Here is a 53887-nt window from a genome sequence, read left to right as displayed (position 1 = left end):
GGAAAGCGCTCTGAACACTTGGAAGTCAACGTGTAATTAAGGGTAACAGCGTTGCTGCCAGACTTAAGAATAGGTCTCAGTCACAGAGTGCGCAATGCCTCAGTCATCAAACCCAAAGTTCATTTGTTTAGGAGCAAACACTGGCAGCCTTAGAGCGGTGGCTGCGTAGCGTGGAGGTTCAGCACGTGGGCTCTGCAGGCAGAGGGCCTGGATTTGAATCCTAGCTCTCCCACCACGTGCCATGTCATTGGCTAAGACAGGTTGCATTTTCCAAAGATTGCAGTGAGCTCTCCTGTCCCTGCTCTTCTTCTAGGATGTGACCATTTCCCCAGCAAGAGGTAGGATTCATGCTCCCTCCTCTTAAAGGTGGATGGGCCTGTGAGCATCATGGAAGTGATGTTCTGTGCTACCCAAGGCCAGGTCACGGAAGGGAATGAGGCTTCTGTCTTCCTGGCTGCACCAGCCACACGGGAGCTCTATGCCGCCATGTAAGCACCCAAGCATTCTGAGACCGCCATGCTGTGAGGAAGCCCAAAGACTACCTGGAAATGTCCTGGGACTACACGGAGAGACACCTGGCTAACCCCACGCAACTTCAGCCTCCTTGTTCTCACCATCCTATTTCCTACTTCACCTACTGTCAAACAGCTGCATGAGTGAACCCAAACCAGAAATGCCCAGACAAGCTCTTCCTCAATTCCTGACCCACTGACAGCATAAAAAATGACTGTTGTGTTCAGCCACCAAGTATTGGGATGATTTGCTGTGCAGTGATAACCAGAACATTGGGCAAGTTACTTAACTTCTCTGTGCCTCAGTTTCCACATCTTTAAAATGGGGATGATAATAATAGCATCTACTCCACACTGGGCTTTTCTGAGTATTAAACAAATGAGGTTAAGACCAAAAATCACCTGGTACTCTGTGGCCCTCAATAAATATTGGCAATTATCATTTTGGAAACATACATGGTTTAGAAATCCTGGCCAACCTAACAGATATCATTTGCAAGGCGATGGCATCCCGCTCCAGTACTCTTGCCTGGAAAATCCCATGGACGGAAAAGCCTGGTAGGCTACAGTCCATGGGGTGCCGAAGAGTCGGACACGACTGAGCGAGCTCACTTTTATTTTTCATTTTCATGCATTGGAGAAGGAAATGGCAACCCACTCCAGTGTTCTTGCCTGGAGAATCCCAGGGACAGCAGAGCCTGGTGGGCTGTCGTCTATGGGGTCGTACAGAGTCAGACATGACTGAAGCGACTCAGCAGCAGCAGCAACACATGCCAGGCAGGCTGATACATTCTGCGTGAGAAGTGTTTTCCATAAATGAAAAACCAGCTGCAAGGTGGCTATGAGTTTTGCATTCTCTGAACGACTGGGGAGAAACTAGAATTTAAAGCATGGCTCAACCTATCATTTGCACGGTATATGTCACCGGAAACGCAGGCGTGCCTGGCAGGGCTGACTCTGGTAAAACACGCTTCAGAAAGCAGACTCAAAAGGCCCGGTGAACACTGTCTCTTTCGCTCTCAGGCGCAAGTAAATTGAGTGGAAGGGAAAGTTTCTCACCAATTTGACCTTGGAAGAGAACCTGAATGTACTTAAGCCAAGAATTTCTTTTCTCGTGCGTGAAAACACGGGGCTTTACACTCATTTGGCGAATTGTATGCAGCCCTTCGGTAGCTGTCTGAGAATGGCATCGTTGACTAAAGCACAAAGAAGATGGTGGGAACGGGGCTCACTCATCAAAGGATAACACAAATGCACAGCAAGAGCAAGTCACATTTCTGTTTGTTATCACATGTTCATTCAACAATCCCGCTTCCTGAAAATCACAGTTGTTACTATCTATTCTCTCAACCGGTAAATAACACAATCCATCTTAAGCTTTTTTTTTTTTTTTAACTTAGTGTAAAAAGTACTAGGAGTTGGGATACTTTTGGTGCCTTTTCTGGGGTTTTAGGTCAAGAGAGCAAGTTTCAGAAAGGTACATGTGGAGACCACATAGACACTTCTCACTGAAAGAGTGAGTTTAGCTTTCCCACTTGTTTCTTCCTTGAAAGCACCCCCTCTTTCTTTGCAACACCAATGTGGAAATTACAGCTCAGAATTCTTCAGAGCTATTGTTAGGGACAGTATCAAGAAGAGAGGCCTTTCATATTCTGGGTGGAGCTATGAACGGGCCATGAAAGAAATGACTGAATGAGAACAAAAGAATCTTTTTTTCAAGTAAGCTGAAGACATTAAAAAAAAAAAAATCCATCCAAGAGCCATGATCCCATACAGTCCCTTAAAAAGAAGAATTCAAAGATAAGGAGCCTAACACTTCATGAGGAAAATTGAGTTGAAGTTATAATTTTAGGATCATAAGAATATAAAATGAAGCAAACTGGAAATCATTTTTATTCCAAAGACATTACTGTCCTCATCCTCTTGGTAACACTCCACACTGATTAAAAACCAGTGCTTACTTTCAAGAATCAGAAAGCAAACTTTAGTCACTCCCCGAAAGCCGAAATTTTAAATGCTTTATTTAAACATGTGTCCCAGAGTGGTGCACGGTACTGGTAAGGAGTAGTAGTGAGACCCAAATGGTGACACAGGGGTCAGAGAGGAGACAGGAGCCTCTCGGGAGGGACAGAGGGGCTGTGGCTGAAGCACAGAGGCTCCAAGGGAAAGGCTCTGAGGTCCTTCTGGTCACTTGTAACCTCAGTGAGTCAACGGCTCCTGCAATGCTGTGATAGCTCTGTTTGGGGAACCCAGGCAAGATCACTATTTCATGCATTTCTGAATCAAAATTTGCTGTAATTTAAGTAAATGGAATACATGTGCAGTAAAATGAACGACATGGGAGGATTCCTGGTTGAGAAAGGATTACGCTACTGAGGGAACGCGCAGGCCGATGTATGCGGTGTATTTGCACTCACAGAGATCACACTGACATCAAGGCTAGTGATGCTGAAGTGGATGCCGGCGACCCACGTGTGCTAACACGCTCTGGGTACTTTGTGTCTGACAATGGCGGTGTACAAACAGGAGACGTTTATTATGTGAGTACGGCATCAGATGCACCTTTGAATTTTTCAAACTGCAGGTTACATCCTGTTAGTGAGTCATGAAGTCAATTCGTTACACCAGGAACGTCTTTTAACAAAACAGAGTAGGATATAAAATAAAAGAGCATAGAGAAAACATTACTTCATGGCAGTTTTGTTTACAGTCCCTCTGGTGTTTTTAATTTTTATCATCCTCATAACATGCCTCTCAGGTGGTATTATCATCGTATCATCCATGTCTTCCAGGTAAGAAGCTGAGACACACAAAGGGCAACATAAACAAAGTCACCAGAGCTGGGACTTGGCCCTGGAACAATCCGACAAGCTCCTGTGGTCTCCCCCTGAGCAGCGGGGACAACAGGGAACTCAGATTCCCCCAGCCCATCACAGCCCCTGGCTCCAGAACACACCCCCCACCATACACACTTCTGCAACAGTGTTTCCCAGCAAAAGCCGCTCCACAGAGCAGCTATCCAACAAGCTCAAAGTAAATAAAAGATACACACAAGCATGTGTGAAAGAGAAAGTTATTTATTTACATCATTCTTTTCCTTTTTACAACTCCTATACTTTTAAATAATAAAAATTTCTGAACAACGGGGGAGTTTTACATTAAGATATTTTAACAGAGGATTTTCACAATATGTTTATGTACATGAATTTTCAAGAGTTTTAAACAGTTCTTTTCAACCTGCACGACATAACTAAAAGCTCTAGAACTTTAGATTTAGACCTTGCATCTTTCTCTAAAACTTTCAGTTTAGGAGATTATGCTGAGCATCTTGCAGTTCAGATCCTGACAGGTGAGGATCTTGTTTACGAACCTGCTTCATAAACAAACCAAGCAAGCTGAACCTATCTGAAATGTTTTGGTGGTAAGCAAAGGTTGTTTTTTTTAGACATCTTAAACTGCTTTCATTAAAACTTTTTGGAAGCTGTCTCTGTCAGTCCTGTGACTGCTTTCTGGTTCCTCTGTATGGACTCTGAACAGACGTTAGATGCATGAGAACAGATTTATTCTATTCCATCTCTGGTTTAGCCAACTCTCAAAGGCACCCACGGGGATTCCAAGCTTTCCGGGGGAGACACTGGTGCTCGGCTCCCCTTGTCCAGGCGTATTTCAGAGACTTAACTTTCCTCGGCTACTGCACATGTAAAACCCCCTTAACTGGGAAGACGCCCGTGTCCACAAAACAACTTTCAACAAAAACAAAGGGCTAACATCCTTTCACATCACACTGACAGATTTCAAATATTTTATTAGTCAAACTAGAAGAGAGATTTTCCTAATATTTTAGGATGACTTCCTCTGAAGAGTTGGTGTAACATCCATTAAAAAATAGAGAAGATTAACCTGTACCATGATCAAGTACAGCTCACCAGGAAACAATCACACAGTTCTGTCCAGTTTCTCTGAGAACGGCTGAGGCCCGTCCTGAATCTCACGCGGCCGCGATGGAGGTGTCGTCCATGAGCCGGCCCTGTGGCTTCGGAGGGGAAAACAAGGAGGGTTTGCAAGGTAAGAATGACGACAGAAGCGCTGTTAACTGGAGAGGGTCTGCAAGTACTTGGAACTGTTTCACAGACACAGAATAAACGTGTGCAAGTTTCCAAACAAGATTATGTTCATCTGTCTCCTTTCCCCACCTTTTCTCGCCACGTGAGCCTGGGGACAGCGACCTCACAGTCTCCGTGTGGCCCACTCCCTCTGTTCCTAGTGGCAAGCTTACCAGCACATCATATCCTCTGCCCGTGGAGTCCCCTCGCCCCCTAACCGGCAGCCACCACCCACCCGTCAGTGTACCGTGGGCGACAGGGCGCCTGGCCACCACTCCCGCTCGAGTGGGAAAGCTTTACCCTCCCTCTTGTGCTCAGCCTGTGTCCCGAGCTTTAAGCAGGCCACAAACCTGAGCTGCCAGCAAGCTCCTTGGGACTCAAGGGCTCCCCTTCTCCTGTTTGGGAAAGAGTGATGTGTCATGAACTCTACAGTGCGTAACTACAAATACTGCGAGGACTGAAGCAGAGGATAAACACAGAATGCCCCTTTCTCGAAGTTCACTGACCGAAAAATTTTAAAACATGACATCGGAAGAGGAAAAGCTAACAGTCAATAAAAGGTATCGTGACTACTTTTAGGTGTAAAATTTGACAAGTCAGAAAGTCTGACAACACCCCAGAGAGTCATCAAGTAGTTAAAAGAATGAGATTCCTGCAAATGACCATATTATGCTGACGGACTTTAAAAGCAGACCTTTGTGGGGAGAGCAGGAGGGGCACCAGACCAGCGTGAGAACCACAGCACCACAGGCTGATGGCTGTGCGTTAAGCCGACGGTCCTGGGGGTTCCCTGAGGCAGGGAAGGGGTCCTCCTGCTCTGCTCTGTTGCAGGGAGGTTTCATACGTGTAGGTACGCATGCATGCATGTGTGAGTGAGGCAGCTGAAGCTCAATGCAGGGAGGCTAGGTCAATAAAAGCACAGGAACCTGGAAATCATATCACTGTTTAAAAAAATCAGAACATGAAACCCGAGTATAGTTTCCGACTGGTGATCACTTTTAGAAAAGATCCAAATCCAGCAGCATTGCACAGTTATTAGAATCAGAAAAGTTCAGGGATTGTATTCAGAAAATTAATCCATTTTGATTAAAAATGAGTTACAAATTGACTACAATTTTAAAATATATTTCTAAAAAATAAATTATAAAGTAAAATAAAAAATTTTTTAAAGAAAAAAATAGAAATATATTTTACTAAGCCAAAGCAAACACATGTTTAAGGATGCCATCAAGATAAATCTTCATTTGCCCAAAGGAATAAAAACCTTTAAAATTAGATCTAAGAAAAAAATCTATAAAATAGAAAATAAAAAATTGATAAAATAGTAACTTAGTAAGAAACAAATAGCAATATTGCCAAATTTATGTAGTAACAGTCAAAATACTAACATTGCTAGTCTCAAAATACTATTTAGTGACGTTTACGTGAAAAAACTGTGGTGTTGGAGAAGATTCTTGAGAGTCCCTTGGACTGCAAGGAGATCAAACCAGTCCATCCTACAGGAAATCAGTCCTGAATATTCATTGAAAGGACAGATGCTGAAGCTGAACTCCAATACTTTGGCCACCTGATGAGAAGAAGTGACTTATCTGAAAAGATTCCAATGCTTGGAAAGATTGAAGGTGGGAGGAGAAGGGGACGACAGAGGATGAGATGGTTGGATGGCATCACCGACTCGATGGACATGAGTTTGGGCAAGCTCCAGGAGTTGGTGAAGGACAGGGAAGCCTGGCGTGCTGCAGTCCATGGGGTCGCAAAGAATCGGACACAACTGAACAACTGAACTGACTGACTGACGTGAAAAAACATCTACTTCCATTTGTTTCCAAGACAATAAAAAACAGAAAATGTCTAAGCCTCACCTTTACAAAAATACTGGTTGGTATGAAGCGCCTGAGCAGTTGATTTGTGAAGTTGGGAAACCTGAGCAAGTTGATGTTGAGAGACGGCAGCTGCTGGTACCCAGCCATCAGAGGGTAGAAGTTATATAACATCTCCTGTTCCGTGCCAGGGAGGATACGTAATCGAATCTAAATCACAAAGTGACAGAAAAAGATAAACACATCCATGTATCAGAAAAACTTCCAACAGCTACATGTTGTTATCTGTCGCATTCTGGCAAATGATCAGACACTTAAATCCTGAGAAATATTTGCACCCTCTCCTATTCCATCTTCTAGACAGACACCAGAATGTAGGGCTGAATTAATGAGGCCAGAACCACACAGGTAACAAGTGTAACACAAACATGTGCATGGTTTCTCAGTTTCCACCAACAGCAAAAGGCAACCTGTACTTGCTTAACAATGCAAACACCAGACAGCTCAGCATTTCCTGTGTTTCAGACCAGGCAGGCGTTACAGCCACAGTGCGCTATGGGATAATCTATAGAAGAGCATCTCTGTAGACACTACGTTAACAGGAGAGGAGCTGGCTGTTTCCTGTGTTTTGTCTTAGGGATTTTACCTTTGTGGTAAGGCAAGTACCTTCAGGGCAAAAGCAAAGAGCACTATCTGGTAAGATTTTCAGTACTTCATCTAATTATTTTCAAGTCAATATGTGAAAGAGATCAGGACAATCAAGAAAAGCCTACTCATTTGCAAATGAATACATAAAGGTATTCATGTATCATGCATCTGAGATAATATGTGTGTGTGAACCAACATATTCAGCCAACAGTATACTTTGAGTATATTAATATTATAAATTTATATCAGTGTACAGACTTACAGTACACTTCATGAGTAATTTTACTTTCATTTAACAGCAAACACAGCACTCAGGACATGCTACCCAGATGGTTGACTCAGGGTGAATACTACTTGGCGTTATTACAAGTTTGTGCTCTAATTACACCCTTATTATTAACAATAAAGAGCATGTCCTGACCACTGAGTTGTGTCTCTGTTGCCATTCTGACAGAGGAGGACAGTATTCTTACTGAAAACATGGTTTTGCCTGAGAGCATGTTCCACCCAAAAATCTGATGAACTTTTCCACCTCTGATATGAAGACATGAAGAAAAACATCTGAATCATGTATTTCTCTATGTGGATACAAAATTGTGCCTACACGTAACACAGATAACTCTATGCAGGATCAAAATCTCTAAAAAATTATACCGATAGTCCAGAAGCGAATTAGGCTTTTAATCTATGAAGTTATGCTTCAAAAGATCTCAAATTAAAAGATACACACACACAAAACTCGTTAGCAATAAAAGGAATAGTTTAAAATTTTCAGGAATTCTATCAGTCCAAGGATTTGTGAACTCTTGTTTTATACGGAGAAAGAACCTCTATGTGTGATCTCAATATGGAAAGGGTGGCCCATTTAACCCACTTCTACAGCAAGTTGTAATTAAATCTTCAAAAGTACTTAAGATTCACCACTATCAAAACAAGAGGGACCACAATCAGCCTTATCAATTCATTTCTGACAGCTCTCCACTTTCTGGCCACACTCCTGTGTCTTCACAAGCAACCCCGTGAGATACAACCTGTACCTGTTTAAGTCCTGAGAACATGAAGGCATCACTGGGCTCCACGGAAATCTCCACGTCTTGAACTAAGTCAGTCTTATTCTGCAGGTGATACCTGACAGGTAGTGACTCTCTGACACGCCCGAATGATGGCAGATCTGCAGAGGTGACATTTCTCTTGGTTAAAAAAACACAACAAAGCTCACCATTCATGGGTTCCTTTCGCAAATAAAGTTCATTCCATAGACATGGAATTATTTAAATTAATGATAGCACTGCGTTGTTGTTAATGTATGGATGCCAGAGTTGGACTGTGAAGAAAGCCGAGCGCCGAAGAATTGATGCTTTTGAACTGTGGTGCTGGGGAAGACTCGTGAGAGTCCCTTGGACTGCAAGGAGATCCAACCAGTCCATCCTAAAGGAGATCAGCCCTGGGATTTCTTTGGAAGGAATGATGCTAAAGCTGAAGCTCCAGTACTTTGGCCACCTCATGCGAAGAGTTGACTCATTGGAAAAGACTCTGATGCTGGGAGGGATTGGGGGCAGGAGGAGAAGGGGATGACAGAGGATGAGATGGCTAGATGGCGTCACTGACTCGATGGACATGAGTCTGAGTGAACTCCGGGAGTTGGTAATAGACAGGGAGGCCTGGCGTGATGCGATTCATGGGGTCGCAAAGAGTCGGACACGACTGAGCGACTGAACTGAACTGAACTGAAGAAAATTCTGATTGGAAAATAGCCACAGGGCTATGATAAAGCAGGCTAAGAAGAACCAAAGTCTCCTTCTACAACTGATTTGTCTCAGAAAGGGTCTTGGCTACCAAAAGCTGAATTACCTTTTAGAAATAATTTCTTAAACCCACAAAAAATTTCCCTAAATATCAATAATGGCTTGAGATGGGATGACAGACCTTATGGGCTCCTTGGTGGAAATTATGATGTATTTTTGTCAAAACCTTTAACCTGAATTTGATCAAGACTATAGATCTAACTGGGCTTCCCAGGTGGCACAGTGGTAAGGAATCTGCCTGCAATGCAGGAGACACAGGGTTGGGAAGATCCCCGGGAGGAGGAATTGGCAACCTGCTCCAGTATTCTTGCCTGGGAAATGCCACGGACAGAGGAGCCTGGCAGGCCACAGTACATGGAGTCACAAAGACGTGACTGAATGACTGAACGCGCACACACGCACAGGTCTAACTACCAATTTACAGGGGCAGAGGAACACTTAAAAATGATGCAATGCAAGTCAGCAAATCCAGACTGCAGGCAGCTTTACAGGAGAAGGACAGTTTCTTCAACAAATGAACATCAAGGAGGCGAAGGGGGAGGTGAAGGGCATAGAGGAGGTGATGGGGGGTAGAGGCAGCGCAGTGGGGGAGAGGCTGTCTGCCTGCCCAGGGCTTTTAAGATCTAGACACCAACGCCAATCAACAGCAATGCAGAGGCCTTAGAACAAACTATGAAGACCATTCAGAGTCAGCTAGGGAAATTTCAACACAGGAATTTGATCAGATTGCAAAATTATTGCTAATTTTTAAAGTTAAAATAATGACTCTGTGACTATGTTTAGAAAAATAGCCAGTGATGTTAAAAGCTGCATACTGAAATCTCTATAGATGAAATAACATTCTGGCATTTGCTTCAAAATGTTGAGGGCAGAAGGGTTTTATAGAGGTATAGATAAAACAAGACTGGACACAATCTACTTTTTGTAAATGGTGGGCATTTCTTGTAACAGAGAAAGTTAGAAAGAAAAATCTTAGAAGCTAAAATAAATATTCTTTTTGGATTCCGTAAATCAAATAAAATGTGAGTCGGGTCACCTGCGTTCACATGGAGAGGGATGTTTTCCACGATCACGTGGGGCAGGGTGATGACGGTGCTGATGACGGGGATGCTGTCCATGGCTGAAGTCCTATGGCAGAAGAGAGGCCCCTTAAATCCACGTTTCATGTGAGAAGTAAATACATCAAAACCAGGGAACATGGGTATTCACCAACTCACTACAAAGCAAATACAAATGACCCCTTTTCTAAAGGTTTAAGGGAAGGAGTTTTGTGAAGTAGGAGCTTTTCCAATCCCATTTTTGAGAACTTCCAATGAAAGAGCGTTACAACTCAAGGCTGCTGTTTGGTCTCAGTGATGAAGTCAGGACTCGCATCAGAACCTAAGTCAACTGTACCAAAAAGCCCATCACCTGACCCAGCGTTTTGGTAGCAAAATGTCCTCAATCGGTAGCAGAGTGGTGTAGCATTACAACACGACACCTCCTCCCACTGAGGACCGTCCCCAGAGGAGCCCAGGCCACCAGACACGCGCTGCTGTAACGGCCCTGTGGGTGTGCAGGAGAAACTGAAGACCTAAAAATATTTCACTATCAGCAGACACAGTGGCATTCCAGCATTACTGAGATAAAGTGAGTAACGTTATGAAATGGTCAGACACTTTCTCTGTAGGACAGTCAGGGTGGGAACCACAGGGGCGGCTGGCAACTATCTGACAACCCGTGGGAAGAGCCTGTATGCAGAGGCGGAACAGGTGACACCGTTTCAAAAGTGCAAAGCATTACTGAGCAAACGCCACGGGCAAAAACAGCCAACCCCTCCCTTTTAAGAAGTACCTGTCTTTACAGCATTACGGTAACACGACAGAGTAAACTAAGCAGTGCCTTCAAAACACTGTTTTACCTCCTACAAATGTGAACTGAGCTAAACATAGACATGGTAAATTCAGCAGCGTGGAAAGAAAGACAAGTTATTTTTTTTAAGAAAATTATTTTTTCTTTCTTACTTTTAATAATTAGTTTTAAGATTTATAAAATAATTAAGCTGCACAAAAAAAATAACACATGCAATGCCATGTATCCACCTCCTAGTCTAAGAGAACATAACAACAGAGCTGAAGCTTCTCGTGGATCCATTCCTGCTTGGAGCCCCCTACCCTCCGCTCCAAAAGCAACTACTGGCTTGAATTTGGCATCTATCATTCTGGTTTCTTTATGCTTTTCCAAATTATACATAAAGCCTAGGAAGCATGTTTTACATGTTTTCCAGTTCTGCACAATTTGTTCATATCCTGAACATCTGCAGTTGCTTTGTTTCATTTAACATTAACAGGCTGTTAGCCATAGCTCTGGCTCCTTCATTCTCACTGATATATAATATTCCACTGCACAACCGTGCCACAATTTATCTAATTTCCTGTTGGTGGACATCTAGGTTGCTTCTAATATTTTATTATAAACAGTGCTGCTATGAACACTCCCAACCATGTCCCCTTCCTGTACGTTTGAATCTTTTCTAGGACTGCATGGTATAGCCATCAGCTTACCAGGTATTGCCAAACAGATTTCCAGAGCAGCATTCCGATCATACTTCCCCTTGTGACAAACTCTACATTGTTAAACCTCTTTATTTTTTCCAAGTAGTGGGAGTATACAAATTTCAGATTACTTGTAAGGCTGACCTTCTTTCCCCTGTGTTTACTGACCATTCAGCTTCTCCTGATCACTATGCCTACTCAAGTATTTTTCTCAACTTTCAGCTTAGAGGTTTCTTTTTAATGACCTGAAAAAGTTCTTGCTCTGAATTCGAATCCTCTGCTCATTTCAGATGTTGTTAAGTAGCCTTCCCCACTTTGTACTGTCTTTTCACATTCTTCATGGCATTTTCTAATGAACTGAAAAACTTAATTTTAAGAAATCAAATTCATCAATTTTAGAGGCTCATACTTCTAGGGTCTTATTTAAAGAAATTCTTCCCTACACCAAAGTCATAAAATGATTCTCTTATTTTTCTCCTAAAAGTAGTGAAGTTTTGCTTTTTTACAGTCAGAATTTCGATAAATCTGAAATTAATTTTCATATACAATGTACGACAGATATCCCATTTTCTCCCCAAGTCAATACTCAGTTGTTTACCACCAATTCTAAAACAGCTCATCCTTCCCCCAGTGGTAACAATGCTACCTCTATGGAACGTAATTTTCATCTGTGCATCTGTGGAACGATTTCTAGGCTCGTTTTTCTGTTCCACTGGTGCCCCTGAGCCCTGAGCCCGCACAACAGTGATGACCATAGTAGATTTACAATAAGTCTTAAGAGTCTGAACGCCTAGCTGCATCTCTTCTGAGAATTGTGACGATTACTGACATTTGGCCTTTCTATACAAATTTTAGATCCAAGAGTGTCAAGTTCCACAGAAACAAAATAAGCGGCTGAGATCCTGAAGGAAGTTGCACTGAATCTACAGAGAGTTTATAATAGTAAATCTTAGCCAAGTCCTATCAGAGACTACTTTGTACCTCTCCCATTTCTTTAGGTCTTCCTTTAATGTTTTAAATTTTTATAATTTTTTCCATAAAGGCAGTATATATCTTCTACTAGATATGTTTCTCGTCATTTTGCTGTTACATAAATGATACCTGTTTTAAAAGTACTTTGCCTCGTGGTTTATTATTGATATATAGAATCTGATTTTTGTATACTGATGCTATATCCACGGCAGTCTTGCTGAAACTCTTTATAATTCTAATAATGTACTGGTCCCCTGGGTTTTCTGTGCGAACAGTCCTACTGACTGCAAATGAGGCCAGTTTCTCCTAATGCTTTTACTGGTCCTGTCGTCAGAATTTGGCTAAAATCTCGTCAGTATATAGATCACAAGCTGTAACAAACATGAACAAAAGGTATCCTTTTCAATCTGTGTGTTTCTGACAAATGGTCAGTGGCAGCATGCAGCTTCTCGTCTATTCTACAGGCCGGCAGAAGCTCTCAACTATTAACTGACGGTGACGCACAATAAAGGCGTGAGAACGACACAGATAATGGAGAAAAGGCAGGGCGCACACGATCCTACCTCTTCCAGGAGATAATATAATGCCCGGTTGCTACTCCGCCTTCAACATTTCCGGCCGACGGGCATCGCAGGCAGAAGCACTCGCTGGCGCTCTCTCCAGTCTGCAAGACGACTGCAAGACAGACACTCTCTAATCCTCCCATCATTCCATCTATAAACAGAGCGCTTTACATCCAAGTAATGTAACAAAGAAAGGACACATCAATTTTCTGTATGTTATCTATAGAGACTTGGAGATGTGTTAAAGGACTTTTTCAAGGAAGACAGATAAACAGAGCAACTAAAATAACCTGCTTATATTTGGTCTTGGGCTTCCCTGGCGGTTCAGATGCTCAAGAATCTGCCTGAAAAGCAGGAGACCCAGGTTCTATCCCTGGGGTGGGAAGATCCCATGGAGAAGGGCATGGCTACCCACTCCAGTATTCTTGCCTGGAGAGTTCCATGGACAGAGGAGCCTGGTGGGCTACAGCCCATGGGGTCGTAAAGAGTCCGACACGACGGAGCAACCCACACACGTATTTGGTCTTAAGACTACATCGTGATTTTTTTAAACCCTCAAAATATTTGCCCTTATAATCCAGTTGACCACAATTCGGTTGGGCTAACATTCAAACTAGTTTTTATTCCTTTTAAGAAATACAAGAAAGCCCAGAGTACCCTGAACCAGAAAGGTATTATCTCCTCTATAAACTGTTTTATTTTAGTTGGATGATTTAGAAAACTTATCTACTTTTCTGTTTTCCAAAGTTTCTTTGATAAACACCTTTTTCCATTTCAAATTATAAACAATAGTAAACATCAATTAAAAATTAATAGGAAAAAAAATCTATTAAAAATCCAAACAGGAAAAAATACTGTATTTTCAAGTATATTTCTTAGTCACTTTCTTAATGTATCAAGAACCTGATCCTTTAAAACAAGGTCAACTGTAAACAATGTTAATCGTCCCTCCCCACTGCCTTCTGCTAGTGAAGGGGAATGAGCCACATTCTCACCTCTGTCCACCTGGGACTCCAACTGGTCCATGGGGGTCATGGAGGGAGCTAGCTGCAGCTCACTGGAGACGATGGTGAGGGCCCAGGGGGAGGCGCTCAACAGGTCCGTCATGAGCAGGAAGGGGATGTCCGCATAAACCCTTTCCAAGTGCTCGAACTGTCGCAGATGGAGACAAAGGTCTGTCAGGAAGTACACTAACCCATTTCCTTTTTTCTGTTAATTTCTATCAGCTAAGTGATTTCCAATATGCTTCCCAGGACATACCTTTGTAGAAACAAATTTAACTGCAACGTCAAATGGAAAGACCGTTTCTATTGTTACAGTTTCATCCTGCAATGAAACGGAAAGGGTACATCAATGGCTTTTCTCAGTCTTAACAAAAGATTACAAAACAGAAATTGATTACTGATCAAATAATCCCAACTTAAATATTACGAAACTAGGACCTTTCCCTTAGACAATATTTGTAAAAACCTATGTCGAGAGTCCAGGTTAGCACTGCTAACAAGGCACCTATGGCTGTGTAACGGCTCACCCTGCAGAGCGCTTTCTCATACATTATTTATGGCAGGATCCAGCAACAGCGGGCAGGGCAGGCGCCATCACCATTCCACAGAAGAGGAACCAAAAGTTAAAGACTTAGCAATTGGCCTTAAACCATGACCCCAGTGGTATGAAGCCTAGAATCTGGGTCTTCTTCCTAAGTCCCTTCCTTCGCCTTGGCTCCAGGCGACTAGAATAAGGATGATGATAACAGCAATAAGGTAATATGACATAGCATCACTGTGTGTGGTCAGTCCTGCCTCTCTGCAACCCTGTGGACTGTAGCCCGGCAGGCTTCTCTGTCCAGGAGACTTTCCAGGCAAGAATACTGCAGTGGGTTGCCATTTCTTCCTCCAGGGGATCTTCCCGACCCAGGGATCTAATCTGTGTCTCCTGCATTGGCAGGCGGATTCTTTACCACTGAGCCACCTGGGAAGCCCCTTATAATCACTGTACACGTACTGTAATGCTCGCAGTAACTCAAGGAACAGATGTCAGTACTACTGTTGCTTTAAGATGGGCAGGCGCAGGGCGCGGGGGTTGGGGGGGAGTCACAAAGCTAGTAGGTGACAAAGGCAGCAGCTGAACAGAATCTGACCCTGGAGTCTGGACTCCTAACCCACGTTCCATCTCCTCTGCCAGGGTCTATTCACAAAACAATGGGCTTTTATTTATCTTTGCTTCCCAGTGACTTTTAAAAGAGCCCACAGCCCAGACTCTCTGCAGTGACCAAACTACAAACCCCCAGATCTCTGGGTCTCCTCCTCTGTTGGGCTGGGAGGACACTATAATCACCTAAGCTGCTTATTTCACAGGTTAACTAAAATCAACACGAAATAGGAAAACACTCCACATATGATATTTCCCAAAGTCGCCATGAAAAAAGTACCTTGTGGCACTTGCAAACAATTTCTTTTCCTTCGATCGTTGTATTGATCAGGTAAGAAACATACACAAGAAACATTCTCGAGCCCACCGTTCCACAGCGAACGTATACCGTTTTTTCCAGCTGCAACAACATAGAAGCATTTTAATTAATATTACAGAGACTGCCTCCTGATACATATTCTAGGATAATGCTCCCACCTTCCAGAGTTTACTGGACTAACTGGGTAAACACCTGAACACTTTTTTACAGCTGTTCCTGCCACAGCCCAAGAGTGGGGTCATTATCACACCATCTTTTTTCTCTATTATCATTCTCAACTTCTCATGAACTCTGTGTTTGCTTTGGAAATAAACATTGACTGAAAGGTTCTTTTACGAAGTTGTAAAGTTTATGTTATTTAGTTATTTTATCAGGCAATGGATTTCCTATATTAGGATCATTTGTTATAAAATCCCTTGCATAAAAACTGCTGAAGATATCTTATACATTTAAATATGTGACACCACCCTATGGCAGAAAGCAAAGAGGAACTAAGAGCCTCTTGATGAAAGTGAAAGAGGAGAATGAAAAAGCTGGCTTAAAACTCAACATCCAGAAAATTAAGATCATGGCATCCGGTTCCACCACTTCATGGCAAAAAGATGGGGAAACAGTGGAAACAGTGACAGATTTCATTTTGGGGGGCTCCAAAATCACTGCAGATGGTGACTGCAGCCATGAAATGAAGATACTTGCTCCTTGGAAGAAAAGCTATCAGCAACCTAGACAGCATATTAAAAAGCAGAGACATTACTTTGTCAACAAAGGTCCATCTAGTCAGAGCTATGACTTTTCCAGTAGTCATGCACAGATGTGAGAGTTGGACTATAAAGAAAGCCAGGTGCTGAAGAACTGATGCTTTTGAACTATGGTGTTGGAGAAGACGCTTGAGAGTCTGTTGGACTGCATGGAGATCAAACCAGTCAATTCTAAATGAATTCAGTCCCAAATATTCATTGGAAGGGCTGATGCTGAAGCCGAAACTCCAATCCTTTGGCCACCTGATGGCAAAGAACTGACTCACTTGAAAAGACCCCGATGCTGGGAAAAATTGAAGGCGAGAGGAAAAGGGGACAACAGAGGATGAGAGTGGATGGCATCACTGACTCAATGGACATGAGTTTGAGTAAGCTCCAGGAGTTGGTGATGGACAGAGAGGCCTGGCGTGCTGCACGCAGTCCATGGGGTTGCAAAGAGTCAGTCACGACTGAGCGACTGAACTGAACTATGTGAAACATGTGTATAAAATGTGCATTAGTTAAATGACTTGTTTAGTCTCCGGATGTGCTGTTAAAATGTGCTAAAGCTGTCTAAAACCCACTCCATATTTAACACTACAACCTGACCCATTTCCTCTGAGTCCCGGCTGGACGAATTCACCTGTTCCCCAGGCTGTAAGTCCCCGACAGGAATGTCAGTGAGCAGAGCCGGGTAGGACTCGTCACACAGTTCTGTCCCATGAAGAGTCACATGCGTTTTCTGAGTTAAATTGGCATCCTGTCCTGAAAGCACAAATGTTGACATTTTAAAAATACAGAAGATTCCAATGTTGTCCTGAGAATCAACACTACTGCAGAGAGAGCACTCGATCATAACCATTTTCAAAACAGGTTTCCTGAGGTTAACACCGTGATGTTCATTTCATGTTGGATCAACACAGATGAAATTTTGAAAAGTTTACCAGGTTTTAAACCAGCAGTGAGCTTCACATCTCTGATCGGGGTCTTCTCGTGGGACTGAACGGTCACAACCAAACAGTACATTTCGTTAGTCAGGGCGGGGGGGTCATGTCGCAGATGGACCGAAATGTTTGGAACTCTGGATATGATCCTTTGGGGGAAAAAAATGTTAGCTAAGTAACTGATCTAAAAACAACAACAAAGGATTCAAAGAAGTGAGACGACCTTCCACGACCGGCCCGCAGCTCAACTCACATGGTGCTCGCCTGGATCACGATGCCGTCCCAGTGGACCTCGCTGTCGGGGAGCCTGGGTCTTCGTTTGAAAGAGCGCGAGGCCTGCAGGGCCTCCTGGGCAGACGCGGCGTCCCCGCCTCCTCCCTGCCAGTTCAGGACCACACACCTGCCCGCCTCGCTGCCCAGAACCAGATCCACGGAGGTAATCTGCGAGGAGGAGGTCTGTCAGAGACGCCAGCTTGCACAGTTTGTCACCATCCCCTCACAGGAAGTCTCGGGGTGGGCTGCTGGGCTGTGGCGTTCCTGGGACCTGCGACGTGACACACAGGTCGGAACACCCATTCGGAGAGCCCAGTCTTGGGCTCCCGCTGGCTGGGACACTGGCTAGAAACCCTGCGCCAGGTTTCAACCTCTTCAGCTTCACACGAGGACAATAACCCGACTCTCCAGCGGACATGGGCCGTGTGGCAGTTACCTCAGCAACTGGGGTGGTGCCCGAGGGAGCAGACACGCAAGCAGTGGCTGCTGAGCGAAATTAACGAATGTTCTAGTAACCACTCACCTCCTCTGAACCTAACTCCTAGCTCCACACGGACTTTTCCTGATGACATCAACAGCACAAGCAAGGAAATTTTTTACTAACTGAATAAATGTCCCTTCCACTAAATCTATTTGCAAATATATTTAATAGCATTATTAATTTTGACTTGCATCTTGTAGGCTTCCTTGGGGTATCTTGCAAAAAGTTTTTTAAAAACTTTACCTTAGTTTCTCATAAAAAATTAAAACATGACATTAGGGGTTTAGTCAAAATCATGAAGAATTTTTTTAAATGAACAAGCAAAAACTATGGATACTGGTTTACAGATTATATAATTAACAGATTCACAAAAATTGTTATGGGAATACTAGGGGTGCAGTCTTATGCTTCTGTTTGAGAAATGGTCCCAAGTTCAGATTAGCTTACCTGTCCCATTCTAGCCATGGGAAAGCAACATTTCCTGAGAGGCTTACCCCATCCTAATCACTATTCCAGGAAATTTACACTAACTGATTTAATCCTCAAGAAACACTAAGAGGTAGGTAACATTATTATTCCCACTTTACAGATGAATAAACTGTGATAAAAGCAGTCAAGTAACTGCCCAGGGCCACAAGCAGGTAAGCTGGAGAGTTGGAACTGAAACCCGTGGAGTTTGGCTCCAAAGTTTATGCTCAATAAAAATGAGTTTCATCTTATATTCCTGAAAGACATTTTAATTATCTACATTAAACGAACCCTTTAAAGTACCTATCTTTTTAAAAAGACGCAATCAGCAATGTTTAAACATCACAATGATATCACACCTGAGCGTGAATTATGTCATATTTTACAAAATATAATTGCTACATTCCAGAATGCTGTGCTCAGTCACTCAGTATCTGACTCTTTATGACCCCATGGACTGTAGCCCGTGCCAAACTCGTCTGTCCGTGGAATTTTCCAGGCAAGAACACTGGGGTGGGTTGCCATTTCCTCCTCCAGGGGATCTTCCTGACTGAAGTATCAAACCCAGGTCTCCTACATCTCCTGTGTTGGCAGGTGAACGCTTCACCTCTGTGCCACTTGGAAGCCCACATTACAGAAAACATATACACACACATATACAGGATATATATAGTTTAAAATTCCTCAACTGATTATACAGGCATTAAACACAGGGTTGGTCTCATGTGGTAACAGGAAGTGATGCCTAACACAACACTATCTAGCACTTACTCCTTGGAAGGAAAGTCGTGACCAGCCTGGACGGCATACTGAAAGGCAGGGACGTTACCCTGCCGACTAAGGTCCATCTAATCAAGGCTATGGTTTTTCCTGTGGTCATGTATGGATGTGAGAGGTGGACTGTGAAGAAGGCTGAGCGCCGAAGAATTGATGCTTTTGAATTGTGGTGTTGGAGGAGACTCTTGAGTGTCCCTTGGACTGCAAGGAGATCCAACCAGTCCATTCTGAAGGAGATCAGCCCTGGGATTTCTTTGGAAGGAATGACGCTAAAGCTGAAACTCCAATACTTTGGCCACCTCATGCGAAGAGTTGACTCATTGGAAAAGACTCTGAGGCTGGGAGGGATTGGGGGCAGGAGGAGAAGGGGACGACCGAGGATGAGATGGCTGGATGGCATCACTGATTCGATGGACGTGAGTGTGAGTGAACTCCGGGAGTTGGTGATGAGCAGGGAGGCCTGGCGTGCTGTGATTCATGGGGTCGCAAAGAGTCGGACACGACTGAGCTACTGAACTGACTGACTGACCGAATATTATGTATAATATATCTTCACTGAAAGGAAACCTATCAAAAAACCGTAATGAATGATTTCCCTTGGTAAGTCCAAATGGAAGATTTCCATTTTTAACTTAATAAACTTAAGTATTATTGAAATTCTTTCTGATGCATACTCATTATTACTTGTATCATTTAAAATATTTTTTAAACACATTTTATAACTAACCTCAATTTTCTTTCCTACATCTTCAGTTTTTGCAACAAATTTAAATAAAAACTTCCTTGTTTTACCAGGAACTAAACACATCTTGCCTTGAGTCAAATTTTCTAAAACGTCACTTGCTTTGGATGCTTCTTCGATTACACAGAACTGGTTGTATTCCTGAAAAAGACAAGAGGTAGGGTCATGGTTTATGTTTCTTAAACATAAATTTCATGCTCTTGCTTTAAGATTCTCCAATTAATCAGAAGGAATCCTTGGGTAATGGTTTGTAGTTGAATAAAACATACTAATCTTCAAGTGACCCAGGCTTGCTCCTGCCCTTGCTCTCAAAATGCTTCTATTTTAATGGGGTTGACATACACTAAACTTTCTCAGGTTCGCCAAGATGCTAAGAATATTGAAACTCAAAAATGCTTGCTGGTTAACAGCGCAACATAGTTTCTGGGTCACCAGAAAATTAGAAGTGGGCTTATAACTGAAGCAGAATATAATCAAGCACTTGCCTACATCATACTACAAATATGTTCAAATGTGAGAAATATACTATCCCAATTCTGTAGAAAAAAGTTGCTTATTTATAGGCGCCATATGGTGTTTGAACTATTTGAGAAGTTAACTGTGATGCCCCCAAAGGACTAAAACTGGAAGAGCGCACGTTTACACATTTACTTTACATCCATCTACTCCACTTTCATTTCTTTAAAATCAAAAAGATAACAGTTTTATGTTGTTAGGTCGCTTCAGTTGTGTCCGACTCTATGCAACCCCATAGACGGCAGCCCACCAGGCTCCCCCGTCCCTGGGATTCTCCAGGCAAGAACACTGCAGTGGATTGCCATTTCCTTCAATGCATGAAAGTGAAAAGTGAAAGGGAAGTCGCTCAGTCGTGTCTGAGTCTTAGCGACCCCATGGACTGCAGCCTACCAGGCTCCTCCATCCATGGGGTTTGCCAAGCAGGAGTACTGGAGTGGGGTGCCATTGCCTTCTCCAAACAGTTTTATAATGAAAACCTAATACTAATGTGAGAATAAAACAAATGCTTTTGAAAATCTAATCACACTCATTCTAAATATATCTTATTTGAAATTTAAGTTACATATTACAAAACTTGTCTCTATGTATAGACAAAGTCCATAGGTTTCCTAAGCAAGAAGTGAAAACAAAAATTAGAATAGGAAAACTGTAAAACTTGCATTGTGGACACAGAAGCTGAAAATTACAAATACATTTATTTTTAGATAGACTGTATCATACACCTATTAGCGAGAAATCTATTAAGACCTAAAATTCACTAAGTTTATTTTACTTCATTTAATGCAAGTTATGATACAACACATACATGGTTAAACACACACACACACACACACACACACACACACACACACACACACACATTAAAAGATACCATTACCTGATTATTAAAGCTGATACAGAGCTTAGAAAACCGAATGGGATGTGGACAATCAGCCTTCAGATAAACATCAAACTGCACAGGAACATCGACATGAAAACTTGGAGCGTGGAACTTGGCTTTGCATTGCACTAGAAACAAAACAAAAGGGGCCAATTCAGACACCACCAGACGTGCTAGCCCCACGCACGTTATTCTCCAACCTACATCTGCTCTTCAGAAAGGAAACATCTCTGCTGATTATTCTAACTGACTTCTGAACTTGAAACATTTCAACAGACAGAAATGCAGTTCACTCTTTAAAAAAGAATTTAAATCAACTCTACCTCCAAAACCTCTTTAATTTTAAAAGCATGCTTGCTCCTGAAATATAACTGACATATGATTTTAAAGAAAAAAGAACCATTCTGTTATTTTTAGCTTATTTCAAAATACCTGCCTAGATAGGAAAGCATAAACCTTTTAAATAACTGTTTTTTCAAATAACATCTGAACTAAAAATGAACACAGCAGGAAATTTTAAGATCTAAACTAAGTATTTAAAATTCTGACCATCTTTGTATGTCAATGGGGAAAGTAAAAAAAAAAAATTAGTTTATCTACAAAATGACTGTATTTGGAAAATTCTTTGACTTGTATTATTCTGCATCTATTTATTTCTTAGAAAATGGACAGTTTCTCTAAGATAATACTATAGATGCTGGTTACCCACCAAATGGCACAAAGTCTTGTACGCCTATTGTGAAAACATTGCTGCCAGCCAGAGAGATTCGGTCTGCCCACAGCTTCTGAGCAGTTTTCACAGCTAAGATATCACAGTCAGGTTCAGGATCAGGACTTTCATTCTGCACCAACATGGAGTTAAACGTTTGTTCAGCTAGTTGTAAAAAAATACACATATCCAGATACAGATTTTATATATAAAGAGTTCCAACCTACCATTAAAACATTTATGAGGTTTTTTTCTATCCGAGATTTCTGGTCATCTTTCAGCGTTGAAGCTAATAGGAAGGAAGAAGCAAAAAATCAGAACTACAAGACAGGCAAGTAAGCCCATGACCCCGTACAGGTATTAGTGGGGTAAGCCCCAAGTAAGCCCAATACTACCCCCCCTACAGGTATTAAAATACTGTAGATAAATCTCTCTTCTAAGATGGCTAAACACAATTCCAGAAAACTGATAGCTCAGCTTTCTAAGTCAGCCTCAACACTTTATGTATGTGCATTTGAACTCTTATGTGAAAAATTACTTTACACCATAATTTGAAAAGGCAGAAGAAATCTGTTCTTCTCAACTACAGTAGGACCTTCAACTGTGACAAGTTCCATTAAAGTATAAACCTCTTCTCTCAGCAAAGTGACCAGCAAGTGATACAAGTACTATCAGATATTTGATACTGAATTATTCTTCCAACTATAAGAAGCTTAAAGAGGCTCTGTAGTTGTTAAGATTCCAGATTTTACTGAAGGAATGTTGTTACCTCTGCCAAGGAGTTCCAGGGAGTAAGTGATGTAATCTTTCAGCTGGGCCATGAGGTAGGAACACTTCAGAGCCGTGGTCAGTATAGACGTGAGCAGGGTCCACCACCCTTCACTCCGATAATCACACATCACGTAATCTAGCAACCTGATAGAGGATGACACGTCAGACACGCCGAGCCAGCCTCACAAGGCAGTGCAGGAAGAGTTCATGCAGAAACTAAAAGAAAGTGCTTTACTCGTTTTATATAAACTTCAGAAAAATCTTCCTGAAATAGCTCAACAGGTATATTCACATTAAATAAATGTGAGGTTTGCTAAGACTCAGAAAAGGACTGTACCAATAGGCATTACTTGATAAAATTAAAAATCACATAAATGGTGTTTAATAGAAGTGGGAATAAACACGGAAATAATAAATCCTCCAATACAAATTTCCGTTCTCATTTAGCTGCAAGGGAATCAGAATGCTTACAAAAATAAATAGTGAACAGGACTCACTTCAAAGCTTTGGTATAATCCTTTGCATAGTAATATTCCTCTCCCATTTGAACCACTATAAAGGAAACAAAGATTGTATGAATGTAATCTGAAATCTTATATGAACGTAATCTGAAATCACTCAAAAGTCGCATGAAGTCATGGCATGTCAGGGATACGTACTCAGGTGACTCTTCATTCTTGGACACTTATATTTCTTAAACTGTGCGACAGCATTGCTCAGAAGAGTTATTATTACTTCCTGTTGGGAAAGATAAAAAGTGTGAAACATTCCAATAAAAATAATCTCATGTTTTCCCTGAAAATACAGTTTTTACTGAGGGAGGAAAAAAAAACCAACAAAACTCACAGAGTGAACAACACTTCTCTCCTTCAGCTGAATGGCAAGAATCCCCACCTTCTCTTTTTCGGGATCCGAAAGATCAAAGCCTGTGTAAGAGAGGACACAGCCCATTTCAGATAGCTCATTGAACACAGATCCTCCACACGGACATTGGATGTGTGCGCTCCTTGAGGCCTTTACTACAATGTACTTCAGACTCTTCAACATTCTAGAACTCTGAAGAGTCTACGAGGCGGCTCTATCAGCATGGAATCTTCGGTGTGGCCTCTGTTCTGAACAGTGCGAGACTGAGCTCAGTACTCGTTTGCTCAGTGGAAACGACCACCTCAAAAGTGGTATATAAAAAAAAAGTGATATCAATATCATTCTCTAGATAGAATACATTTCCTAGAGACCAAAGTAAATAATTTCTCTCTTTTTAACTTTTTATTTTGCATTGGAGCATAGCCAGTTAACAATACTGTGATAGTTTCGGATGAGCAGGGAAGGGACTCAGCCATACGTATACATGTATCCATTCTCCCCCAAAGTAAATGATTTCTCTTAACACTTAAGAAATAGCCACAGAAATTGCTCCAGTTAAGTGTGTATAAAACAAGAAAGATGCAGAGAAATTATTTTTAAGGTAGTACAAGTAATGTTTTAAAGTGTCAAATATAAAAATTGGCCACAGTGGCTTATTAAATTCTTTCATTTAAGACAACAAATGTCCAAATGTGTTGATCACATCATTAGCTATGTTACTCTTAAGATGCAGTGATAGAAACAACACATTCTAAAAAAAATCTTTAAAAAATGTTTAGAATCTAAAAAAGACTGAATATACGTATATGTATAACTGATTCACTTTACTAGACAGCAGAAACACAATATTGTAAATTAACTGTACTTCAATTTTAAAGAATGCTTAAAAAGCAAATATTTCTACCTCAACATAATTTGTTATACTAATGCAGCCAAAGGAAAAATTAGATAGCAATCTCTTGCCTTTCGAGATTGACAAAAAAGGAAAAAGGAAAAATTATTTACTGAGTATTCCTTGTCGCCATGATCGTTGTCCATAGAAGTCAAGAACGCCTGCTTGCGTTTCTAAGGGATCGGGGTTGGGATACGTTACAGAAGCCTGTAAGTTAAAACACAACCCTGAGTAAGTTAACACAACCTGTCACTAACCAACTCTTCCCTAATCATTGTCAGAATAAAAGAGCTTTCGTAAATACAAACCACACAATTAAATATCAAAGTTGTGACTATTTTAACACAAACTGAACTTTCACAAAATTAAACAAAAACTGTTTAATATTGGATGTGGGTGTTCTCAGTTGCTAAGTCATGTCCAACTCCTTGCGACTTCATGGACTATAGCCCGCCAGGCTCCTCTGTCCATGGGATTTCCCAGGCAAATGGGGTAAATTTCCCTGGGAGGGATCAGATAGTATCATAAAAATAAACCTGAATAAACCAACCTGACTCTAACAAATGATTTAATAATAACTAACTTCTCTACATTTTCTTTTTATTTATAAACCAGTAAAAATACATTACAAATTAAACTTGATAGTTAAACCATATATATTTTTGTGCAAATAAAAATGTTATCAGAAGTTTTCTAAAGAAAGATATGATTTTCTCTTATTGCAAGTGTATTAAGTCCTGGTATTGGTGGAGGAAGGATATTTTTGGCACCAGGGTTCCAAATTTACGCTGCTTTCCTTTTCTTTTTTTTTTTTTTAATAACCTTCTCCCCTCTGAAACCAAAACATAATAAGAGTTTTTGTTGAAAAATAAAGAAAACTTCCAAAAGGAAAAAAATTTAATTACCTGTAGACCTACCACCACTATTAACAGTGTGTGCATTATTCTTCCAGATTTTATATGCGAATGTTTGCTTGTCATCAGCTAACATAATTTTTCAACCTACTTTTTTCATTTAAATACATTCCCTGTATCTCACCATATCACTGAATATTCTTCCAAAACATTATTTTTCTTTTTTTCAAAACATTATTTTTCATGGCTGCCTGCTATTCCACATTTTAACAGATTCTCTACAGTTGTTTACATTATTATTATTTTGCACTATGATTAATAGTTTATAAACAACTCTTAAAACTTATCTCTTTAGGATCCCTTATCTGCCTTAGGCTTCCTGAATATGAAATTATTGGTCAAAAGGTAGGCGTGATTATATAATTACTTGACGGAAGTAATTACTTGACAGAAATATCATTTTACACTCAAGCCAGCACTTGCAAATGCCTGTTTATACATATCCTGATGAGACCTAGTTTTAATCGCCTTTTAAAATACTGTGCTCAAATGATAATATGACAAACTTTAAAAATATAAAACATACAATGAAATTATACATCATGTACAAATAACATGGTAGAAAACAGTCTCAGTATATTATGATTTAAGGGGAAAAAAATTCAAATATTTAAAGTACTAATATGCAAATTGCTTTTTTTTCTAAACAGTTTTTTAAGTAGCACTGTTGTTTAAATTCCCTTAACTTTAGAGAAGAATTTTGAGATCTTAAGTGAAAATAAACTGACGTAACTATATGAATGCAAGTGTCTCTATCTATGTATATAAACATACACATACCATGATTTTATTTTAAAACGTGCTTATGGAGTAATTGGTATTTAAATATAAACATGCAAGAGAAAGGCAATATAAAATGTCAAGTTTAAGAAACTATGCAATTAATACTCTTAAACAGATTCTTTAGAGTTTTCCATGGAGGAGAACCCCAGGAAGAGAAAGAAGTCCAATGACGTCCTCTCCACTGGGTCAAAATAAAGCACGCTGCTCAGTGTCCTTCACACTGCAAAACAATGAAATTACAGTGTGGCAAAGACTAAACTGTGGCTTTTATTTTAAAGCAACTTTCCCTGGTCAAAATCACTAACTTATGGCTAATCAAAAATCAGTTCTTCAAAGAAAAATGTCTGCTTAGTTCATAGGTGAAAACAGAGTACCCAGGCTAAAACTGAAAATAATCCTAATTCCTGAAAATATCAACGATAAAAAATCATTATAGGCAAAGGCTTGGGAAAAAAATTATCCACACCAACCAACTTTATCCTCTTTCAAGAGAAGGTTAATAAACTTCCTAATTGCCAGGTAATACAGGAGTTGGTGACTTACTTCATGGTTACAGAGGGCTTTGGCAACCTGTTTCCGCTCCTGGGCATAGTACGCTGCCTGCTGATAATAGAAACCAGGATTCTGAGTTTGAATAGCTGTCAACCCCAACTTAATAGCTTCATCAAATAAATCTCCGAAGGCCTGGAATCTTCAAGGGGGAAAAAAAAAATCAAGAAATTTTAAGAGAGAAAAGAAAAAGCAGCTTACTAGTCTTTCATCCTGAAACCATAACCTCAGAAGACTGTATCCAGAAAATGCCACTGGTGAGCTGTAAACTGTGGGGACTGCTTTGTAAATACTAATACACACTAATTGTAGGTTACAGAAAAATTCTCTAAGTCAACTCTCCCATGCTATCGAGTCTATAAATGTATCCTCAAACCAGATTGTCAACATGGTTCCAACCACTCAAATACATTCATGTGTCTGGGAAATTGTTCATTTTAGCAATTTTGTCATCAGTCTCAGAGAGCAAATTCCATATCAGTAGGGATATTGTCTATTCACTGCTATATTCTCAGTGTCTGGACACACGACAGAAACTTGATATATATGTGTGTGTGTGTGTGTGTGTGTGTGTGTTGAATGAAAGAGATGGGACCAGTAAACAGCTGATTCCCATTAAGGAACTGTATGAATCAATATCTGCCATTACACCAAACATACTGGATCATTAAAAACCTACTTACTGACAAAAATCTTAGTGTGATTTATAACCAAAGTCCATGTTAACTCCATTCCTCCAAATTCTAAGAGTTTGATTTTAAAAAAAATTCTGAAAATAAAATTTAAAACATACTGTTTAGACATCCATGCTGCATGCTCAAAAGCCAACTCTGCACTTCCAATTTTTTTCTTACACAAGTCAATATGCTTTCGGAACTGAGCGATTGCATCCAGCGGGGTGTTGTGTTGAAAACACAACCTACAGATCTGCAAGATGTAAGACCAACGCCAAAGTTAAGAAGAAAACCAAACTCAAAGGTGGGTTTATTTAAAAGTATATAAAATTTGAGACTAATTTTAAAAAAAACTACAGAATGTCCCTCTCTGAATTTCAGCAGAATTGAAGTATAACAGAACTGATTTTCTGTTAGAAAAGTTATCTAAAAAGGTTATATCCCATCGATTAATGAAATAAAATTATTCACTATTTGTAGTGAATCTATTCTATACCTTAGAAAGTTTTGTTAAGGTATAGCATAAGGAAATATTAAACCCAGTGAAGAGCATAAAGATGGGCAAAAATAAAATATTTCCCACAGGTAACTGAGAAAGGACAGATGAACTTTCAGTTTTAGAACTGTCAGAAAGCAAAAGATATTCTGCAGCACAATAAAAGCATAGTAGCCTCTGTATCAAAGGATTACAGAAATTCTATACACATGTAGGGTAAATAAAAAAAAGAAGAAGAAACAAAGCCTAAATTTATTTCTACATGCTTACTGTTGTGGCTTGGTCACTCAGCCATGTCCAACTCTTTTGCAACCCCATGGACTGTAGCCTGCCAGCCTCCTCTGACTGTGGCATTCTCCAGACAAGAATACTGGAGTGGGTTGCCATGCCCTCCTCCAGGGAAGCCTCAGGGATCGAACCCGTGTCTCCTGCTTGGCAGGCAGATTCTTTACCACTGAGCCACCTGGGAGGCTCACATACTTACTAGCAGTTTTGATTTTATTTTTTAGATAAAAAGGAATAAATGAAAAGTTGTTCTCTCATCCATCCCTGTCCCTTGGGGATCCAATTTCCCCCTCTAAAGGCAACCAGCTCCTGGCATTCGTGGTATAGTCTATGCTCAGACAAGTATGTGCATGCATTTACATGGGAACTATTAATACTATTTTCATACAAATAGCATTTCACTAAATATAGTGTCTGTGCCTCACTTTTTTCACCTACCAATATATTTTCAATATCATTCCATGTCAATATGTGGAGCTGCCTCATTCTTAACAGTTGTGTATTTCATTGTTCGGAGTTGTTTATGTTGACCAATCACTTACTGCTGGGTTTCCAATCTTTTCTTATTACAAGATGCAATAAATATCCTCATACATGTGATTTGTAAGTCTTAGCACAGACGTGGGATAAATTTCCAGAAATGGAATTGCTAGGTCAAAAGGAATGTGCAAATTTAAATCTTCACAGTCATCATAAAAAAATAGTTTCTGTACAAGGTGTACCAATCTACACTTACACGAGTAATGAATCAAGTGTCCGTCTGCCCTCACGCCACTAACCCAGAGACAGCCTCTTTAAAAGATGAGGGCAGAAAGATGGGAAGCACAGCACACAGCCTCTCTTACCTTCCAGAGGTGTCTACTTGGACCATATACAATCTTAAAGTGTTCACTTACCAGGTATAAATTTTTCTCTAGAGGAATAAGTACACTTTTTCTGGACCTATGCCAGAAGGCTTACCCAGTTCTAACAGACTGCATCTTTTAAAATTCAGTACTAGAGGCAGCTTTCTTCTCACTGTCTCCTGTGCCCACTTAAAAACAAAAGACCCTCCTGGAGGAGTTTTACAAAGATAAAACTGCTCTAAACGAGAACTCTGGGACCCATAGCTCATAATCAAGCACTACAATTAGGCTGCTAAGAACCAGGGCAGCCCTTGATAACGGACACAAAGGAACAGAACATAATTAACCACCTGGAGAAGGGCATGGCAACCTGCTCCAGCATTCTTGCCTGGAGAAGTCCACAGACAGAGGAGCCTGACGGGCTACGGTCCAGGGGGGTCACAGAGTCGGACATGACTGAGTGCCTAACACAATTTATCAAGTGATCACTTTTCAAAGCAAGTGACTAATCAGGATTTTCAAATCCTAAGTGGACAATCCCATATTTAAAGCCAAATATTCTTTATTCTTGGAAGTGGAACTATTACCTTGTAGTTTATAAATCCTGCCATGGTCTTAATTTCCAGAATGTTAGTTTCATGGGCTCTCAATTCATGTACAAGGTTATAGGCGGTCCTGTAATTCCTAACATAAACATGGGGAAGGCGGTTAAATGATACCGGTTGATTTTAAAGAAAAACTCCTATCAGCAAAATGACCAGAAATAACAGAGTCAACATTTACTCAACATGTCTTAACACTCAATAGCTTCAGTAACAACATACACAGATCAGTCTCTGATGTCCTGGAAAATGGCACACTGATTCATTATGCGTGGGAGGAGTCAATGTCTTTCCACTAAGAACAGAACCCACGGTACATTGTTCGGTCACTAACATCTGTCTACAGCTGACAAGAAGTAAGTTGGAAAAACAAAAGTAAAGTGGAAAATTGACCAAGAGTTACATGGCAAAATTAACATTCTGTTAAATAACAAGTAATTTTTAAAAGCATCATTGTTGAGCTCCTCAAACAGACAGACATTGTATGAGCAAAGAAGGAGACATCAAGACAGAGATGGTCAGCAGCTTTAAAGCCAGGTTTCTCTCCACATGAAGCGGGAACCACTGGTCTAGGGCACGGGCTCAGTGGAGACAGCCTCAGGGCAGCTAGTGCTTAAGGAGAGAACAGGCTGAGAAAGCGAAGTCTGACAGAAGACAGAAGGTAATGAGGAAAATCGCAGTCTTCTCCAAAGAAAATTGCGCCTGACTTCTCCAGGTAACAGCTTTCTTCCCAGCACTGTTTTTGAACAGAATTAGAATTGAAGGTGTCTCACTAATACCATGGACAATAAATAAACTACCTTTTAAAACCAGCTAAAACTATATATGAAGTTGCTGAGATTTATAAAACATGATTTGGTGTTTAGCACCTCATCAGAAACAAACAAGAAAAGGTTCCTGCAATATTCTTCTGAATGACGGACTTAAGATTTTTCTCTATTCACTCCCAAGTAGACTTAGTCCTTCCTCAATTTTAGGGTATAAAGCTGGTTTTTATCCTTTTGCTACACTGGCACTGTCAATCTCAAAAAATTCAGTTAAGCTAGAAAGAGATGTTTTACTATATTGTGTGTAGCAAAATAAAAGCAAAGGGATAAAATATCTAACCACTGCCAACGCCTCTGCAACTATTCTTCAAAGTGCTAAACAGAGCCTTTGAATAATAGATGATGCTACTGGCAGGTATTATAAACTAAAAACAAATTAATTAAAATAAAATCAGAGTTGAATTGAATAAATGTACTACACACCTTAAAAAATTAAGTTTGATTCAGATAATGGTCAGTACATATTAAACTTTGAAAATCAGTCTTAACATGAGGGTTTTACTGAGTATACAAATGAGAAGCAGGCAACAAGATGGGAAAGATTTTAGTACTCTATGTCTTTAGATCATGAAATTAATTAAGTTAGAACAGAAAGCTTTTTAATACTATAAAATTTACTTCTGATAATAAAATGGATATTTTTCCAAAAAATTCAAACATTATATTCCATTTATCTCTAGAAAAATTAAAGTGAATATTACGAACCTGAATCTAACCAAGATAAACATTTTAAAAATTAAAGTTTGGTTGTGATTCAGAAATTGCTCTTAATATGTTATTGTTAAGAAATCTAGTTTGACAACTGTTAGAAACTTACTTCAGAGCATTCTGTGTATCTTGTTTCAACTCACTGAAGAAAGCTATTTTGAACTGATGTCTAACAAATAAAAGCTGAAAAAATAGGAAAAAAAATACATTACACATCTTCTCTTAAAAAGATAAAAATTGTAATAATGCTTGTTAAGAAGAAATCTAAAGTATAAAGGAAACCATTTGAAAGTAAGGTTCAGGATTACTCCAGTAAACAAATGTAGTTAAGAAGGCTATAAAGGTACATCTGAATGAGCTTTAAGGGCAAAGAGGACAAAAGATAAATTAATTTTTAAAAGCTTTTTAAAAAAAGCTCAAAAGTACAGAAGACATTTTAAAACATCAAAGTATTTAAGAACTTTAATCTCCTCAAAAATAATTGATGATGAATAATCCGCTCTAGAATGCTGCTACTATTTCCTTCTTTAGGAAAAGACATGTACCTGGTGTGTTGTTTTATTCAAAAATTCTTTATGAGATTTCACTCTTCTAATCTCAGTGTAGTAATAAGTCTGTGCATGTTCATAAAAGGCATTTTCTAATCTGTTAAAAAAAAAAAAACCAACATTCAAACACCAAAGTTACTTTAAACCAAAGTGTTTTCAAGAATCACATTTCTAAGACCTGAAAGTAAATCCTGACAGAAATAGTGCCTGATTTACTTCGTAAGATAAAAAGTAAAACAAACTATTAACTAAATTTTTAGGGGAAAAAAAAAATCTAATAATAAGACCCACCAAAAGCCGTTTAAAATTATTTACAGTCTAAGAAATAATCAATAAAAATAACTCTACAATTTGTAAAAATTAGGTAAGCTCTAAGATTACAACCACTCTAATTATTTTATTATTTTATAAGTATGAAAGAAATAAGATATCTAATACTCAATTATATTTGACTGTTTTTGTGACTATAACATTTAGGGTTTAAAGATAAAGAAAACAGGAAAGGGACCAGAAGTGAGCAAATGAGGTGAAAGTAACATTTATGTAAGTTAAATCCTGCTTCATTCTGTAATTATGAGATTACAGAGGAAGAAAATTGCCTGAAGATGGATAAACAACTCAAAGTTCTGCTTATGAAAATAAGTACACATCAGAAGTTATCTTCCCAGGGATGAAAGAAAGCTGACTTCAAAGTCAGACAAAGATTGACCTTCAAGGCTCTTCCTCCTTGGAAGAGTTCTGAAGTTATAAAAGGGTTTCAGTATTTCTAAGGAAAATGTGCAGAAAAGTAACATAAAATGGATTAGTCAAAACTTAAACAATTCAATATATTGTCTCGGTTATTTACCTTATAATATAACCCACAAGGTGGTCTGTATGGGGCAGTACAAACAAAGACTTTCCTGAGAGCTCACACGCGTTGCATAAGGCTGCAGCCCTTTCTGAAGCAATGACATCTTCTCCTGTTCACAACAAGTTCCATAAAGAGAGAAAATCAATATATTTTTCTTAATGAACACTTCCCCAGATTGGTACAATGTAATTAAAAAAAACTCAAGCCACTTTTCACCACATCTGTAGGACCCCAGGCGCCCTTGAGAGCTCTGTGGGGTGCTCAGAAGCGGTATCACACATCTCTATCACAGAAAAACACTGTGGAATATTCTACAGAGCCAAGACAGACAGGCCAAGGAAAGACAACGGATACACCACATAACTGTTTCAAAATCATAACTAAAAATAAAAGCAATAATTCATGAAAATGGTTTGGAAAACGATTTAAGATGCTTCAAGTTTCAACACAGAAACAAAAATACATTTTGGCTTCTAAAGCTTGAGATGGTAGAAGAAATAAGCACTTGAAATAAGACATTTTCTTATAGAAAACTAGACCCAACCCCCCACCCCGCCGCACTTTTCTCTGCCCTATTGGAAATTTAAAAAAAAAAAATTATGTAAGGAATATAATTTCAACTAGATTTCAAAAGCAAAACAGCCTTTAATTTTAAACATTAAGTGAACAACTATGGTGTCAATTAATATGTGCCTCCCTAGGTGAGGTGAATGGAACTAGGGAGCAGCACTTGAGAAGATGGGCACTCTTTAGTGTTTTTAATTTCTTTATAATAAGCATTTACTCCTGTGTTATTGGCACTTTTTTAAGGTTAACACACCATCTTTCGAGTAACAGAATGCAAAAGATTTTAATATTAAAGATGATGCCTTCTGGTAATAAGAACTGGAGGGATAAACCAATCAATTAGTTGTTAAGCAACCTTCTGCTACCTGGGGGTAAGGGGGTTTTCTTCTGAATCAGAACCACTGCAACTTTGGTGTTTCTCCCTTGTAAACTCTGCCTGCAGCGGAAAAAGAGCAATAAGATGAATTAATAATTAAACTGTTTTTACTTAAAAAGTGTATTCAAAAAAAAAAACAACAAACAAACAAACAAAAAAAAGTATATTCAAAATTTTACATAAGATACAAGATTGACAATTTAGTCCAAGAAAGACAAATTTAAACTAAAAGAAAAAAAAAAATCAAGATTAGGGGAATTTTTTTCCCCACATATAATGAAACATACATGCCACAATGATTTAAATCTTACAAGTATAATCTCACATTGAGCTCCTATTTCTTACAAAAAAAATCTTAGAAGGCAAAAGTTTAACATAAACTTTAATATAAAGTTATATAACAACTTATTTCTTTATAGTGATATGTTAGAGAAGTCATCCAAAAGAATTATTAGAAACAAACAGTGATAAAGCAAAAAGTGCTTTATTAGACTAAATAATAAACCGCTACAGTTCAAAAAAATATACAAATGCAAGAAAAAATATTTGGATATTCAGGCCAATCTGTCTTTGAAATTTCTTCCCGTTGCTTAGCATACTGTAAGTTAAGGTCAGTTAATGCTACCTGTTACCACGGCAACAGGCCTCCCCAGAGGCCAGTGATCCCCGAACGACCACTGCAGTCTTAACAGCACTCAGCTGCCTTCAGTAAGTGTCGGTAAGCTCCAGAGGTGGGTCTGGCCTCACACGGTCAACCTCACAAAGGGGACCATACCTGACTATTTCCACTCTGGTGGCACATTCGGACTGCTTCTCCTTCCACTGGGGCTCGTCCCAGTCCAGCTCATAGAACACGACCACCAGGGCTGGCACCAGATTCAGATGTTTGTTCATCCAGCCGGTTTTTAAGATCCCTTTGGGGATGTACCACTCATACGAAGTTCTCTGCAAACATTGACCAAAGTTGAAAAGAGGCGCTTGACAACGAGAACAGCAGAGACCACTTGGCAACGGAGTGCAGGCGCTTTCTGTGTATTTCTCTCATTTCATATACACATGCCACACTTTTTAAAGATGACACTTTTTACAGAGACCAAATAAGAGGCAGCAATTTTTAGAGGTAGATACTCAACCCTAGAGCCAGTACCGTAATCATTTAAAGAAGGACCAAAGCCAAAGCATTTTTAATGACGTCAAGTCTTTCAAATAACTATGTCAAGCTTTCAAATTCAAGAGGCTGAATTAAACAGCCCTTTCCCCAATAAATTCTACTTATATTCCTCACTATCCCAGAGTCTGCTCTTATAAAAGCTGCTCAGGTGTTCTCTAAAGCCCAAAATAGCTTCATTTGTTTCGAAGTCATGTGACCAGGATGGCATTATACCTCCTTGTGGGTAAAAGAAAGAAATGAAGGCTAATTCCTAAGTACAGTGGCAGAAGGGCAGTCACTGTGAGTCAGCAGGAGTGCCACGTCATGGGGGGGATGGCCCGAAGCACCCAGAAACTCTCGACTCACCCCCAGAGCACCTGCACCAACCCAGACTACTCCAGCTCATGCTGGTCCAACCTTTACTCCACACGAGGAAAGAGAGGACAGGATACGAAACAACTTGGGAGCTTGCAGCGTATTACACACATGAAAAGATCTAGAGTTTTCTTCATGCACCTCTGTAACCATACCCCTGATCAACTCAGGGGGTTCTCTGCACAGATATAGGGACAAAAAAGATATACACACTAAAAGAAGGGGAGATAGAGGGAGAAGGAGGGTCCCCTTGCAGGTATAACGTCATTACCTTGGGTCTACATTTAGGATACTCGTGGTCACCTGGGAGCACCTTGAAAGAAATCGGTACCCGATCAGCCCTCCGGTTGGCACAGAAGGCATCCCAGACAGCTCGATGGACAGCATTATAGACCACATCCAGGCCTGTGAGAGTGACGAAAGCCATAGGCCGACAACATAATTCCACAGGGAAGTCCCACTGGGTGGGGCTCATGTTTAAGACGTCACGAAAACTCTGAAATGCAAACATTAATACATCAATAATCAATTTAGTGAAAGCCCACATCCTCATCTAATATATGAACCTCTACCATTCAGGAAATATTACAAAAAGGCAAAAGACTTTGAGTGTTTACAAACTGTCGAGCAAATCCAAAAGAAGACAGCAAATGGGAAAACTTTAATTCTCGAATTGGACCTATTAGAATTTAATAACTACACATGGACATCACCAGATGGTCAATACCAAAATCAGATTGATTATATTCTTTGCCGTCGAAGCTCAATACAGTCAGCAAAAACAAGACCAGGAGCTGACTGTGACTCAGATCATGAACTCCTTATTGCCAAATTCAGACTTAAATCGAAGAAAGTAGGGAAAACCACTAGACCATTCAGGTATGACCTAAATCAAATCCCTTATGATTATACAGTGGAAGTAAGAAATAGATTCAAGGGATTAGATCTGATAGACAGAGTGCCTGATGAACTATGGATGGAGGTATGTTCGGACATTGTACAGGAGGCAGGGATCAAGACCATCCCACTGAAAAAGAAATCCAAAAATGAATAGTTGTCTGAGGAGGCCTTACAAATAGCTGAGAAAAGAAGAGAAGCTAGAGGCAAAGGAGAAAAGGAAAGATATACCCATCTGAAAGCAGAGTTCCAAAGAACAGCAAGGAGAGATAAGAACGCCTTCCTCAGTGATCAATGCAAAGAAACAAAGGAAAACAATAGAATGGGAGACTAGAGACCTCCAAGAAAATGAAGAGATACTAAGGGAACATTTCACGCAAAGATGGGCACACTAAAGGACAGGAATGGTATGGACCTAACAGAAGCAGAAGATATTAAGAAGAGGTGGCAAGAATATACAGAACTCTACAAAAAGATCTTCATGACCCAGATAATCACGATGGTGTGATCACTCACCTAGAGCCAGACATCCTGGAATGAGAAGCCAAGTGGGCCTTAGGAAGCATCACTACAGACAAAGCTAGTGAAGGTGATGGAATTCCAGTTGAGGTATTTCAAATCCTAAAAGATGATTCTGTGAAAGTGCTCCACTCAATATGCCAGCAAATCTGGAAAACTCAGCAGTGGCCACAGGACTGTAAAGGTCAGTTTTCATTCCAATCCCAAAGAAAGGCAATACCAAAGAAAGCTCAAACTACCACACAATTGCACTCATCACACATGCTAGCAAAGTAATGCTCAAAAAGTCTCCAAGCCAGGATTCAACAGTATGTGAACTGTGAACTTCCAGATGTTCAAGCTGGATTTAGAAAAGGCAGAGGAACCAGAGATCAAATTGCCGACATTCGTTGGATCATCGAAAAAGCAAGAGAATTCCAGAAAAACATCTACTTCTGCTTTACTGATTATGCCAAAGCCTTGACTGTGTAGATCACAACAAACTGTGGAAAATTCTTCAAGAGATGGGATTACCAGACCACCTGACCTGCCTCTTGAGAAATCTGTATGCAGGTCAGGAAGCAACAGTTAGAATCGCACATGGAACAATGGACTGTTTCCAAATTGGGAAAGGAGTACATCAAGGCTGTGTATTGTCACCCTGCTTATTTAACTTATATGCAGAGTACATCATGAGAAACACTGGGCTGGAGGAAGCACAAGCTGGAATCAAGATTTCTGGGAGAAATGTAAATAACCTCAGATACGCAGATGATACCACCTTTATGGCAAAAAGTGAACAGGAACTAAACAGCCTTCTGATGAAAGTGAAAGATGAGAGTGGAAAATGTTGGCTTAAAACTCAACATTCAGAAAATGAAGATCATGGCATCCGGTCCCATCGCTTCAAGGCAAATAGACAGGGAAACAATGACACTTTATTTTTTGGGGCTCCAAAATCACTGCAGATGGTGACTGCAGCCATGAAATTAAAAGATGCTTGCTCCTTGACAGAAAAGCTATGAAAACCCAGGCAGCATATTAAAATGCACAGACATTGCTTTGCCAACAAAGGTCCATCTAGTCAAAGCTAGGATTTTTCCAGTAGTCACGTATGGACTGAGAAAGTTGGACTATAAAGAAAACTGAGTGCTGAAGAATTGATGCTTTTGAACTGTGCTATTGGAGAAGACTCTTGAGAGTCCCTTGGACTGCAGGGAGATCCAACCAGTCTATCCTAACGGAAATCAGTCCTCAATACTCATTGGAAGGATTGATGCTGAAGCTAGAACTCCAATACTCTGGCCACCTGATGCAAAGAACTGACTCAATGGAAAAGACTGAAGGTGGGAGGAGAAGGGGATGACAGAGGATGAGACTGGATGGCATCACTGAATGGATGGACATGAGTCTGAGCAAGCTCCGAGAGATGGAAAAGGACAGGGAATCCTGGCGTTCTGCAGTCCATGGGGCTGCAAAGAGTGGGACACTACCGAGCGACTGAACAACAACATGCACAACGACTGTAGCCAACTTTAAGCAAATCACTATTTCTTGTAACATCTGAAAACCACACAGAACTTCAGGATGAACAGACCAAAATCACAGGAGGGTGATCAAACTACCTACTTCAGTTATTAAAATAACAATAGTAATGACTGACTGACTTATACAATAAAGTACAATTATCTCTAACTTCTCTGTAACTGCTAATGTCTAATTTCTGATTTTCTGAGCTATCATTAAAATTGTATGCTAATTATCTAAAATAGCTGTGTTTTCTCATTTCTCCACAATTAATGCAAATACATCACTTAAAGGAAAATCTACAAGGGAAAAATTAATAATGAATGGAATCCTCTAGGAGAATATATTTCTATTGTGTCCTTTAGCTGAGAAGCAGTCTGTATCAATCCAAGATGCACTAAATTTACAAAAGCAATCATATAAAGATGTGTTTATTGTGAACAGAATTATCACTGTATTACAAGAATAATTTCCTGATTCCATACACATGTACCATAAGACTCGTTTCAGAGGTTATCTTCACCAGCATGTCATACAGGACTCACACACAATTTCTGAGAGAAGCACTTAGGCCACTGAAACAGTATTTTTACCTGAAAAGTTGATTTAGGAAAGGCTATTAGGCTTCTCACCTTAGGTCCTAAAGGAACACCGGGTATTAGATGAACGGTTTGGAAAGCCTACCAGAAACAACAGATGTCTACAATAGACAGACGTTTCAGAACTGCTTCAACAGATATTCTGAGGACTAGAGTAAGCTATGAGGGCAAAGGACGGCATGTTCAGAAACATAGCTATTCTAGTTTCAGTGAATTTGGGGTGAAAATAGAAGAGATGGTCAAAGCACAATCTGAGTGCCACCGCTTGATCCCAGAAGTCTAGATTAGAGCCCTAAAGGCCCACTTCCTTTAACAACCCCAAAGACTCAAAAGAATCAGCTGTGGTCCTTGCATATGGGGTGGAAATAAGGAGAAACAGAAATGACTATTAATCACTTAAAATCAAAATCCTGTCCAAGAGAAATATAACATAAACTACTAATACATAAATCATTTCATCTTTTGTAGTAGTCACATTAAAAAAGGATGAAATTAATTTTATTAATATGCTATTTAACCAATGTCCAAAATATTATCAATTCAATGTAACTATAAAGTTACTAGTTTTTTTAATACTAAGTCTTTCAAAGCCTGGTGTGTATTGTACACTCAGAGCACATCTCAATCAGGCTAGTCTATTTCATATGCCATTTATGATGACTGGCTATTATACTAAACTATGCAAATCCCAGGGACAGGGGAGCCTGGTGGGCTGCCATCTATGGGGTCGCACAGAATTGGATACGACTGAAGCGACTTAGCAGCATCAGCAGCACCATGCAGCTCTAAATGATGGTGACTCTACCAAAAATTACTGTGTGAAAATACATCAGAAAGTCTTGCCGCATACTACCTTAGGAAGTTTTTGCATTTGAAATGGCTATGCCTAATCAGTGGCCCCCAAAAATGGGAAGAATATCAGCAAAGGCCAACTGCAGAGGTTCTATGGATCTCGATGACAGCCTATAGGAGAAATTCCCAGATCTCCTGGAAGAAACCAATGAGGCAACTAACCAAACTATGACCTGGAAGGAGATGTAGAAGTAGGAAGTAAACACTCTGGATGGGAGAGCAAGTAGTGCAAGGGAAGTAGTCTGGAAGCTGGCGTGATCATACAACTACAAGGAAGACGCTCAGAAAGAATGCATGAGTGCTAAGTCGCTTAAGTCGTGTCAGACTCTTTGCGACCCCATGGACTGTAGCCCGCCAGGTTCCTCTGTTATGGGATTCTCCAGGCAAGAATACTGGAGTGGGTTGCCATTTCCTCCTCGAGGGGATCTTCCCAACCCAGAGACCGAACCCACCACGCTTATGTCTCCTGCATTGGCGGGTGGGTTCTTTACCAGTAACGCCACCAGGGGAGCCCCCTTAGAAAGAATGACAGACTGCAAAGAAAGGTGATCTAATCAAAGTGGCAGGTAATAAGAACAATAATAATGCAGTCCCTATTTTTTAGTTAATGGAGGTTCAGGATGCGCAGAACACAAGGCCGGTAAGGATGGGACTCAACGATGTCCAGCTACAAAAACGATCAAAAGAGGAAAGACAGCTTGGAGCCAGGACGGTGAAACAAAAGCTGATGTTGAGGGTGTGAAGCAATAGCCCGACTTAGGAAAGACATGCGCCGCACCCCCCCGCCCCGCGGTCCAGAATCTTGCTCCCCGGAGCTCAAATGAAGAAACGCTGCAGCCCTAAAAGCAGACGCTTACCCTCCTCCTCTTCTCCCCGCCCCACCCCCTTTAAAGCTGGGGCGTCTTTTCTTTAGCAGCTAAAAGAGGAATGCACTCGCTGATGCTGCAGGATATCACAGGCTCCCCCCGCAACCCACCCCCGCAAAAAAAAAAAAAAACAACCAGCATCTTTAGGCGCTAGCAATCTCCCTCGGCGGTTTCTCCCGGCCCCGGAGGTCTTCCGACTCAGACTTACTTGGGTCGCACGTCCCGGGCCCGCTGCGGCTTTGGCCGCTCACCACCAGCCGGCAGAGGACGAGAGGAAGCAGGCAGAGATGTCACAGAACGCCGCCGGGGAGGCTGGGTCCGTCACCCCTTCCGCCGCCGCCCCTGCGCTGGGGCCAGCAAGCGAAACTTCCCAGGGCCCACCTCCGCAGGCACAGGAAGCACTTTCCGGATCTGACTGACAGCGCTCTGCACCAATCGCAGCCCCGGAACTGGACGCCGCTCCCGGAAACGTAAGGAAGGGGCTCCGTGTCCTAGAGGAGAAGGAGCTGGGGGGGCGGGGAGAGGAGGAGCCAATAGGAGCAGCGAGAAAGAGGGGAGGGCGGGGCTTTTGCGGTCACCGCCCCGCCGCCGCTCCTCCAAGCCTCCCGGCGCCCCGGCTGCCGCGGCCTCTCGTCCGCAGTCAGCGGCCCGACTTCTTCGCTCAGCCCGGGCATCGGGGACGCGCGACTCTTCTGCCGCGCGAAGTGTGTGTCTCAGCAGCCCAGGGCGCCGGAGAGGGAGCGGCCCGGCCTCGGGGCCACGGCCCTTGCTTCCTTTTCGTTGTCACGAAACGCCGTGCACCCCGTGACCGGGGCGATGGGTGCCAACGAGGACCAGGAGGTGAGTCGGGGCAGGACGCCCCTTCCCCGCGCAGGCGCGATGCCCCTCTCCGCCCGCGGGTGCCCCTCGCCCCCAAGGCCGCAGTCTGGTTGGAGCAGCCCCGAGTTTGCCAGCGTCCTGTGGGGAGAGGCCCCGGCACGCGTACCGGGGTGGGGGCCCACCTCTGCTTTTTCTCCACCACCACCCCCACCCGCCCCGCAGTTTTGGATTTTTGCAAAGCCGGGGATCCGCCCCCCACCTCCGGGTCTCTTGATAATAAGGGCGAGTGTCCTTGGCCCGCAAGCCGGTGCACTTGGTTGGCCTTAAACCCCGCAGCTGTTTAGCGCCCGCGTTCCGAGTTAGGCTTCTTGGAATCCCATCTCCTTTACATCTTAGAATCTGTTGTTGGCCGGCAGAGAAAGTTAATTGAGTTAGTTAAATTTCTGGTGCAGGGAAGTAATGATCCTAGTGTCTTCTGGCCATATAGCTTGGTGGAAGGAATCATTTATCCACCTGATGGTTTTCCAGCAGATACGAAGTCTGTTTTGAGCATCCATGTACTAGGGTAGTTGTATGGTTTACACTCGGTATTTTCTCATGAAATGCCACTTTGACATTGAATCATATGACATGAGAGTTGGAAGGGATGCTCCAGGTCATCTCTAGAGGGAGCTTCTAAATGTGTAATGTGTACAGATGAGAAGAAGGGTCTACAAACATAAAGTGACAGTCCCAGGGCTGCACAGTGAGTTTGTGGTAAAATCAGGTCTAGAATCACAGTCTCCTAGATAAATAATCCCAGTCTCACTCTTCATTTAGAATATACTGCTTGAAAGTTAGCACTTTTATCAGTACATGATAGAAGTAATGGTATCTCAGGGTTGGAAGTTACCTTTAAAGAAGACCCACAAGCCATGATGTCCAAATGCTTCTAAAATACTCTTGCCAGGTTAGTTTCTAAGCTAAGGCTTGAACAGTTCTTACTGTGAAGCGTGCAGTGTACAGTGTAATGTTCCTTCCAGTTTGGCCCGGGGACCACCACCTAGAACCATTTGGGCAGTTGTTAGTAAAACAGATGCCTGCTCTCTGTCTCAGATATACTGAAGCAAAATTCCTGCAGTGAGAACCAGATCTCCATTTAACAATAAAATTCGATTCTTCTTTCATAGGACCGATTTTCAGATGTTTGAAGACCATTTTCTTGCCCAGTTTTTCAGACCTCCTCTTCTCACGCTGACTGGTTCCTTTCAGCTTTTCTCCATTTGTTCATTCTTATTAGTTCCTTCAGGCTTCAAGAATTGTGTGACTGTGGACATAAATTTATGTTCTATTTCTAATCCATTTGTACGATTAAACAAAACCCTTTTAATTCATTTCTTTCAGATGGAACTGGAGGCATTACGCTCTATTTATGAAGGAGATGAAAGTTTCCGGGAATTAAGTCCAGTTTCATTTCAATACAGGGTAAGACCTGACATGAATAGGAGCACTTACTACTTTGTTGGGAAGTTGTTTTTTTAAATGCTGTTTGGTTTCTTTTTTTAATTTAGTGGCTTACATTTACTATGTCTTTGGATTTGCTGACACATTTAAATGAAAATGAAAACTCATCACCATGACATCAGTTATTTTCAAACTTTGAAAACTTAATTCAGAAGCTTTTTCAAAGTAAGATAAATGTGTGTTTATTATAAGAGAAATATAAAATATTAGAAATGGAAGACACGTTAGAAATTGTGGTTTTTACCTTCTTACCTTAAAGATAGCATCTCAGCCCTGACTTCCCAAGTTTCCACAGCGATATTGACAAATGTTAGGGTTAAAATCCAGGTCTCTAGGCCAAGCCTAGTTTTCTTCTTACTGCTTTACAGCTTAGTAAAGAAAAGTTGATATTTTTGTAGTTCTATGTTATCAACATGTGTGAAAATTTTTCACATATAATGAAATGTCAATTTTTCTTTAAAATACAGGTTGCTTATAATTCTTTTTCGGCATGGAACAGCACCAGTATTTGATTTCATAAACAAATAATATAGACCATTTATCCAAATTGTTAAGTACTGGTGGGTGGTAGAGGAAGTATTTTTTTTGTAAAAGACTTAGGAAAGGTTTATGGTTGTTGACATTGTCACCATTTACAATAAATTGATCCTTATGCATGATTGTTACTGACCTCACAGGAAATAAATCCTTTATAGTTATTTCCTTCAGAAAGTCCCCTCTCTGCTCACTGCTTCTCAATTCTCTTTCAAGCTCCACAGTCCTCACACCACCCCACATATAGAACAACGGAGACTTAGTGGCCACTAGGCCCTTCTCTTTGCCTCCAGTCACCTGCCCAGACTTCCCCATCCATGGCCCCCCTACCCTAGCGAATGGGACAGCCCCCCGTCCTCCCCGTGTCTGCGCCAAACCAGCAGTTACTCACTGAGGATGTTGCAGGACATGTGGGTGTCCTGTCGTGTAGACACTGGTGGATTTGTACGCAGTGAAGTGTGCGTAGTGTTCATTGTTGTATTCCAGCTTTTCTGTAAAAGTTTTCAAAATAAAAAGCTGGGGAAAGCAAAAGAAAAAAAAAGAGATCTTTAAGCAGCTCAGGTCAAATAGGCTGTTTAAAGATATAAACTTCCAATTATAAGTCCTGGGGATATTGTGTACAGCATGGCGACTGCAGTTGATAATACCCTATTGTGTATTCGAAAGTTGCTAAGAGAATAGATCATAAAAGTTCTCATCATAACAAAAAAAAACTATAACTGTGTGTGTTGATGGATGTTAACGAAATTCATTGTGGTGATCATTTTGCAGTGTATACAAATGTCAAACCATTATGTCATATGCACCTGAAAATAACATAATCTGTGTCAATTATACCTCAAAAATAGAATAAACAAAAAGAGAAAAATTTAGGAGTTGTCATCCAGGCTAAGGCACTTCTTCCTTATCTCTCTGCCCTTTATTTCTCTGAATTTTACATTTCATTTTCTAGTTTCTTGGGATTGTGCTGATTAATGCCTATCCATTTACATGTTCTTAATGTCTATTATGATTTAGCAGCTGGAAAACTGAAGGGAAAGATGAGGTATTTCAAGTGTGTGGATTTTATCTATTCCTTTTCTCCACGGTTGTTGTCCTCACCTTTGTCCTCAGCAATCTTTGATGGTATAAAAACTGTATGTATAAGACATATAGTTGCTGCTGGGAAAGACTGGAGGCAGGCCGTGGACATCAACCAAAGCTGTTAAAACAGGCTCAGAGCGGGTTAAAAGTCACACATGTTTACACTGCCCTCTCCCTCAGCAGGGTCTTAGCTCGTCCCCCTTGAACTTTTCAAAATAACGACATTTCCGATCTGATCACAAGCTTTTGAGGTTATCATTTTAACAATCATCATTTAATATTCTGTCTTTGTAGAACTTTTTACAAGCCTAAGATTCCCCTTTTCTTCAGATAGGTGAAAACGGGGATCCCAAAGCCTTCCTCATAGAGATTTCCTGGACAGAAACCTATCCGCAGACACCTCCCATCATATCCATGAATGCCTTTTTTAACAACACCATGTGAGTACTGTTACTTTGTCATTTCAGTCATGGTAACTCCCTTTTTTACTTTTCTCTTAGCGGTGTATTTCTTGTGCATTGCAGATCATCAGATGTGAAACAGAGCATATTAGCCAAGTTACAGGAAGCAGTGGAAGTCCACCTCGGGACGGCCATGACCTACACGTTGTTTGAATACGCCAAGGACAATAAGGAGCAGTTCATGGAGAACCACCATCCCGTTCATTCTGCTGTGAGCAGGGGATTTGGCTCTGCCACGTTTCGTTTGTTTTGGTTTTATGCTACTAGTGATTCATTTTTACTACTTATTTACTTATTTATTTAATTGGAAGGAGACTTTGTTTCTGGTGGTTTTTTTAGTTTTATTTATTTATTTGGCCATGCTGGGTCTTCCTTGCTGCGTAGGCTTTTCCCTCATTGCGGTGCATGGGCTTCTCATTGTGGCGGCTTCTATTCTTGTGGAGCAGGGGCTCCTCAGCGTTTGCACGTCAGTAGTTGCAGCTCCTGGACTCTAGAGCAAGGCTCAGTAGTTGTACACGGGCTTAGCTGCTGCTCGACTTGTGGGATCTTCCCGGATCAGGGATCAAACCAGTGTCTCCTGCATTGGCAGGTGGATTATTTACCACTGAGCCTCCACCAGAGCCTAGAAGGAGACTTTGTATTACGTTCAAAATGATAGTTACAGCTGGACCCTGAGAGGCAGCTAGAGAAGCAGAGAAGGCCGGGGACTCCTGCGCTGGGAGCGAGACCCTGTGGCCCTGCGAATGCCCTCTTTGCTGTGTGACTTTAGGCAGCTTTCTTAATCTTGCTGTGCTCAGTTTTGTCATCTGTAAAATGGAAGTTATAATAGTAGTTACTTCATAAGATTGTACTCAGAATCAAATGAGTGATATATGTACAACACTTAACAGCAGTGCTTGGCACCTGGTAAGCATTTTCAGTTTTGTCTCTCTGACTCCATGAACTCATATAATTCATTTCCTCTGGGAACCAGAAGGCTCCAAGTAGGCACACGTGATTTTTCTAAAGACATATTTAAGCTTTCAAATAATAGCAAATGAACTGAGTTGTAAAATTACCTCCGCACTTCAGAGCTTTAGGATAATCCTGGTATCAGATCTTCTTTCTCAAGAAACTGGTGGTAACCGTGTAACAATATTATGTCCTTCAGTGTGAACTTTTAGGAGAGTAAAACCAGTCATGTGCTGAGCTTCCTGACCTGATTAATGAATATAATAATGAAGGATTCTTTTACTTCACAAACCTAAAAATTGTCAGCTCATTGCAGGATGTGGGCATATTTAGTTTAATTCAGTAAGTTTTAAGGCAAGAGTCTAAGAATTATTTCTTTTTGTCTAGACATCCATAAGCAATATCATCTCAGTTGAAACTCCTAACACAGCTCCATCAAGTAAGAAGAAAGATAAAAAGGAACAACTTTCAAAAGCCCAGAAACGTAAGCTGGCAGATAAAACAGGTTTGTGTTATTTTTCTTCTTTTATGATACACTTGACTGCTCTTTGATGTGATATGGGTGCCTAGTAAGTATTTAGATTTAGAATATCGGTTCTCTGCACTCTTTATTCTTAAACCATTTGGATCAGAGACAGTTTTAGGTCACAAATATATATTGAAAATATTTACTACTACTTTACTGAGCGACTGAACTGAATTACCACGAGAGAGAAGTATTTAAGAAGAAGGTGAAGCTGCAAAGTATGCATGAGTCTGCATACTGTCGAATATTAGAATAGTGAACAAATATGTGTCCTGCTGGTTCCCTCTCTGACATGTTTGGGATTTTCCTGTTTGTTTACCTTTATGACAGAAGTATATTGAAATTTTTTTTGAACTACAGCTTTCATTTGAAATGAAGTCTGGTCTACCATCAGATCATAACACAATAAATAACGGGTTTTTTCTGTAATTGATCTATTTATATAACTCAGAATAGCACAGTGACATAACTTATTAAGCGGGGACCTTGTATAAAGTAGGGAAGTTGCGCAAGGGCATCAAACTGATAAATTAGTTAGCTTCTCTTCCTGGCATTACCAGCTCACCTCCATCTTTTTTCTGTGATGTCAGGTTTTGTCTTGAATGGGAAGAGGATAAATAAGAAAGGCAGTACCTCTAAAATGCCTTGCAAGTACTCCCAGGGGAACAGTGCTTTCAGTGCACAATGATGATAAGCTGTTTTTCCACCTTAGTAATAAATGATTTAAATTTTCAATCCATTTGTGGTATAGAATAGTATAGAAAAATCTTATTTAAATTTAAGTATTACTGATTGGTCTTAGCAATAAAGTTACTGTTTTTCTCCTCTAGATCACAAAGGGGAGCTTCCTCGGGGATGGAACTGGGTTGATGTGGTGAAGGTTTGTAACATTTTGCTCTCCTCTTCAAAAGATTGTTACAGTTACTGCTGTCAGGTAATGAAATTTACTTCTTCCATTTTCTCCCCCATCAATCTTTGCATTGGACCGGGGATGTCTGTGTTTCCTTTCTGACGTTCAGCATGTAAGTATTTTTGAAATATCCTTTACATTTTTCTCTTCCCTAGCCCCTCAGTTTTAGGTTTTGTTTTTTTAAATAGTGGAAAATCTGTAGAAGTGAGTTTTAACTACAATAAAGTGTGACTGTTTATGTAAAACATGACTCTAAGTTATAGATAATATGCAATTTGAAGGAACAAGTCATGAAAAGGAGTGCTTTGATTTCTCAGTGGAGGTGAGGTACTTTTTTTCAGGACAGACGCCTAAATGTGGCTGCCCGCCATCCTCAGGAAAGGCTTTTTGTTTCTGTTGTGCAGAGCTGTTTACTTTCCACTTGGGATTTTCGGCCCCCTCCTCTCAGTGCTTGTCTTGCATTCCTCGTCAACAGATCCTTAACACAGCGAGTTAATGCCCTATCTGGAACTTTGTGAAATGCATTTTCATGCCAATTATTGTCACTGTGCTGTGTGAAGTAATTCCTGTGATCCAAAATTAGGATCAATGAGGACCCACAAACACGGGTAATTTAAAAGCGGTGTTTTCGTAAAGTTTATTTTGAAGCCAGCTGTTTGGGCCTTTTCTATAGAAACTATTTGAAGCAATTTATGTGGTTCTAAAACCTAGTACCCAGTCATCTGAGAGTGAGGAGCCATGAACTGCACTTGGAATAAAGAAACTCAGTATGGACCAACCTCATATTCCTGCAGTTCGCTTTATTCTGCTTCAATAGTTACCGTTTTGTACAAATTGAAGGTTTGTGACCATCTTGCGTTGTCAGATGAGGGTTTGTATTTTTCAGCAATGAAGTATTTTTTGATAAAGGTATGTGCATTGTCCTTTTACACATAATGCAACAGTATAGTGTAAATATAACTTATATTCACTGGGAATCCAGAAAATTTGTGTGACTTGATTTATTGTGATGTTTGCTTTACCGCAATGGTCTAAAACCCAACCCACAAGATTTGAGGTTGATCTTTATTTCTTATCGTCTTCTTGGGCAAGAGGCTGACCCTGCAATTTAAGAGTTGTACCATTTTCAAAATTTTAAGAATTGCCTGGTTAAGATGATAAATCTTAATATTTTTTTTACCACAGTTTAAAAATTTTAGAATTTATTGTTTTTTTTTTTTAAATATGTATCATTCATTTTATAAATGGTACCTTTTGTATACTCTTGGTTCCAATTTATTTCTTGGAAAGCTTTAAGGAATTTTTTTTCCTTTTTCTGTTGAGGTTATGTTATCAAACAATCCTGTTTAAAGTAGCTGAGCCTGAAGTTAAAAAGTATTAGTATTTCCACATGGTGAAATCTTTAGGTGGTACAAGTTACCTGAACCCTGTTGCCTGTTCTGTTAACTATAAATGTTGACTTTTGTTTTTAAGTGGAAAAAGTGAACTCAGATAAGATGATAGCTTAAACTTGTTGAATATTTGTTTTCATCTTTTTTTGTAGTTGAGCAAAACTGGCTCTAAAGACGATGAATAGCCCTTGGAATCTGAGACGAGGGAAGCGCATCCTTTAATAAGTAAATGGGGTTCCAAATCTTTCATTACTCTTTTCTGGTATTGAGGTAGCTTTTTATAAAACAATTGTTTTGTATGTTTCTTATGTAAAAAAAAAAAAATGTTTCAAGCTGAAAGTTCATGAAGGGTATCTGGTTGTATTAAATTATTTTCACAAACTTGCCTTAATAAAAGGTGAAAATGTTACTGTTTAGTATACTTTATGGAACCAATTATAAATGGACAAATACGAGGAAATACAAATAACCAATGGCAATTTATGGGATCTTATTCCAGTGGATGTGATATTTTTTAAAGGAGTTTCAAGCCTTTTCAAATTCTTATCCCAATGGAGAATAGTGAGTGAACAGTATGTTCACAGTATGATCCCTATTAACAGGCTTCTCGTCTTTAAGTCTTTTTTCCTTGTTTCTCTTAATTACTGAAGCGTAAATTGCTTCAGAGAAATTTAAATACTTTAAATTTATAAGTAATACGTAATGTATACGAACTTTATATGTAATATTCTTTCTAGGTCCTTTTCATTTTTCAAGGGTGAACTGCTTTTTAAGAAATGTATATCTGTTAATATTTTTGATTTGGGTAACGATGTTTGATCCTGAGAGCTTTCAATGATACATGGAATCAGAGAAAGGAAAAAAATAAAAGATCTGCCAAATACATTAGAAAATATTTGAATAGAAGTGCTGGTTCCTATTTAAACCATTTCTCTTTGCTGCATATACCTAGATGGGAGTAAAAGATGCCTTAATATTTAATTTTTATATTGTTAAAGACAGCGGTTTTAATAAATTCCTATTTATCCATTGTGTATTTTTAGTTGTTTGGTAACTGAGTTCTTCAAAGTGGTTTCACATAAAACCACATTTTAAGCCTTGTTGATTCTCTAGTATCCAAATGTGTGTCTCAGCCCAGGCATCCATGTACAAATAGACTTGGAAATCTTTCAAATGCTAAACTGTAGTGCTTGCTGGATTTTTTTTTTTTTTTTAAGTCATTAACAGAGGAAACTATTAGTACAGTTTTAGCAGGAAGTTACTGACATGTATGTGAGATAGCATATGCTCCCCAGCTTCACAAATACTTAGACTGCTACCGTGGTTTCTGGAAAGGTTGGCTGTTGGTCCCTCAAGTTATACCTGTGCAGCTTGGGTCTGAGTTTCTAACAAACAGTAAACTTTTAAAGATGTTTCCTTAGCAAAAGAGCAGATTGTTGTAGCCATGGTTTTTGCTAGGTTCACATAGGCATCAGTTAAACCGCTTGAATTCTAACATAAGCATAACTACAGTGAATAAGCTCAGTCTCATTCTTAAATGCTGAATCACATTTTTATTGCTTGGATTAGTCCGATAGAGACATCAAAATTCAGGACCACTGGAATACGCTAACGTTTGTTTTCATGTTGTGTGCGTAGTTTTTGTTGTGCCAATTTGCTGGTTTTTTGAAGAAACTGAAACTGCTACATCTGCTAGTGGGAAAAAATGCTTTGTTTTATGCAGAAGATTCTGAACTTATTCAGGTGTGTCATGGCTCATAGATTTCAAAGAATGATGCTAGTTAAATGCCAATGAACTATTTTTACTCTTTTTATATGAAATGTACAAATTCCGGGGGGTGATGGTGGCAGTGGTGCCTCTTACTACCTTATGTAAAACACTTGAACATTCTCATCAAGGTTGCCATCATCTGGTTAATACTCCCAGTATATTTTCTCAAAGTCTGTTTACGTAAAGTTGTATGGAGTGATGTAATAAGCAATAAAACCTGAATTTTACCCAGTGACATTTCTGTATGTTTTATTTCACGTCCCTTGAGAGAGAACTGTTGGTTTTATAACTGCTCTGACTTACAGTACAAGATGTACCATCCAGTTAGAAACGGTGTAAAATGTTGGATCCCCCCCCCCCAAAAAAAAGATATTTTAAATGAGCTGATGAGAGGGTAAGGAATACCCAGTGTCTAAAAAGTTTAAATGCAAGTTGGAAACCTTTAGTTCTCACAGCCTCGGGGGCCCAGAAGACAGGAGATGAGGTCCAGGATCAGCTCAGGGTAGAGAGACACACGCATGCCCAGCACACGTGAGGCTGAGCCCTGGCCCTCGTGGGGCCCCTGGGGAAGAGTTCTTGTCTTGAACGTTGGTTCTGCATGGAGCGGTAAAAGTAGGTATACATACATGTGCTCTCCTGCAACTCATAGCAAGTTACCTCACTCTTGGGTTTCAGCCTAAATTCCTCCTCACTGTGATGGTGGTGGTATAATCGCTAAGTCATGTCTGACTCTTGCAACCCCATAGACCATAGCCGGCCAGGCTCCTCTGTCCGTGGGATTCTCCAGGCAAGAATACTGGAATGGGTTGCCGTTTTCTTCTCCAGGGGATCTTCCCAACCCAGGGATTGAACCCGAGTCTCCTGCACGGCAAGCAGATTCTTTACTGACTGAGCTGCCATCTCAAAAAAAAAAAAAAAACAAAACAAAAACAAAACCCTCAACCCAGGATGGTAAGGAGTGGGAAGAACCGCTGAGCAGCTGATAGGACCACAAATCTACTGTGGAAGGTTGAACCCACCCACAATCCAGACCTCCAAACAGAAGGTCTGTGGAAATAGAACAAGGAGTGTTACCTGGTAGGGATTACCAGGGGATCTATGATTCTGAATTTCAGTGTTTTTGACAAAATAAGTGATACACAGTCTATTGCAGGCGTCCCCAACCTTCGGGATCTAATGCCTGATGATCTGGGAGTAGAGCTGATGTAAGATAATAGAAATAAAATTCACAATACACACTCACCTGCCAGTCCATGGGAAGATTGTCCTCCATGAAACTAGGGAATTAAAGAAAATACCAGTGGATATGACATGTAAGGTATTTTGCGGTGCTTAAGTATTATGTAAAATTTATTTCTTAAAGTCAGTAATAGTGAAACAAGTTTGAAAGCCACGGCTGAGAGCATATAAAAGATGAAACAAATTTTACATGAAGGCTGTTAATTTTCAAAAAGACAAAATGAGCCTGCCTTTCAAAGTGCTAAGAAGGTTCGTTGTTGATTTTTGCCTTATTCCTGAAGACAAATTAGCCACATTGCATAGTATAGTGGGAGAAGAGCAAAACATTTGATTTAGAGTAGGGTTTTTTAATGACTTTTTAAATTTGTAATATGAAAATCCTTGCAAGACAGTTTTAGCTTATATGAAGAACTGAAGAGAACACCTAAGAGCTAATACCTGAATAAATAGATAAATAATTTTAATAGCTTTAATTTCATACAGATAAGAACTGAACATAAAATTATCAACTTTCCCACCATTTCTAGAGGAATGATCATTTTCTTCCTGGGTTTCCTATATCAATCCAGTTTTCAAAATAAACCTAAGAGAGAATTGTTGGCTTTATAACTGCACTGACTTACAAATGCAAGATGTAGCATCCAACTAGAAACAGTGCAAAATGTTGGACCAAAAAAAAAAAAAAGATTTTTTAAATGAGCTGAAGAGAGAGTAAGAAATACCTAGAGTCTAAAAAGTTAAGTGAAAGTTGAAAACCTTAAGTTCCCACTAATTGCTGACAAACACCATCTGTACCCAGTGATCCAGTGGTTAACACTGCCCTCCCAGTACCAGGGACCCAGGTTCTTCGATCCCCAGTAAGAGAACTAGATCCCATGTGCCAGAGCTAAGACCCAGTACAGCCAATTTTTTTTTTTTAAGAAAAAACGTACTTTGACAAATTATAATCTGCTTATCAAAGTATGAAAGTGAAAGTCCTCAGTCGTGTCCAACTTTTTGCAGCCACATAGACTATACAGTCTGTGAAATTCTCCAGGCCAGAATGATGGCATGGGCAGCCATTCCCTTCTCCAGGAGATCTTCCCAACCCGGGGATCGAACCCAGGTCTCGCATATTGCAGGCAGATTCTTTACTGTCTGAGCCACCTATGGTGGCGATAAAACAGACAGGAAGCATCCCTGTCCCAGCCCTCTGTTGGGGAATTTGAAGTGACCTTGCACATTTCTCTGTGTCCTTCTGGATGCTATAAAAGATCTATTTCTGTGGGCTCCCACAAAGATTGGGCCTGTTGGGACACTTGTTGATACTTGAAACCACAAACGGTTCTGTATGATCAGTTCTTTCTTCTTTCATAAAAGAGCATGCAAGTTATAAAGTAAGGAATAAACTGTCCCAGTGAGAGAGTAGAGGATACAGATGAGAAACGTCTTGCTTCATGATTAAGTGGTTAGAAATTAACCTCTTAAGCTTTAATTGATGACGGCATTTAGAGCCCAGGAGATAAGGAGAAAGGTTTTCCTGTGTGGAATTGCAAGGGACCAGCGTTACCGCCCGGAGTGTAGACTGAAGAATCCTGTCCTCTAGCGCTTCGTTCTGCTGTGACTGCAAAGTGGTAATGTGTGTGTTTTGACAGAGCACAGTCAGTGTCCTGAGTCACTACCCACCTCATTTGGTGAAGGAACATACTTAAGACTCAGACCTTGTATCCTGGGAAAATCTGAGTGCCTCTGAGGTTTCAGTGGCAGCAAACTCTTGATAAATTCCTATATGCTTTTCCCTGTCTGCTTTGAACTCTTAAAATCACACCCTTTTCAAATTCTACCCAATAGAATGATTTTTTTTTTTAAGCACAAATGTGAATGAAATTAAGTGAAACCTTTTCGTCTTTCTGTCCTGTGTCTCTGAAGATCACTAAATCTAGGATTTACAAGTTGGCCATTTCATTCGATATGTGCTGAATACACTAAATATTCCTTCCCTTGCAGGGGCTGCTCAATGATACAGTTTTAAATTGGTGGTGGTTATTTATTCAAAGTCTCCATGATAACGAAGAAATCATAGAGTTTGGTTACAAGAACATCCACCCATCTGCTAAAAGAGAAGCTTCACTCCCACTAATTGCTGACAATGCCATCTGTTAAAATTTCCCCTAGTTTCTATCTTTTCCTCCAAGTCTGTTTTTCACTCGGAGTAAGGTGGACAGCCTCAAGAGGGGTTCCCCCCAGCTCTATTGAGCTGTAATTGACATATAACATTGTGGTTTGACACACTTATCAACACATATACACTTATATACACATATTTAACACTTCCATCTCTTCACATAATTATTTTTACGTGTGGTGAAAACATTTTAAGATCTATTCTCTTACCAACGTTCAAGAATGAAATCAGCATTTTTAAGTACAGTCACCGTGCTGGACATTACT

General features: G+C 40.4%; 2 protein-coding genes across 3 annotated transcripts; one reads left to right on the top strand and one right to left on the bottom strand.

Moving 5' to 3' along the window:
- Nucleotides 1-3571: 3571 nt before the first annotated feature.
- TRAPPC11 (trafficking protein particle complex subunit 11) lies at nt 3572-40641 on the bottom strand. Of its 2 annotated transcripts, XM_004021689.5 has the most exons (30): nt 40478-40641; nt 35302-35526; nt 34281-34450; nt 33495-33565; nt 32557-32671; nt 31707-31806; nt 31271-31344; nt 29612-29708; nt 27518-27651; nt 26719-26866; nt 24592-24685; nt 23569-23648; nt 23382-23460; nt 23220-23274; nt 22721-22866; nt 22179-22240; nt 21952-22084; nt 21240-21370; nt 19832-19987; nt 17359-17546; nt 17106-17254; nt 16805-16926; nt 15386-15505; nt 14218-14283; nt 13953-14109; nt 12958-13069; nt 9925-10016; nt 8121-8254; nt 6478-6645; nt 3572-4545 (listed from the first exon to the last, which is right to left on the bottom strand). In XM_004021689.5, the coding sequence occupies exons 2-30, from the start codon at nt 35503-35505 to the stop codon at nt 4501-4503; spliced, it is 3402 nt and encodes a 1133-aa protein (XP_004021738.3). In that variant the 5' UTR covers nt 35506-35526; nt 40478-40641; the 3' UTR covers nt 3572-4500. The 2 variants fall into 2 exon arrangements, with proteins under 2 accessions (XP_004021738.3, XP_060262893.1); XM_060406910.1 differs by having other exon boundaries at nt 3572-6645.
- Nucleotides 40642-40867: 226 nt separating this feature from the next.
- RWDD4 (RWD domain containing 4) lies at nt 40868-50453 on the top strand. The gene is made up of 7 exons (XM_060406911.1): nt 40868-41109; nt 42472-42552; nt 44539-44648; nt 44733-44880; nt 46008-46125; nt 46977-47168; nt 48600-50453. Exons 1-6 carry the CDS (start codon nt 41086-41088, stop codon nt 47156-47158), a joined length of 663 nt encoding a protein of 220 aa, XP_060262894.1. The 5' UTR covers nt 40868-41085; the 3' UTR covers nt 47159-47168; nt 48600-50453.
- The last annotated feature ends 3434 nt before the right edge of the window (nt 50454-53887 follow it).

This window comes from Ovis aries, chromosome 26 (genome assembly GCF_016772045.2).
Source record: "Ovis aries strain OAR_USU_Benz2616 breed Rambouillet chromosome 26, ARS-UI_Ramb_v3.0, whole genome shotgun sequence".
NCBI classification, from domain to species: domain Eukaryota; kingdom Metazoa; phylum Chordata; class Mammalia; order Artiodactyla; family Bovidae; genus Ovis; species Ovis aries.
Note: the sequence above shows the minus strand (reverse complement) of the source record. Positions and strands in the feature narration are given on the sequence as shown.

Coding starts and splice junctions, on each gene's coding strand:
- TRAPPC11 (XM_060406910.1), bottom strand. CDS start 35,505: ATGAGCCCCACCCAGTGGGACTTCCCTGTGGAATTATGTTGTCGGCCT. Junction 15,506..16,804: donor ACTTACAGCCTGGGGAACAG/GTGAATTCGTCC, acceptor ATGTTGTTGCAG/CTGGAAAAAACGGTATACGT. Junction 13,070..13,952: donor GGAGTCCCAGGTGGACAGAG/GTGAGAATGTGG, acceptor TCTGTCTTGCAG/TCGTCTTGCAGACTGGAGAG.
- RWDD4 (XM_060406911.1), top strand. CDS start 41,086: ATGGGTGCCAACGAGGACCAGGAG. Junction 44,649..44,732: donor GCCTTTTTTAACAACACCAT/GTGAGTACTGTT, acceptor TGTGCATTGCAG/ATCATCAGATGTGAAACAGA. Junction 44,881..46,007: donor ACCATCCCGTTCATTCTGCT/GTGAGCAGGGGA, acceptor CTTTTTGTCTAG/ACATCCATAAGCAATATCAT.